At 50.4% G+C, this 53,191-nt stretch overlaps 2 protein-coding genes across 2 annotated transcripts; both read right to left on the minus strand.

Moving 5' to 3' along the window:
- Positions 1–29,151: 29,151 nt before the first annotated feature.
- On the minus strand, positions 29,152–34,568 carry LOC119101558 (POU domain, class 3, transcription factor 3). The gene is made up of 7 exons (XM_037224904.1): positions 34,451–34,568; positions 32,846–33,056; positions 32,416–32,517; positions 31,583–31,846; positions 31,202–31,274; positions 29,777–29,929; positions 29,152–29,391 (listed from the first exon to the last, which is right to left on the minus strand). Exons 2-6 carry the CDS (start codon positions 32,953–32,955, stop codon positions 29,897–29,899), a joined length of 582 nt encoding a protein of 193 aa, XP_037080799.1. The 5' UTR covers positions 32,956–33,056; positions 34,451–34,568; the 3' UTR covers positions 29,152–29,391; positions 29,777–29,896.
- Positions 34,569–40,262: 5,694 nt separating this feature from the next.
- LOC119099795 (intestine-specific homeobox-like) lies at positions 40,263–46,582 on the minus strand. The gene is made up of 5 exons (XM_037222875.1): positions 46,512–46,582; positions 44,250–44,403; positions 43,589–43,726; positions 40,396–40,469; positions 40,263–40,281 (listed from the first exon to the last, which is right to left on the minus strand). The coding sequence occupies exons 1-5, from the start codon at positions 46,580–46,582 to the stop codon at positions 40,263–40,265; spliced, it is 456 nt and encodes a 151-aa protein (XP_037078770.1).
- Positions 46,583–53,191: the final 6,609 nt, after the last annotated feature.

Raw genomic sequence — 53,191 nt, forward strand, 5'->3', positions numbered from 1 at the left:
AAGTGACGAGCCACGTATTTTGCCTTCTTGTGACGTTTATGGGTATTGCTATGTTAAACGCCAAAGTGGCATGCGGGTATGAGAATGGATTGCAAAACCAGGGTGCAGAGCACGATAGGTATCTGGCATACCTTTCTTTATAGCCGGAGCAAGGCTAACTATCCAACTGAGGAATATCTGTGTGTTCCATACGAATGGTATTGCGCTCCAATAGTTACCTTTACTCCACCCCTGAGCATAGCTGTTGTGCAGCAAGCCCAAACAAAGGGGTAAAATGGACAAGTCAAACGGGCAGCACTTCCAAACAGATAATGGTCAACACGCGCTTCTGTGTGGACCTGGTCCATGGCTGACTGTGTTTTGGCGTCGGTCGCCACTTGCTCAGTCTTCCGCGGTAAAACTTGACGCTTATGGCAATAAATGGGTTTTTCTTTCTCAATACAGCCTATCGTAACATTGCGCTACTTAGCCTCACAAGAACAAATTAAGATAAGTGTTCCCGGTTTTATTTCTAAACTACCCCTAAGCAGTTAATTTATGATCGGTACGAACTACGAGGGCAGTCAAGCTCTCTGGCCACCCATTTCTGCAGCAGTTTTCACGGAGGGGTTTTCAATTTCCACGCCGACTCCATTGTAATGGTTGGATGCTTAAGCCTATTAAGCACATCATCATATTCGACGTGAAATTCTACGCAGTGGATCCGCAGGTCATATGAACCAGCCACTAACAGTAAGTTCGCTATCGATCCGTAGGGAGCTCGATATTCCGGCCGTTTTGTCTCGTATAACTACCGTGTGCACGTTTTCTCTTCTCATGCCTTCGTATTTTACCTAATGTGTAGCGGCACAGGCTTGAAAAACACATTATCATGTTCGCCATTAAATTCCACGTAGTCGCCTCGTTGGTCACATGCGTCTCCCGCGAACAGTTTGCGCAGTTTCTGCACAAGGACTTCCGATGTTCCCCCTGCCCCACAGCGTTACGCCCTGCGGTTAGCGGCCGCGCCGCCTTGAAGTCTCGACGCCGGTGACGTCAAGCCTATGCACGGCACGGTATCCCCCCGCTCCTTTTGACTAAACAATTTACTGAGATTTGCGGTACTCGTGGTTCCTGGCTGGTTACTCGCGCTCGTTTTTCACTCGTTGAAAGATTCTTCAAAATTAGCCTTGTTTGCCGGAAATATGACGGAACCGGATCGGCCCCGCAAATAATTTTAAACGACATTGACTGCAATGATGAGCATAATAAAAAGCATTAAAATTCGTAGGAAATTTTAGTAATTGTGAGTGGACCGTTCCGCTCCGCAGCCCCTATCGTGACACCGGGCGGGCGCGTTTTGCCTTCGCGGCTCTCCCAAAGCTGCTAAAAGCACGCAGTCCATATTGTTTGTGTACACCAGAATACCAGCTCGAATATGTTTGTGCATCAATTCTTTGCGGTCTCACGCATCTACTCCGCCCACCAATTGTTTGTTGGAAACCGAAACTGCAGCCGCCGATCCATAACGGTGCCACTTAAAAAGCGAGGCACATAAAGGAGGGCGCACTCGGTCCCTTGCACATTTGTTATCGACCAGTGCCACGCTCTGGCCAGGGAAGGAGCTGGTGAGGAGGTGGGGTGGCGTTCACAGGCGGCGCTAGTGCAGCGTTCGACACTATTTCGGAGACGGCGTCAACAGTGTGGTGTACGGCGCCAACAGTACGGTCGTGGTGCGCTCATTACTGGCGGTAGGGTCTTTTGGCGTCATTGGTTGCAGGCCGCCCCTGTGACTGGTGACCTGCCGGCCGGTGACCCAGGTCCGCCAGGCCGCACCGGTCGACAGTGGTGCGAGTGACTCCGTGCGCCGCTGGGACTGCCGGTTGGTGGGGGAGTGACCGGACCAGGGGCGCCGAGTTGGCGCCGGTCGCTGTGTGTGGCCTGGACTTGCACACCGCCCGGCACGCCGACCGCTGCTCTGATGCCGAGACGTTCTGGACCGCAGACTCCTGGGCTGACACGCCGGTGTCAATGTCACCTGCATTGACACGCTGGTGTCTGAAATGACTGCTAATCATTTGTCATAACCAGGGAAGCATACCATAAGAGGGATCAGATCGGCCTCCATGAACCGCACTATTATGTGGGCGCCAATGGCCACTGATCCTCGAGACTTATTTGCTCATAGTCAAACCATTGACTTATTCCGGTGAAATTGGTGCTTTTTGCGGTTTTGGACTATCATGATGTGATTTTTTATGGTTGCGTTACTTATTGGAAGCGCAATGAGTGTGATGTGTATGGCATGCCTGGACGCATTTTGGTAGGCATGCATGTCAAATTATTCCAAAATACTGTAAAAAGATGTTTGACTGAACTAAGCACTTATATCATCGAGCACGTCAATCATTATTAAGCCGGCCTGTCGAAGACTTCGGAATGAATGCCATCGATGTAGAGACCATGAGAGGATAAGATGGCAGTATTGAATCCGCGTTGTTTCTGTGCTGAAATCAGTGTGCGTTTACTCATTTGATAGTTTTGAGTATATTGCCGGCCATACGTTAGATGTTACATTCGCATGTAATGCAGAGATGGGTAAATGGTCAAAGGTGGCTACAAGCATCACAAAGCGGTGCGAACTTAATGCTGTTGGTTGAGTGAGAATGATATTTCTCAACAGTTCATATTTGTATCAACACCTCATGCCCGTTTTCAAGACCCCGTCACCCGTCGAGATCATTGGATCAACCGTCAGTGACCCAAACATACACAAGTGTGTGCCTTTGCGCTTGTCGGCTGCGTCCTGTTTGGATGCAAAAGACGCAAAGGGCTTTGAAAATATTTCTAAGGCGGTGCCAAATTTTAGATGCGCGCAAATTTCTGTCCTGCACGTGTCGCTGAAGAGTTTTGACGCTGTTATCTTAATAAGGTTTCGCTTGAGGCTTTGCCCGTTAAAATTGGAAATATTAACGTACTGAAATTTCCACGGGTCGAAGCGGTCCTCTTCAAGAAATACAAGCGAACTCCTCCGTGTAAAAATATGGCTTGGGTGCGAAAATCGGGCAACTTTCCATCGTGCACCGAATGTGGATATCTTCTGTCCGGACTCCCCACCTCCAGACAATTGCTGGAGAAAAACTTAGATCTGACTAGAGTAGATTATACTCAAGGTCACAATAGGAGCATGACAGGAACAGTTTTGTAACTCGGGGGTGGTCGTTTCCGACGGTCCATTACTTTAACATGGGCATGCAGTAGTCATCAAATTTTATCCGGATTTGAGCTCCGACATGGGCTGGAATGTCGTCATGCCGCAAATGCAAAACTGATTCAGTTTTTTAGCACGAAATTTGGACACCCATTAGCTGCTGCACCTCCAAATATATGGCGAATCACTGCAGTCCCAGCATGTCTTCTTCTCCGTAGCGTCAGCTAGTCCATCACAGCATGAGTTTAAGCGTGACAATGTTTCACCTGACACCACCGCAGTTCAGTGCCCCGACACAGCTTTATCAGGTGGGTTTTGTCGCTGCGTCTGCTGCGGAACGAACCCACATTTACTGAATCTTTGCCTTCACTGCAGTTCCAGATTCGACCATGAAGCTGACCATCTACATTGTGCTGGCTATGTCAGCGGTTCTGGTCGCCGATGAGGACATCCATTCTCAGCCTGCACAGTCGGCGCCCAGCGACGGCGCCAAGTATAACAACGACCAGCCTGAGCCGTACAGGCCGAGCGGGTATGTGGGGCTCAAACATGACGATCCATCTAGCACAATACAGAACGACATAAAATCACATTCATTTCATGTTTGTAATCCACCTGGCTCCGTCGCAGCATTGAGGGTATTAGGCAGCCTGGGCGTAAGCGGTGGTAAGTGCTGTTTCCGACCATTCAGAAAGAGCTTTTATCGTTCGCTGATGCGACCCTATGGCTAGTAGTACAACTTAAAGTTTCTGCTCTCGGAACCGGAAACAGTTGCACCCCGGTCCGAAGTGGCCTAGCCTAGCGCGACCTTTTCATCTCAAGGAAAGAAAACTTCTAAGCAGCAGCCCTTATGAAAAAATGTTCCTGAGCTACTGTGCGAGGATTTGTCTGGTCTCCTACAGGTGGTTCAATCGCCTGACAGCAGCCACTGATCGTCAAGGACTGGCAGGAATCCCTTCCAACGGTGAGATGCCTAACGCATTCGTCCAGAAGGCAAATTGAGACTCGAGTCGACTTGTACCAAATGCGCAAACAAAACTTACGGCAATGATGTAGTGTGAAGCATCGTTAAAATGTTGCGCGGCTTCTCGAAACCTCCACCGACCTGCTGTATGCATAACTACGCGTCACCGAGGCCTTGCCCTGCTCACTGGCTTCCCGTTGCAGCCCGAGGTCGTTGGCAGATTTAAAGGCTATCGGACCTGTGCAAAATTGACGCTGTTACACGGCAAATATTATTGAGGTGGTAGTGCTTATGTCAGATACTTGTGCGCAAATGCTCCCACACAAGTGCAAATGCTGGGGGGCAAATATTCGTGAGCGTAAGTTTATGTATACAGGCTAATTACCGGCGTGAGCGTGCTACCATAACAGCTGTATGTTAGCGTAAATGTTGATACTGCGGATGTTTTAATCAGCTGAAATATTAATGCATCTTTGTATCTTAGAGTACGTGCTAACCCTATTCCCCAACGTGTGCAACCATCCCTTAACAAAACTATGGAGTGGATCGTCTATTACAGCCTGTCTCCACCACAGTCAGCGGCGTTGGTAACGCTGCTGTCACTGTCGACAGGGATCTACGGCATTGGTCTCATCGTTGTCGTCGTGGCCTTCGTGGGGTTGACTGCAGTCAGCTACGTCATCAACAACATCTCATCCGGTCGAGGTTTAGACAACGACAGCTGGGAGATCAACCACTCGATCTGGACGGACCAGCTGCAGAAGGAATTCGAGGACTCGTGGTCCACGCAATAGGTCGTCTTCCGTTAGTGTACGGCTTGCGCGCAGGTGTCAACGGCTGTTATTACGATCTGCTTAATCCGTTTTAACTTAAGCAATCCGTGCCTGTCCCGCTGCCGAGTTAGCGAGAGCTCTCAGGTGTAATAATTGCTCATTTCGCATGGTGCCCAGGTGAGCTTTCATCGCTTAACTGCAGTAGAAGAAACGTTTGGGACCTAGGGTTCACTCATGGGGGAGAGTTCTTCATGTGTGCTTGTAACGTACCATAGCGATTATTCTGCATGCATATATAAAAATATCATGGCATGTGTTTACGAGCCCCTTTTTGAGAGCGGTCTGCTCTACCCTGTTATGTAGCCTTAGTCATCATCATGATCAGTGATGTTCCATTTTTTCGGAGCAACAACTCCCACATATTGCAGGTGACATCACTGGGTTTTGGTAGTCTTCTTTTGCTGCCGCGTGCTACAATGTGAGCGTTTATTGTTTATTGTTATTGTATTGTTATGTGGCTGCTAATAAAGACGGCGGCGGAAAATCGAGAGAGGTATCTGAGCTCCATGAGGCCTAAGAGATATATAGACAGACCCTTTCAAAACGTCGTTCGTGACGTGATATGGCATAGCAGGTCAGACGCATGAAGGCTATCATTGTTGCGTGGACCTGCCCGACTATATACACAGCTACACAAGCCGCATCAGTAGGAAAAAACAGCGATAGAAAGGCCTGCTAAAGCTGGAAGATGTTAGGCACTGCGCCCAAATCGTATGACCTTCAAAAGACCCGATCCGGTCATGAAGGTTAAGGCTCAACGTATCCTGTTACTGGGTGAAATGAGCTCGCAAAAACATCCAGAACGACATTAATGAGCTTCAGAGTGAATAAGATTCAGAACAGCAGTACGGAATATGTCTTTGGCAAATTTTTCCCGCAACAAATAAGCGCTATTTGCCATTTTTGAGCAGAGGATCGCCAACATGGATGCACGATGTATGTATTATATCACGTGCCATCCGTTTTGTGACTTTTCACGAGCGCAGGCTAGGCCCCAAAACAAATTGTGACGCGTCATGGTCAGGGCCTCAAATGTACCCAACTTGTGTGAAACTGATTTAAACTCTGCTATCCAAGTTTCATCACTTCGCTCAAACCACTCAGAATTGCTCTAGATGTAACCCCCCCCCCCCCCCCCCCACCCCACCTTCGGTTGAGGTGGGGGGTACGATAAGAATGTTTTTAGGTTACTTCGTAGGGCGAGGTTTTGACACCATCACACCATGAACTGAACATGAAAAATTGGTTGCAACTCCTGTCTTCTAATTTACCCACCCACCGCTGGCGGATAGGTTGGCGGTGCTCTAGCTAGTTAGCTGAAAGGTTTTGAAGGCACGTTAGTTGCATTAGTTATTGCGTGAGTCGCTTTGGGAACTCACTATTTGCCCCCGAATAGCATTGCTGACGGCTGGTGACAGCGGCCTCGATGAAGTCGGGCGGCGACGGCACGCAGGGTCGGACTGTACCGAGCATTGCTACACCTTAGAGAAAATGTTCCATATTTGTGTGGGGGCTTGAACTGAAATCGCAACCTTGAAGATCATTCGGTGCAATTCACGGCCCAGCTCTTCCTGGGAACTGGCACACTGTAGTCTTTGAGCTACGCGCCCGCCAAAATGTGCAAACTATTTCGTGCAAACTATTTCATCTTTACTCAGGCAAGCATAACGCCATAGACACGTTATTCAAACCCTGCCATCCCATTAGCCAAGCGGTGTTCAAGGTAAAGAAGAATATAATCGGCGAGTTCTTCGCATCCAGTACGAGTACGAGCGATCAAGAGCGCGAGTCATCAAAAGTAATATTGCCCCAAGAAAACATAAGTACCATAGACTGGTTGTTAGCGTAAAAACAAGCTTCTTCCTTCAGGTTTGCCACAGTTGTGATGGAAGTAAGGAGAGATGTATTGAAATCAAGTATTTAAATTCAGCTCGCTTCTTTCGTCACGAATGGGCCACTGATGCTTGAAAGATTTCGGTCCTTTAAATCCATGGTTGGGGATATCACTCGTCATGTTCAGTCCAACGGAGCCCGACACACCAAGGGGTCCAATCGGTCTCAAATGGACTTCAAGCGGTTTGCTCCGCATGACAAAAAGTCAAACGAACTCGCAGCCATCACTGGAGTGGCAGAGCACTTATTCAGCTTCGTGGTGAATTTTGAGACGAATGCCAAATTGGTCGTTTGAAAATTCATTTCTTGAATTACCAAAAACATGCAGAATATTCATGAGTGTATACAATGACGGTCACGTTGCCACGTTTTCGCTGCATCGTTCACATGTCGGCCCTCTGCCCCTATTCTTTCTCCTCGATGCACGTCAGGCCCAAAATGCTCCAAACTGGAGGAGTGTAAATGTGTGAATGTGTGAGTGCGCATCGAACTCATGTCATCAATTCGCATGCGTCCATGTCAGTTCAAGGACCATTCAGTTCAAGTCCATGTCGCGTCGGTTCAGCACACTTGCGATGGATGTTTTGTTCTTTCAGCTCACCTGATCTGTAGGAACTATTAGTTTGAAGAGTTAGCTCGTCGCGCCGACGTCCTCATCACAAATACCCGTTGTGACTTCCGTGGCTTTCATTGCTGTCATTTGACCTCACGCAACCTGTTTTGGTGACCTTAGTGACCCTGAGTGACCTGGTGAAAACCCCTGAATGGCAAACGATCAAACGAATCGGGTGATTGGATCAATGCTGTGAGCTGTCTCTCTCTCTCTCTCTCTCTCTCTCTCCTCTCTTCTCCTCTCTCTCCTCTCTCTCTCTCTCTCTTCTCTCTCTCTCTCTCTCCTCTCTCTCTTCTCTCTCTCTCTCTCTATCTCTCTCTCTATATCTCTCTCTCTATCTCTCTCTCTCTCTCTCTCTCTCTCTATATCTCTCTCTCTCTCTCTCTCTCTCTGTGTGTGTGTTCATATTATATATATATATATATATATATATATATATATATATATATATATATATATAAGTTACTAGAATATTTACCATCAGACATCTGCGCAAAGATCGAAACACTGTATGCATATGCGTATTCCAACGGCTCTGTAATTTTTCTAAGCTTCCGCTTGGCGAGGTTAATTGTTGCAAAGGTGCGTAACAACAGTCTGATGCTGGTTGTTGCGTAAAGAAGCAAATGGAATAGAGCCATGCATTTTTACTCTTGTTACGCGTTTCATGCGTTTCGACTATGGATTCTTATGAAACCTGCTATGTAGCGAAAACTGTAACCAAGTGATTGGAGGGTTGACCAAGGCCCCATACACGCCTTGGAAAATTTATAAACGCCTTTGCTGACGGTGCGGTAGAAGACGTGTCACTAACTTTTTGCGGCCATTTCTTATTAGGGTTCGAATAAATGCGTAATCGTGTTCCAAATTATATATGGTTGCTTCGTTGTTTAAGTCTAGTGGCTGTGAGTTAACAGTCCGTAAATAAACCATTGTGAAGTGAAAATCATAGTCTGCTGTATCTGATGTGACTGTGAAAACGTACAAAGTGGTGTAAAAACGAAAAATGTAATGTAATTTTTAAGCGCATGCATGCACCTATACACTATAGGTAGCTGCGTAGCTGTGATTATGGCCACATTCGAGCATCGATTATGGCTCGTAATTTGCATGTAGCTGTGCGATCAACTGGATTAACATACCACTTCTTAATTTATTATGAGGATATATTGCTCACATTTATAACGTGCGATTCTAGAATGGACCATCTTCTTAGAATATATTTGATCTCATGTCGGCGCGCAGCTAAGGTCTCGGCAAGGAGAGGCACAGGGTTTTCAAATGGCCCGTGATAGTGAAAGGCCCCCCGAAAAACCGCCGCATGTTGCCTATTTGTTAATCATGTCATGTTTGTGTCTCATATTTTTTATTTTTGCCTTTTATAACTGGAAAGAAGCCAGAATCTAGCGCGAGATCAGTTCTGCCTGAAGTTTAGCCAAGAAACTGGAAAAATCCTGCGTTAGGCGACCGCATGAAATAAATCGCCGGTGTTCTTCATTTTAAGATGGCTTATTGTATTCTTTTTAAGGCGGTAGAACTCCGAAACCTGTCACAATATTTACATGGGTTGTAAAGAGATATCAAAAACGCTGCGAATACAGACAAGTTTAAAAAGAGTTAACAATTTGTATCGACATGAACAAGCCACGTTTGTCTGGAAACTTTCAACATTCAGTAAAAATTGATTAGCGGTACAACTTATAAAACGTCGTTTTGGGCATGCGCACTTGCACATCTTGGCAACAAAAAAGCTTGACGTCAGGCGTTGCAGTCTCCGTAGGCCTCCACATGCCACGCAGCATCAGCTCGCAGTTAACACGAAGCTGTGGACAACAGGTGGACGAAAATAATAACGCATCCAAAATAAGCACTTTTGAACGCTAAAATTGTACATTTACATATTCCGTGCGCATATTTTGTCTGTGCGATTTTTAGATTGGTGATATTGACTGATAGGCTAAACCACCGCGAAGTGGCGCTTGAAACTGGTGGTGGAAAGAGAAGAGTGAATACAGAATCTTTACTTCTCTTGTTGCTGTGACCTGTCCTAATAAGGCAACCTAAAAGACTTCAAAAGAATCGCCCCGGTACAATTTTTGAGGTGTACGAATTAATTTTGAAAGGCATAAACATTATTCCTACGATGGTCCTTCCTGCGTGCACGGCGCCGCCGCATGGTGTTACTTGCAGCAGTCAATGTCGTCTGGTTTTACGGAAACTGCAACTCAGGCCATCACTGCCCGTGCTCCCGACATTGCGGATTGCGTAGGCTTTACCTTTCTGTCGATTCTGCAAAGGAATGAACGTTCTCAAGCAAACATGGGATGGCTTTGTACGTTTGAACTAATTTCGGCACACTATTCAGCACTAATGAAACCCCTAATTTCTTTCCGGGAATTAAATTAAATTGCATTAAAGGTTCCCTTGAGTAAAACACCATGGGACACATGAGTGTTCCCGGTAAAGGACTGAAGGACCGTTCTGTCCCATCGCGGTGTGTCTTTCGGCTGTCATTCTGGCGATACGGGGCGGGATCCCCTGGCCGACCCGGGAGCCATTAGAGGGATACATCATATCACCTTGGTTCGCTGCCTGACGCGGGAGCCCTTCTGACCCGCGCAGTTGACCCCGGATCGACGCAGAAATCCTCATTCGTGCAGCAACATTCCTGATCGCTGCAGGTGACCAATTGATTGGCACATAGACCCCAGTTTGGCTTAGCGGTCCCATGCTGGAATTGAGTTGGAAGGCTCGCCGTTCAGTACTGGGGTCCTTGGTTGGTGCAGGTCCTTTCCCCTGAAACACCGCTCCGACTCGGGGCGACTTGCCGCCACGGGACCCCTGTTAGGTACCGTGGCCCCTGACCGACACAGGAGCCGCTCATTATGTCAGGGACCTCGAACATTGAAAATCGAGGGCTCAGGTATTGTTCCTGCTTGGGGAATAGATCTCAAGGGCTCAAACGGACATGGAGCCGACTGTTCGGTGTTTGTGGTCTCTGGCCGACTTTAACACTCGCATCAGCTCAGAGTTCCTCCGACGGCGCAAGAGGACTTCTGACTGATATTTAAGATCACGAACTTGCGGGCCGCGATTTTTTAACGTGACATACAGCCAGTCCTTCAGGTCCTTGTGCCCTCCAACCACCCGGGCCGCTCTTCGGGCCTTATCAAATGCTTCCCTTGGTCGGCTCGGTGCCCCTTGCGAGCACTGGACACTCTGTTAGTCGCTGTAGGTTCCTGGCAGATACAGGGAGCCCGATCAGTGAAAATAATTGATTCCGGCTTTGTAGCTGATTGAGAAGCGGGCCCTCAGGCCCACACCGACATGAAACCGACTGTGCGTTATTGGTGGTGCCTGACGGACACATAGGCCCATAGTGACTCGGGGTGTTCCCGATTGACGCAAAGGGCCCTCTGACTGTTGTTTGAGCGCCCGTCCCCGTAGGCTGCGGCCCCTAAATAAGACACCGACCAGCCCTTTGTGACCTTAGATCCTCCAATCGGGCCCTTGGTCGTCGGACTCGGTGGGCCCTCCAGGCTCTTCGTGCTTCTTCGAACACAATGCATGGTTTTGTCCGTGTTCCCAATGCATTACAATGTCAGAACTGCGCTATAATTGAGCAATTATCAAGCCTTCCTTTTGCTGGCATTCTTTCTAAGGTTGTCTTTAGAATCTATTACAAATGCTCCTGAGTGACAACCGAATGAGCAGGAGTTAAGCACACCCGTCACCCGGTAACTCCGCCTGACACGCGCGTGGGCCTGAACGACGCCTGCGTCGCGCATGACACCGCTGCTGCCCGTCAGCTGTTGATCGATGGTGGGCCATGCCTCGACGGGCAAGCAAGGTCCGTTAGATTAAACGCTCTGTTAAAACGATAACGGGGCCGTGGCGTAGCGTGAGGGAACGCACCAGTGGCTGGCGTGATCGGGGGAAAACGGCCACTGGGCACCGGTCTGGAATGCTGTCGCGCGATATTCTGAGTGACACTTTTGAAAGTGTCGTTATGTTTGCCGAAGCGCACACGATTGTACTTGAAGACAATAAGGTATGGATGAATGAATACCAGGCGGAACGGTTATATCAGGCTGGTTCACAGGTCGGAGATTATTTCGAAGCGGATGCAACGTACAGGGGAAGTATGGGTTTTGCTTTTTAGCCCACAAATCCCTTGCCTGTGCCGCAGATTTATCTGAGTGTGCAGCGCTCAGATAAGTCTGCAGGTTATGTCAGAAGAGTCACACAGGAATAGTCTGCTGCCAACCTGGCCCGAACAGGCATTCCGAGGGTGATACGCTCGGAATGCCTGTTCGGGACAGGCTGGTTTAATTCGTCGTGGATGCATGACGCCTGTTCCGAGAATGTGTGGCCATGGACCTCTTATTTAACTTCTTTGGTTCTTATATTACTTTCCTGATTCCCCAAATCACATTCTCTGGACCATTTTCTACGAGAAGCGATGGGGAAAAAGAAAACAATGATTGCGCCTCGGTCTCCGGCATGAACAGACCTTAGGTCGCTGCCGCAGGAACCGCCGGCCGTAGCGTGGCTTCTCTACCTTATGACCTTATGACGTAGACACTCAATGCTGGCTGTCCGTCGCTGCGTCGCTGGCGTCTGACATCTGCATATGGTGCCGATCATCGTCAGGGTGTTTGTCTATTTTCCGAATGAACGGTCAAGCTATCGTGCTGTGGCATGTAAAAGTCGCGTACGCGAAACTGTGCCTCCCAAAAAGTATTTGGCAGGGCAGTCGCCAGCCCTCAGACATTGCACCCGTTTCTTGATGTGTGAAAGCACGAAACTTGGATTCCCTTGGATTCCTTGCGCGATTCGATAAATGTGATGAAAGGCGCTATTATTTTCATCATTCACTGCTTTCCACCGCCAGGCCAAGCGCGGCCGGTTCAGTAATCGGGGTAATCGGGGTAATCGGGGTAATCGGCCGGGGCAGTAGCCGCTTCGGGGCCGCTACTGTGACAGAAAGAATGGGCGCGACGCATGAAACGCACTGTAAGTTATTTTTTACGTACCGTGGCTATAAAAATATAGGTAATTATTGTAGGGCGCGGTTATATGCTATTTTTTGTTTGTTTTGTGGACTACCTAGCTACTAAAGCGTCTATGATAAATAAAACCAGTCACGATTCGGGACACTCCAATGAGAACGTCCCTCCCGGGTGAAGCGGAGGCCTCGTCCTGTCAGGAATATTACTCTAGGCTGTCGGTGCCTAAATCTGGCACAGACGCATACGTGGGGAAAGTATTCTGGCCCACCGCTGAGCGACACCACAATTTGTCGATGGCACTAAGCTGGTTTCATTGCGTTGTCTCTGTACTTTGCTGAATGAACGTCCTTACGTCTGTCAAAATACAGAACACTGAAGGGACTTTCACACGACTGAGCCTACCTCCTGATTGCTCAGTGCAGGTCTCTCCTGTTGCTTTGCTGTGGTCGGATTTCTGACTCACCATGTTCAGTGTAGTTCGGCCAATGCTCGTCTGAAGACCGTTAACATAGCAACGACGGCCGGTTGCCTCACCAACCACATCATGACTAAAGAACGGTAGGCTTTATCATTTAAAGAGAGCCCGTAAAGCACCCGATGGCTGCTTCACGGGCTGTCGGGCAAAGTTCGAATAAAACTATTGTCAAAAAATGTCGGGAACACTAAAGCCACCATTTTTCCTCCTAGCATGCGCTCAATGATCAATCGAGCGTAATCTTTCCCATGTGAAGTCTCGGTCGGATCGTACCGCGCTCCGCTCTTTGACGGTGTCATTTCACTTGCGGCACCCTCACCTTTACTTGGCAGACAGACACGCAGCACCACCGATGTTATGCTAATGAAATGCGTGACATTCAGCCAATTTTCACTTTGGGAAGGTAATCTTTTATAGGTACGTCCGTAAATTGCGTTGCGCATGGAGGGGGAGAGGCGTTTGATGAAGCGTAACGATTGTGGAACAGAGAATGAAAATGGTGGAAAAATAAAAGGGGATGGGAGTGGTTGAACGGTTTAGGGTTACAATAAAGCGTGGTTTAAAATCATGCTAAAATGTACCTTAAAAAGTTAAAATATTAAGCGGGATGGAGCTGACTTAACGACCTGTAACTATCAACGGTCATTAGCGCCAAGCCTAAGCAGGGTGTAACCAGGGTGAGGGAGGATTAAAAGTGGTCAAAATGCGTGGCGTAAGTTATGGACGACGCCAAGACTAAAGGCATGAGGAGAAGGTTTTAGCAGGTCTTTTCGTTGGTCACGCTCATTTGATGCATGCAAGAGTTTCATCGCAAGACAAGTGACCAGGGTGCATTCGCTACGATGTCGCCCTCACGAGGCGTATTTTGGCGCATCATGTGTAAGTTTCAGGATCATTGTGAACTAACTGAAATTGTTTATAGGCGCTGTTCCTTACCGTTGACATTCGCGCGCCAGGGCTGTACTACACCAAGGCTCAGCCAACCTAGTTTTCAATTTTTAAAGCAACTGCGCACATACAACGGCCATACCATCTATGGCATTGTCATAAACTACGTCTTCCATCTTTTCCTCTCGCCTTACCATTTTCGGGTTTTATCACCCAAAATGTTTACTAGCGAGCATTGTAATACCACAGGTTCCAAGCTGGTTGAAGTCCTCTGACATGCGCCCACCAAGGCTGTAGAAATCTGAGCAGGCTGCAGTTCCGAATGCAACAACAACACAAAAGGTGAGAAATATATAGCCGGCTCCAATATATCACGGAGATCGTTTTCCCTTTGTTATCAATTGCGGGTCGGCGCCGGTACGTTGCCGATACCGACCGACATCCACACCGATGCGTGCCGATACCGACCGACGTCCGCACCGATGCGGTGCCGATACAGATCGACATCGATGCCGATGCGGTGCCGATTGACATCGACATCGACATCGATGCGGTGTCGATGCCCCCGGGCATGTGCCCCGGTGCGGTACCCATTTCGTGCCTCACTCGCATCCGGTGGGCAGCTGAGGACACGAGCCGCGGGCCAACTGCTGTCAGAAGTTTCCTGTTTCGCCACGTGGTCATGTCAAACACTTTCTCTCGCCGTGCTCCTCACTTTCTGCTCGACAGATGGCTGTTCAACGCCTGCCTGCTGAATATCTCCAGAGCCAATTAATCATGCTCTGGAGATATTTAGGTCATTACGTCCGAGGATAATGAAGTAAAATGCAAAATTAGTCCCGGGTTGCGCAAACACAGAGCATCAATCACTTGGCCTGCATGCCATTTCTCACTTAACAAATTATGTCAAATGTTGTGATTTCTTCGAAAATCTGTATGAATCGCTCATGTCTAAATGCAAGCCATATCACTGTTACATGCAGCAAAAATAGGCAACCAAAATGCAATGCATTACCTTGGTGTACATTTATCTGCGGTTATATACCAATCACCACCTCATATCAGGTCATACTGAAATATTTCAACGACTCTGTTGTCAAGCGCAGTTGCATGCGGGACTTCGACACTGGTACTCAACACAGTAGATAACAACATACATAATTGGTGATAGTAATTTGCATACTGCATCCTTAAATATATTTTGTTGGCATTCATATCTTTAAGATTATGATACGTAGCAATATCATGCATAGCTGCGGTCTTAACACGCAGCAAACGTATGCTGCGTGTGGGCAGCACAGAAACAGACTCCAGTGCGTGATGTCTGCAGTGTGCAGCCACTAACTTGTGCATTCAACTGTGGTGACCTCTGTCGACAGCAAACTAGTTATATCGGCGTGCTTACGAATCTTCTTCGAATTTTTGACTTGATTGCGATATTAGGGGCAATATGAGATACCTCAGTGAACACGCCCCCCCCCCCCCCCCTGCGCAAGGAGTCCTCTCGGGGGAATGTGCGGCCCCGTGGGCGGGCCTTTCGGTAAGGGCTGATGCTTCATCCAGCTTCAGCTCCGCACAAGGATCCCTCTTAGGAGAATGTGCGGGCTTCGGGGGGGGGGGGGCCTTCCGGCCAGGGCTGGCGCTTCAGCTAGCTCAGCGCCGACGGCATCTATCCATCTCACCCTGGAGAGTTGACAGGATTTTGACTTAAGATCGGATGTCTTCAGAAATCACGGCATGTCATGCCAACCTTCTGAATTGAATGCACTCCAGACGAGTCTAATGATCGCCCTGTCCAACCTCAACCTCCAAAAAACAGGACAGCGGTCTTGGCGCCGACGGCTGGGTGACCAGTGAACTGCATTTACTTCTAATCTTACGCGGACACAGCGCAAGCTGTGGGCAAGCTACAGTCGCAGAATATTTTACATGAACATCAAACAGAGCTGGTTTGACTGTGCGCCGCCATTTTGCCTGACATAAGCTGACCTGAGGCTTAAGGTGACCAGCTGCGAGCACATGATACAAGCTGTGATTTATGAGAAAGATCAAAGCTTGAAAGGCTCGAAAAAGCATAAAAGTTTGGTAGACTTTCATTTTAAAAAGACCAATTACCAACTCATTGTGGGAGTTTGATAATGGTTTTGAAGATCAGGGTTAGTTTGTGAAGTTATTGGTGACCTAGGGCAACCTGAGCTCCTACACAGACCATCACACCCGATGACATCCACCTTTACTAACCAAAGGGCAGCTCCAACGCGAAAGAAGCATGCATGAACTAGACATAGGCATGAAAGCAAGAACTGTTTCACTGCTGGTCAACAATATGACGTCATTTTGCAATGACGTGGGAACGACTCAACATCCGTACTTTGATGCTAGATGCTTTGACTATACGTTGGAAAGCATTGGAGCTTGTAGCTTCCAAGCGCGATTCATTCTGATATTAAAAAAGACACTGAAAAATATACACAAAAGGGCACTGAAAGGTGGACTAGTGGATAAGATGATCATAAGTATTTCAAGGAAAAAGGAGATATTTGGCTCCCCTTTAGTCATTTTCTCCTATGATGGACGGAGACTATCGCTCTTGTCTGGTATGTAATGTTTGTACGCCACATTTGGGACCCGTTCATTCTCCCGCCTTCATTAGGTGCAGTTGTGTAAGGTTGTCAAAACTGCACTCCCAGAGTTAAGCTCCCACACGTTAGTTCATTGCAAGCATAACTTAACCAACTGAACCGTGCGGTTGGGGGAAGAAGGCCAACAAACATTTTGTAAATTTTTCTTGGATAGACGCATGTCTGACCTGAAATGGTGCACCAAAAGGAAACAAGAAATATCATTGACTCACTGACTCTTGCGCACCGACTGTGTGACTTGTGCGAAATCGCAAGGGACGGCGCGCTCCACGGACTTTACGTTCGCCGACATCCTATAGCATGACGGCCATCCTGGCATCCTCAGTTCTTCGGAATGAACAAAAAAACGTCCGTTGTGGTCGGCGCCAATCTCTACGCCACCTACTTCTGTGACCACCTCGGGGGCCGGCGATCGTGCCCGCCCAGCCGCGGAACGGGTGCGTTCCGGGGGCGTGGCCCGAGTCGAGGACCATAGTCACAGTAGACCGGCCATCCGGTCAGCCCCAGCTGGCAGGGAGCGAATAGTCGACCTGTATCGGAGTGGGGCTCGGACCTGACCGCCGTTAGCGGCCAGCTGAGCTGGACTGTGACGCGGCCGGCCACGGCCCGAGGCAATGATGTGGTGTCGCTGAATACGCTTGGGGGCTAAGCGGTGGAAACATGTCTTAACCTGTGCTCAAATTTTAGAAAACGGGCTTCCGTCCGGATTGGATGCACTTTCTGATTGAAATTAGAAGAATGAAATTGGAGGGCTGGAGCCCACACTGAGAAGAATTTCATGCAGGCTACCATGAGCGGAGGACACCCTGGACACACTTCGCCAAGATGAGAGTACAAATGGATGTGAAGTCAGAAAAAGCACGGCGGGTATTCCGCCACATTCGGTTGGACGATAGGTATGATGTTGTGGTCAAACCAATGAAGATTTGTGAGTTATACGTATGTGACGTCCTGTCCCCACACTCAGTGGTGATTGGTTTGGGGTACCGATTCGGCTGACACAATGATTCGCTACAGATTTGGCATCGCAGATCATTGGGGCCACGTTCGATCTATCGCACGTTTGTCAGCACCACTCACGGCCCAGCCTTTTGCGTGCGCCACGTCAGTGACGTTACAAACCACGTGACACAAAGTCGCGTGGTTTGTAACGTCACGCGCCGGCTGACGCTGCTGTCGGGATTCTTGTCAGCCCGTCAGCAGGTAGAAAGATCGCTACCAGAACACTTCCCTGTTCTTTGCAATATTCCAGCAAAAAAAAAAACATATTGGGGGCAAACATGATGGCCAGGTGGGTCATGTCCCCTCCCCCGACTTCTTACGGTAGGGGGCCAGCAGTGTTAATTCCCCCCCCCCCCCCCCACACACACACTTTTCAGATCAAGGTTGTGTTTAGTTTGCTTTTGCACCACATCTAAATATGCATGCCGATTTACCTAGTTCACCAGCCATCTCCCTCAAGATGCGTCATCTTTTTTGTTTGTTTTTTGGCCATCGCTTAGCATCACAGCCGCAGGCCGACGCCACGCTGCCTATGAAGACTGCAACGCCGGGAGTTCAGGCTGTTGTTGCTATGACTTGCGAGCGCGTATTTTCAAAACCATATTGCATAGCTTTTATCAGTAATCGATTCTGACTGAATCTTGAACATTTTAAGACGAACATGGATTAGCCATGTTCATACAAGCTTAGAACCCTATTTCATCTACAATCTACGTTCAGGGATCCCCCAATAGATCTGAAGAAAACAGAAAAGCACGGAACTGGAGCCTGTGTGACAATTATTGCACCACCTTTGGCAATCAGGGATGTTCTCGCGTTAATGAGGGTTCCTGTGCTGATCTCGGGCCAACCGCATGGGACAGAAGGCCTCCCGTGTGAGGGAGGGGAACAATGTGATATGATATAACCTTCCAATGTCCACCGGATCGACCAGGAGGTCCTGCCCCGTGTCGTTAGAATGACAGCCAGAAGACGCTTTGCGATGGGATGGAGTGAACCCTCAGCTCTTAACCGCAACCGGTAATGTGCCCTTGGTGTTCCACTCTAGGGGCCCCTTGCCCGGAAGGAAATAAGGGGCATCATTATTGTTGAGTGGAGTGGAGGTCTCATTTTTGCTGAATAGAGTAGGTCGAAATGAATTTTTCAAAAAACGAACAAGGTCATCCCATTTTTGTCTAAGAACGCTCATTTTTCAGAATGGATTAGCGAAAAAAGTGCATAAAAAGTTTGGACATGCCCGCCCGCAACCTCAAGAGCAAGAACAGCGATGGTGTGGGTTGCAGCTTCCGTAAAACCGTACGGCTTCGGCCACTGCAGGTACCATCAGACGGCGGACGCCGTGTTCATATGTCTTTTGGACAAATAAATAGTTACAGAAGCACGAAAATAGAGAATCTATCTTTACTTCCAGCTCACCACCATATTTCGGCGCCACTTCGCGGTGCTTTAAGGGCCAATCCGGTCTTATCATCAGTCTAAAAATCGCACATGTGAAGTATGCGCCCAGACTGCCCTGTAGATGTAAGATTTGTTGTCCTAAAGCGTTCAAAGGTGCATCTTCAGAAACGTCATCATTTTTGTCCACCCGTTAGCCGCGGCTCAGTATTAGCTGTCGAGCCGGCGCTGAGCCGCCTAAGGACACTGCAACGCCTGGCGTCGAGGCAGGTTTTTTAAACTAAGATTTGCGAGTACGCGTGCTCAGTACTATGCCACATAGCTTTAAGTACTAACCGATGCAAGTTTTTAAAGGTTATTATTTTATAATTGCTATCATTTTCGTCCACCGGTGGACCATGACGAAAAGTTAATCACTGAGCGCTCTACTAGCGCTCCGCGGTCTATGGAGACTGCAACGACTGGTGTCGAGGTTTTTGTTGCCAAGATTTGCGAACGCGCATGTTCAAAAACCACGTCATATAAATTGTATCACTAATCCATTCTGACTGAATGTTAAACATTTCCAGACAAGCATGACTTGGCGATGTTAGTACACATTGCTGACCACTCGGTCTACAATAAAATTTTCACCCTCAAATTTCGATGGAACATATCGATCTACAATCTACCTTCGCGATGTGCTCGAGCAAAGATAGTATTGCAGGTGTCCAACACATGCTTCATTCACCATGTAGTAGTAAGCTTATCCAAAAGTATGCAACAAAGCAGCCATACGATCAGTTCGCAGTCAGTTATGCGGGAGACATCCGGGCCAGGGCAGTGGCCACCGACGGCGGACAGGAGCAGGGCCCAGATAATGAACATATGACAGATGGGCCTTATTATGTGGCTTGATTCTTAAAATAAAATGTCCAGTTTTATGTTTTTGTCACATTATTTCTAGCAGGTTCAAGCTACCGAATTAGTTTCCGCCCGAAATGTCGCGACGAGTCCTATCTCGTGAAAAGCAGCCACCGAGATGAAGGCGCATGAAAAATCTGTCGCACTGTGAGCCATCGACCCACTTTCTAAATCCTCAGCAGCCTATATCCAGGCCGTATTTTGGCATATGCACTGTGGAGGCAGATGCTTCCTTAATGACCCAAAATGCCTACCTGCTCGTGGAATTTCGCCTCCCGAGGAAAGACAGTGTTAAAATGGACGAATAATCTAAGAAAGCTGGATAACCTCATTTCCCAAATGACAGATGAGTCGAACAGGCAAGATTGTGCACCAGTGAGAAACAGCTATAGATGAATACCTAACATAGCAGCCATGACATTTGAATAAAGAGCGACAACAACCTCCATCCATACCCCCTACCCCCCCCCCCCCCCCCCCCCCCGGTCATTGGGATCGCATTCCAGAAAAGTTGCTGAAGTACACTCTGAGCTTGCCCCACCCCACACTTTTTGAAACGTTCTTACGCCTATGCCCATAGGCCCTCTTCATTGGTCTGGGGCCCTTTCAGTCCTCTGTCACTTGCTTAAGGCACTGCGCTCTTGGCGGAGACCGATCCGATGACCTGCTTGGGCACACTCGGTCGTTCCGAGCCCTCCAAATTAACGTGTTCGAGCGCCCTGGATTGTTCGGGGCCCTGCGCATTGGGTTTTGCTGGTTGAATGTAGGCCCTACATTCCTGTCGGGGTCCATCTGATGGCCTGCTTGGGTGCACTCAATCTTTTGAGGGCCATCCACATTGTGTCTTGGGTGCTTTCTATTTGAATGGAGAGCCAGAGAGTCAGAGAGTCTTTGTCGGGGGCCCCATGTTCATCGTCTTGAACACACCGAATTGTTCGGGGGCCCTGCACATTGGGTCTTCAATGCAGGGCCCTACGCTATAATCGGAGGCCATCTGATAAGCTGCTGAGGTACACTCTATCTTTCGGAGGCCACCTACATTGGGCTTGGGTATTTCTTATTTGAGTGGAGGGCCTTACGCTCTTGTCGGCGGCCCTATGTGATAATCTGCTCGGGCCCACTCGTTAGTTCGGGGGCCCTCCACATTATGTTCTTGGTATTTATTTGAATGGAGGGCCCTGCGCTCTTGTCGGGCCCCTTCTGATAACCTGCTGGGGCACACTTGATCGTTCGGGGGTCATCTACATTGGGTTGTGGGTACTTCCCATTCGAATGGAAGGCCCTACCATCTTGTCGGTAGCCCCATCTGTTAACCTGCTCAGGTGCACCCGATAAACTGGGGTCCTACCACACTGTGTCGTGGGTATTTATCATTTAAATGGAGGGCTCTACGCTCTTGTCGGGGGCCCTCGCCTGCTAGCCCGCTCGCGCACACTCGACCATTCCTGCCCCCCCCCCCCCCCCCCCGATATGGTGTCTTGGTTACAGAAATTTGAACGGGTGACCCTATGTTGTTGTCGGGGCTCCATCTATTCAACTGTTCACAGGCTAGTGGCGGAGCCAGAGAGCGGGGCACAGAGCTATGTATCCTTGTGCCCCAAGGGAAATAAAAGGCTCTGAGGGGCCAATAGCCGGCCAAACGGAAGAAGTTTTCTAACACCAAACACAACAAATTCGACGTCTTTTGGCCTCGAAACAATCAAGAGCTGTCACAAGCGAAAGTGAAGAGCCCACGAGCAGACAAAGTTGATTATTTTTTTATTGAGAGCTTGGTGATTGGGGACATTTTGATGCTCATGATGCTGTCCAGAGGTGTCACACTGTTGCCGAGGCCCTCTATTTCCCCATGCCGGATCAATCCGATCGCTAAGGAGCCTTCCACGTTGTTCTTGATCTTTTGCATCTTACCGTAGAGCGCTAAGCTGCTGTTTGGGCACTATGCATTGGCATGCCTGGGCACTCTTGATCGACCAGCGGCCCTCCACTAGTTCTTCCCATCCGCCCGAAAGGCTTCATACGCTTTTGTCGGGGACCCTTATACCTGCGTACACTTACTATTTGATCTCGTTTGCGGAGGAGACTGACTGACTCCCACCGCGGCTCTTTCTGTTAACCTGCCAGGGCACTCCTGATGGCACAGCAGCATTTGTTCGCACACACTGGTCTTGGGGGCTCCCTTTGGCTCAGAGGACACTGTGCTCTGGCCGGGCTCCTACATGCTAGCACGTCGGGGCACTTCCCATCGTTCAGGGGCCCACTACGCTGACCTTGCGTTCTTCTCGCTTGCTCTGAGGTCATTTGCTTATGAACGGAAGCTTCTTTGTTGACTTGCCGCGAACCCCACGATCGCTCAGGTTCCGTCTCTATTGGCCTTGGTGCCTTAGCCTTAGAGCAGTAGTCGGGTATGCGCCGATGAATTTTTACGCGCAACTATCGACCATAATTTTGCGTGCCGCTAACATCGCATGTGTCATTTCCGTTGGTTGTTGAGTTTTAAGACCAATCATACTTGTGCATCACGTTCTTAATACGGCTTAAATGCTAGAATAGTTTGTACTCCTTCATAACAAACAAGGAATAAACTGCGCATTATTCATCAGTCATCAGCTGAGCACATCGACCAGCCGGCTAGTTCTATAATCTGGGAATCAAGTTGGTGCTTACTTTTAATAGTATTTAGCAACCAAATCTTGTTTTGCCATGTTTTTCGATTCGCCATAAATGACGATTAAAAAAGGACGATTCGCCACGATCTGGATAAGATGGATAAGCTCCATGTATGTACATGCGCAGCACGTCTAATTTTTTTAAGGCTGCGCTCGGTAACATGCGTTCCCGCATAAAAGATACCCTAAAACGTAATGGCCGGAATGCAAGGATTGGAGGGGGCTAACCTTTCAGGGTCCCACAATGTTGCGTGCCCTCCTCGCCGAAATCTTGGATCCGCCCCGGCTTCTAACTCAAGCGGCTGCCCACGGACCGACGCAGGGCTCTCACTGACCCAAAAGGATACCTTACCGGCACGAGGGTTCCAATGTCGGCACAAGGATCCCACATAGACTTTTCAATCCTGGCCTATGTGGGGCGGAGGGTTTCCCGCTTATTACTGTGGCTCCGTTGGACATAGTTTCCTTCCACTGTATCACTGTGGACCCTTTTATTGTCAATTTTCCTATCTCCTTTTATTATCAGAGGACCCCGACCTACACATGAGGGCCTCTGACGTTCGGGGTTCCGCCCCTGTCCCTCTTCCGCAAAATGGCCCCCGGCCAACTTTGGTCCTGGCGGCACGGGATCTCCTGCTAGACGATGTAGAATCCAGGCCGAAATAAGGAGCCCCGTCATTGTCTCAGGGGCCGCGAACCGTGGAAGACAGTTTGCGACCTTTACGGGCTGCACCCCCGTCCCCAATCGAGAAGTGTGCCTCAGGCTGACAAGAGATCGACAGTGCGCCGTGGGTGAACTATTACCAATATATTCCAGGAGCTCCCGAACTGCGCAAGAGATCCTTTGATTACAAATTGAAGACTTCGGTTGCAGGGTCGTTCTTTAATATGGCCCCGCTCAGCCCTTTGTCCCTCGGATCCTCCAACCGGGCCCTCTTCGTCGGTCCGGAGGGGCCCTTGAGGCCATTCGAGAACCTTAAGAAAGGGAACGTGTTACCTGTGTCCCTGGAACTTTACATGCTCCATAGGTTGAGCATCATCAAACACTGGTCAGATGTTTTCAGACACACCACAGATGTTTGGAGCGAAGTGCCCTATCTTTTCATCCTTGCCCCCCCCCCCGCGCCAATTGTATGCCCTCTCCCACCCGAGGTATGGGAAGGGGGCGGCCTTCGCCCGGGTGATAGGTGGGGGGGGGGGGGGGGCGGCCTAACAGATCACCTTACTAGCCTTTGAACCGGGACAGATAGACAACCGGGTGAAAGGCCAACGCTGTCCGTTGCCTTAGCCATCTAGGCGTATCCATGTTTTTACCTAGTCTATATCACTCCAGGTATGTAACTATACCGAAGGTAATGCAAAATGTGTTCGCCGGCATAATTTCCAAAAACAAAAACCAAATTATTTTGGTAGGCAACGACATGTTCATTGAAGTCTTCGGTTCCGGAAATATCCAGGTTTTTGGATCTAGGCCAACTGAGTGAGTTCACATATTATGGAAACCTGGCCACCGAAGGGTATGATTAAGTCTCACTACAGCCGGCTGTCGTGAGAGACAGCAACGGTGATTCTTTAATTCGGCCCGATCGCGAGAAACTCATTCAGTTTCTGAGCCCCAATAATCGGTCCTGTATCACATTCAGTTCACAACAGGGGTGCAGTTCAATGACACACGAGAAAACGTGCGCGAAGGAGCTGTCACGGACTTGCATGCAACAAGTGTACGAAACACGGAGATGTCCGCTGTCAACAGGTCATGGACACCACGTAGCTGGCTGAGGACGCCTGTCGTCACACGACCAGAGCGCTCCGTCACCGCCCGACCGCCCTCTCCAGCACCTCCAGACGTAAACACGCCCTCTACAAGAATAAAAGTATATTTGGCAACGGGCGGCGTGTGCCACGCGTCTGGGCGCGCGCTGGAAGCAGCCGGCCGCGGCGGGGCCCGCCGGTCCGGAACCGGGCGCCGGCGGCCGGCGCGGCCCCAATCCCGGCGGACAGCGCAGCCGGCCCGCCGGCGCCCGGCGCGTGGCCACGCCAGGGCGACGCGACGCGGCTGCACTGCCCGCCGCCACCGGTGGAATGGGCTTCACACGCCGGTGTGAGTCGTATTAACGAGCGGGATGCGCTCCGGTTACAAAGTGCAGTCGAACTGATACGCCGTAGCTTTAGCCTGTTGCGCAATGCTGCGATCCTACGCGTAACCTGCCAGTGGTGGCGTCTCTACGTACTGAAGGTGCAGCTACAAAAAAAAATCAAACTGCACGCATGGACAACATTGGACACTATCTATCGCTTCATCCGAGTGCTCACTGGCCAGAATGAAAAGAAGATGAAACAGTCGAGTGTGCACGCAAGGTCGGCCTGCAACAAACAAAGCCAGATTCGTACAAACGCCGTGGCTCCGGGGAACACCCATGGATACACCATAGCGACGACGCCACGCTTAGACATGGCTCAGCTTGGTACACTGCATAAAATCGTTAGACTATTGCGACATCTGGCAACCGAATTTGGTGGGAGTTTCTAACACGCCGCCAATCATTTCCCCGAACAAGACACACAAAGTGCGGGTCGTCGCCCATGACGAACAGCATGAGTTGAGTGGCCTAAGCGGATGACTAACAACGACGAGCATTAACACAGCTATGAGGAAGCATAGGTCGAAGCAATGCTCTACAATGGGAATCGTCCCTTTGTTCTTTCGCCGCGAGCTGCTCTCACATCGGTGCGTCACTCCACGCAACCAATAACATGTGGCATGGCCCGCACAGACGGGCGGAAAAAAAACGGAGTGTTAAAAAGACATCGTCCACCAGGCACCGTAAGGAAACAACGTTCGCACAATCTTTGAGCACGAACTTCAGACGCAGCATAATCTCGCGCTGGAACGACGGACAATAAATAAGCATCATCACGTGGCGTCTACCAAGCAACAGCAGTGACGTAACGGCATTGAACGGACCCTACGCATTCCTAGCATTCCTACGCCCACAGACAGCATGGCGGCCGGACGGCGCTCACTGGCCGCTGGTCAGCAGGTCGTCCCGCTCCGACTGCGTCAGGGAGCCGCTGTCCACACTGGCCGTGGAGCGGCGCCGGCGCGGCGAGTCCAGCTCGTCCAGCCGCTTGGGCAGCAGCGGCGTGCCCGCCTCGGACGCGCTCGTGTACTGCGACGTGCTGGCGCTGCTGCTGTCCAGCCGCAGCGCGGCGGCGCTGTCCTCGCACAGCGCCAGCTCCGGCGGCGGCGGCGGCGGCGGCACGGGCGGCGCGGCGGCGGCGGCCAGCTCGCCGAGCCGACCGGCCTCCGGCCCGCCGCCGCCGCCGCCCAGGCGCTGCACCTTCTGCACGCGAGCGTACAGCTGGCTGAGATCCACGGCGGCGGGGGCGGCGGCCGGAGCCGCCGGCTCGGCGGACGCGGCCGCGTCCGCCGCGCCATCGCCGGCCGCTAGCGGCGCAGCGCGCACGCTCTCGTAGCCGATTGTGTCCGAGTCGGAGTCGGAGTCGGGCGGAGCGGGCCGCGCGATGCTCTCGTACGGCGGCGAGTCGGAGCGCCGGATGCTGGCGTACGGGTCCTCGGCCGGCGGCGGCCGGTCCCAGATGCACGAATACAGCTCATCTGTGTCGCTGCCCGCTTTGCCCGGCAGCATCTCGTAGTTGGGATCGGCGCCCAGCTCGCTGCCGAACCGCACCGACTCGTAGAACGACTCGGCGTCGGAGGGCGGCGGCCGGCCGCCGCGCGCCCACCGGACCTCGTCGTACACCTCGCTGGCCGCCGGACTGCTGCTGATCTTCTCGTACAGCGGGTCGTCGTCGCGGCGCCGTTGCACGCGCTCGTAGTGATGCTCGCGGCGGCGCGGCGGCGCGCCCGAGGCGGCCGACTCGCCCGCCGGCCGCAGCACGCGCGCGTACCCGGCGGCGTCAGAGCCCGGCGCGGCGCCGGCCGCCGAGTCGGCGCACCGCACGCGGTCGTAGCCCGCCTCCGGCTCGTCCTCGTCCTCCTCCTCGTCGTCGTCGTTGCGGACGGGCGGCGCGCGGCGCGACGCCTGCGTCTCGATCGACTCGTAGTTCGGGTCGAGGCTGGACTCGCGGCGCAGCACGGGCCGCGGCCGCCGAATGGGGTCCCGCACCACCTGCGGCGGCAGCCAGACCCTCAGGGCGCCGTCTCATCGGCACTGGGCGTCAGGCAGCCGACGGCACGGCAGGAACGCGCCCTCGACCGCGCTGCCGTCGCTGTCCGGGTCACCGTCAAACATCAAGCCACAGACAATCGGCGATGCCTCGGTGGGCCACAACAATCGGTACGCTCGTCATGCTCGATTCCGCTCAGGTCTACAAACGCCCAAATGAGGGAAGAAAGCGACTTGCGCGTCACACTTGGGGATCATGCGGCCGTCGCCGATGGAACCCTCCCCCTGCCCCAGCAGCGATCGGCGACACACACCGCCCGTCCCGCCCCTCCGTCCCGGACCTCAAGCCGGGCCGGCTCGGCCACTCGCCTCGAAGTCGCTGTAATTGACGATCTGTGCGCGTGGCTCAGCGGCGGCGGCGCCTGGCGGTGACGCGGCGGCCGGCGGACCGCCGGCGCGCGGCGTCTTGTGCACCTTGGCGTACAGCTGGTCCAGGTCGGGCGGCAGCGGCGGCAGTGGTGAGCGCGCCGAGCGCCGGTCGGCCGGCGGTGACGTGCCCGGCGACGCCACGCTCGAGGACGACGCTGCCGGCGCCGCCAGTGGTGACGTCACACAACGAGCCGCGCTGCTCGCGCACGCCAGAACAGAGAGGGGACAGAGGAGCCCGCGGCAGCACAGCGCTGACGGTGGCCGGACGCTGCGGATGCTACCGGGCTGCGTCGTAGCTTCGAATCCGACGGCGCGTTGGCGACATTCGACGCCGGCGCGGATCGACGCATTCGACGCCACGCGCGGCACGAAACTCCTGCCGTGCCTCCCCTAGTGTCAACGACCACCACATCCTTCCGCGGCCGCATGTGACCAATCGACAAATCTGTTTTGTCACCGCTTTCGACCATCAGCATTCAGTCGTCATAAAACTGGTCGGTGTCGCCTACACGCCCCCTACGGCGGCGTCCACGGGCGCCATCTATCCGCAGAGTGGGCCAAGAACTTTGTCAGTAGGTCAGACGGCCACAAAAGGTGGATGGCGTATGCGGAACAAACAAAATAAAAACCCCAGGTGCCGCAATGCATCTGTTTCACAAGCAACAGCTTATTTGACCCCGCCTGGACGCCAAGTGGCGTCGGGTCAGTCTGTGTGCCGTGGAATATCATAATCGCCGGTCATCCCAGCAGGTACGGAGACGGGGCCGGCTTCAGCTTCAGATCAGCGAAGTTGCAGTCTTCCTCTATGACTATTGGGTTTAGCTTCCACTTGGAGACCTCCATAGCTGGTGTCGACTTAGGCTTCGGTTCATGCCATTGAAACGGTTAGCTTTAGCCTCGGCTTTGTGTTATTCTCAACAGGTGGCTTCGGTGACGAGCAACTTCTGACCTATCGCTCATGCATCGGTTTCATGCGGCCTTCAACTGCTCGCACTGACTGTTAACTTTGCTCACCGCGGTTGCGACTTCATTTAACAAACAAAAATATTGTCCATCCGGTCAACCCAGCACTCGATGTCGCCCGCAAACTGATTCTTCCAAACGCTGGGCCAAATGCACCTCGTCTTAATCGATTCGCAACTACTCGCGATAACCCAGGGCCCCATTCAATTCAAAAATAGATTTGGCATCGCAAAAAAGCTGACCGCCAGTCGTCAGTTTCGGCTTCAGGATTTAATGGTTTTGTCTTTGCGTTTACGCAAAGTTTGGAGCATGGAAGCCAAGGTTTCAGATTCCATTCAACAAATACGACGCCACTGGCTTTAGCTTTGGCTCCACAGTTCCAAAACTTCAGACGCCGTGTCTGGCTCTGACTTCCGCTTCCTGTTCTTGTCCTGATTTTGGATTCGGCTTCCAAGCCAGCATCCTTACTCGCTCCCAAGCCTGCGTCCAAGCCACTTCGTTTGCTGTGTTCAGAGGCCAAAGGGTGGGACAAGACCTCAGATGCACGATGCACCTCAGACCACGTGTGAAATGAACCGCGATGGTGATGCTCTGAGTACACAATGACACAATGCGGCAGTCTGCGATGTTATCACACCACCCGATGAAGTCATCAACAACACGTCTGTGTTTACAAGCGATCGGTCAGTTTCCACCAAACAACAGCCGCCGTTTCGCGGTTACCGAACAAGTGACGCTGGCGGACCGCACCCACCGACCAAGCGCGTCAGCCGGCAGGGCAGGCAGGGCGGCGCCCCGGCCGGCCGCCGTACACACCTTGTCGGGAGTGGACGAGCGCCTGGCGCAGAGAGTCGACGCTGGGCGGCGGCGGCGCGCCGGCGCGCGGGCCCGCCTCCCCGCTCGCCGCCCGGCACAGCGTCGCTCCTGACGGCACGGAAGGCGGCCGGTCAGTCGACTGCGAGGGCGCTGGCGACCCGCGTGAACGCCACGGAACGGGGAGAACGTGCAACACACGACATGACACGCTTGTGGAGCCGATGAGCAGCACGGCAGCGCCTCCGGGCCCGACTCCGTCCCGCACCGCCCCGCTCCCAGCCGCCCCGCGCCTCCTGACCTGCGCTGGCCGCGTCCGCCGGACCGCCGCTGTCCGTCTGATCGACCGCCTCCTCGGCGGCGGTGGCGGCGGCCGGCTCGGCGGTCGCCGGGGGCAGCTCCGTCCGCCGCCGCCGCTCTGGGATCGCCTCGTACATCTCATCGTCGGAGCCGTCGACGGTGGCGTAGAAGTTGTCGGCGGGCGGCGCGGCGCCCGAAAGAGGCCGCGGCGCGCGCTCCGGGCTGGGCCGCAGCGCCAGCTCGGCCGCTGGCTCCCGCACAGTGATGCGCGTGTAGCCACCTGGCAGCGGCAGGCCGGTCAGCCGGACCTCCGTCTAGACCACTCACGGGAGTCATGAAACCATCGTCGAGACTTCTCACGTGAGTCATGAAGACCTCCATCAAAACCAACTACGGGAGTGATAAGGACCTCCGTCGGGACCACACACGGAATTCATGAGGACGTCCGTCGGGAACACTCGCGGGAGTCATGAGGACTTTCGTCGGGATCACTGACGTGGGTCATGAGACCTTCGTCGGGACCATTCACATGAGTCATAAGAACCTCCGTCGGGACCACTCACATGAGTCATGAGGACCTTTGTCGGGACCACCAACGTGAGTCATGAGGACCTCCGTCGGTACCGCTCACGTGAGTCATCAGGACCTCTGTCGGGACCACTCACGTGAGTCGGCCGACTGGACGCTGTCGCCGCTGAAGTGTTGCGCCGGCGCCGCCTCGGCCGACAGCCGGTGGACGGGCGGCGTCATGTAGGGGAGCTCCTGCGAGGCCGGCACGCCGCCGCTCACCGCCAGCCGCGCGGGATGTCGCCGCTGCCCTGCCAGCGTCACAGCACGACAGCGTCAGCGCACCAGCAGCAGACAGACCCCCGGCCGTGGCGGGATGTCGCCGCTGCCCTGCCAGCGTCACAGCACAGACAGCGTCAGCACACCAGCAGCATACAGACCCTCAGCCGTGGCGGGATGTCACCGCTGCGCTGCTAAGGCCACAGCACGACAGTGCCACCGCACCAGCAGCAGACAGACCCCCGGTCCTGGCAGGATGCCGCTGCTGCGCCATAGCACAACAGCGTCACCGTACGAGCAGCAGACAGACCCCAGCAGTAGCAGGCCGTCACTGCTGCCCTGCCAGCGCTACAGCACGAATCTACTAAAGCCCCAAATGTTAATTGACTGAGACATACAGCGTGTCGAATTCCCCCTTCCCCCCCCCCCCCCCCGCCCCGAGGGCGAAAACACACAAACGACGCAGCGAAATTTCTTAACGTGTTTCGCCTTTTCCGCATTGTCCGACAAAGGCAAACATGCAGACAGTACATTTTGACTGGCCACATTTTATCGATTAGTAAACATCCCAAACGGCAAAACGCTGCCTTCAGGATTAATGCGTCGCGTATCTCCGGGACATTTATTGAGTGGTATAGATAGATAAAAGATGAGCCTTTATCACATCTGCACAAGTGTTTTAACCACGGCTGCCACGGACCGCCTGCCCCGAGCAGTAACTTGCGCGTGTGCACCATACCGTCCCGAGCATCAACACCGTCCAGCCTGCCAGCAGTCATAAACAGATACACCGACCATGACCTCAGTGACCGGTCACATCGCTACGAAAATAAGCGACGCAAACGCAACGTCAATATAACTTCCTGTTTGTGAGTCTGTTTGCAAGAGGACGTGACATTCACCGAACCAGATGGCCCAACAGTGCTTAACAAGCTTCTTATGCATGGTGTGATACAGGTTGAGCCTTGCTCTTTCTCCCTGTCCCTCAACCACTCAAAGGACGTTCCGCAGTCACGCGGTGTAAGGCAGTGTATGTCCGCGACCGCGCCGGAACCATCTATTTATCTCTGGCTCTGCTCGGAGGCTGCAGTCACGTCACCGCCCGATCAATGCTCCGACTGAGGTCTCAGTGGCGACCGAGCGTGCCTGACGGGGAGCGCCAGCGCTGCGCGTTCGCCTGCCGTCGGTCCGGCGCCACGTCAGCGCACGGCGGCGGCTGCCCGCCCCGCAGGCGCGGCCGACTGTGACCGCGTGCCACCGGACGCCAGATAGGATCAGCGGTCGCGACCGGGAGCGCCACTCACCGCGCTCGGGTTCCGGCTGTGGCCCGCGTCCGTCGAGGGCGGGGGCGGGCCGCCGTGTCGCTCCGACCGCGACCTGAAACGGCGCGCCGCGACAGTCAGCTGCGCGCACGGTGACGCAGGCGCGTGCAACAGGCAGCTGGCAGCAGTCATGGCGACCGATGCTGCAGCAGTTACCGACCGGGCACGGCGTCACTTGCACGTCCACACACTAACGGACGGAGCTTAACACAGGACAACGTGATCACGGCTCTTGCCTTCCGTTCGGACATCCTGCGCTCCATAACACGGGCAGCAAAATCTGTCATCCGACACTAGCAATGCGCCGTTCGTGGGTCACAGGCCGACTCGCAGATCCTCCATTCTTCACCGACGTGCCCGTACCTGGCCAAGTCCGGCTGCTCGTAGTAAGTGTCTGCCTCCTCGTCCTTCTCGTCGGCGGCGGCAGTGGCGCGTTCCCCCTCTTGGAGGGCGGCGGCGCCAATGGCGGCAGGCGGCGGTGCCGGCCGCGCCTCCGGGTCAGACACCACGGCGTACAGCTCGGAGGCGTGCTCGGAGGGGGCGCCGCTGCTTCGCCGCGCCGCTGCCGCCGCCGCCGCCTCGGCAGACGTCGGGATTTGCGGCAGCTCGCGGTGCAACGCCGACAAGCTGTCGGGGCGCCAGCGGCTCGTCACCAAGCCAGGCTATAGTCTCGTCACCAGGCCAGGCTATAGTCTCGTCACCAGGTCATGCTAGGTCTCATCACAAAGCCAGGTCATGGTCTCATCAACATGTCGCGCCAGGTCTCATCACCATGTCGCGCCAGGTCTCATCACCATGTCGTGCCAGGTCTCATCACCAGGTCATGGTCTTATCACCAGCAGCTGTCATGCATGGCCATCAGGTTGGTCACCATGTTTCCACACTATCCGGGCGGCCGGACCAGCCCCAATTATGCATCATGACCAGGACTGCATGAGGTTCAGACACGACACATTGGCAATGAGTTAAAAATGGGCCCGCCTAATGCCACTTTTTACGCATTTATGTTCATACAGTGAGGGCATCTGGAAAATGGCAACGGCTGGCACATGTTGAGCACTTGACCTAACAAAGCCAGCTAGGTATCTTGAGGTCAAACACTGAGGTAGACTATCAAGGCATGTCTCTACAGTCACACATTAAGACACTGAAATAAACAAATGCATCTGGCTACCTCGACCAACACCCAAACTCACCGCATGTTGTTGCTGCTTTTAGACTGGGTGCCTGTGCCATTTGAAGTAGTCCCATCATGGCTAGTGACCTTAATTCTGCCAGGCAACCCTAAATTTTCAGCACTGGAAGTTAGAAATATCAACATTAGGAGGCATGGCACGATCTGTTCATCAATGTACTGTAGATTAGAAATACACCATAATGAGGCATGATGTAATTTCTCAGTCAATGCAACACAAATGCTGTAAAAAAATAAAATGAAACACTAGCTCATTTATGACACACTGTGGAGCATGTATATTGTGCAACACAGCATGCTTACATGGCCAGCACCAATTACTTTTGAAGTTCTGTGTGAGCCTGCAGTCTGCTTTCTGAGGCACACACCATGTCACTCAGTGAAATTACAAAATAAAAATTTAAAATCAGACCAGAGTAAACAGCACCTACCTTGGATGCTTCTGTTTCCAGCAGACACAGGTGGCTATCATTAGTATGACCATTAGCACAGCCACCATGACCACATACTCCAGCTGGCCTGCTGCTGAGAAGGTGAGCATGGCCAATCAAGGCTGAACTTGCCCAGCCAGACTGGCAAGCATGGGCATCACCTGCGACCTTAGCCAGGTGGCTCGAGCATCGCAGCAACAGAGGCCAGATCCTGGAAAGACAATTCAAAGTAGTTGAGGTTCTACATATATAGCTTCAGATATAAGCATACAATTCAGTCATCCAAGTTTGCAAAGTATGTCACATTTACGAGCTATCTGACCACATAAAACAAACATTTACAAACATTTTGCCAATTTAACCAAAACTTTTTAAGGGTTCAAAGAAGCTCAGAGGTCTAAAGGTTGCCAAGATGGCTATGTTACATATTGGTAAATCAGTTGTGTGTGTACCTTATCAGGAAAATAATCTTATGTGTCATGGATGATGTGGCCTCATCAAAAAAGAAGAGACCAAGCAAATAGCTTTCATGATCCTACATCACCTCTATCTTCCCAACTAAATGAGCCAATTGCATGAGTAAGGGACAGAACAAACATTTATGATGGAGTCAGTATGGCTAGCAAATGTCACATGGGCTCTTGCTTCATGAGGTGCCTAACTTCACATTTCGCACACCAGACCAGCCATTCACCATCTTTGAATGCCACATTATCAATTATGTTCTATATTGATCCAGGCAAATATCAATACATATATTCATCCACCACATCATCCATAGTTTTTTGTATTAACCATGACAATGCAAGATATTTTGTTGATTTCAGCAATGATCTACTTATTGTCAGTCACTGACATGACTTCAGATTATTATCTTCATTTTTTATACTTGAGCAATGATCTATTTAATAAAATGGCTTCAGATTTCTATACCAGTTTTTTATTACCACATATCATTACTATGCATTACACATTTTTGGTATGATTACTATGCATTTATGCATGCATGCATGCATCCCTTTGATGTACAGACACTGCTCAGAGTGAATCATGAACAATTTACCTCTGGTTACAAAAATACATAATTGACCTATACTAGGGCAATACTTTGGGCCCATTAATCATTTGCAGCTTGAGATACCTAAGCCAATAAAATGAGACAAACTTTGGCAATACATAATTTGCCACATAATTCATGTCAATTGCAACTATCAGATAGGACCTAATGACTCAAACCATTTAGCATCATATTTACTACCTTTCACACCTTATTGCATGGTGTTTAATATCTTCATAAAGTGTGGCATAATGAATCTATAACTATGAGTGATAACACGATGCAACTGCCAAATGGTTATAGCAGGTTATCCGCACACAAGCCATAGCTAGTAGCACTAGCACACAGCTTTAATAAAGGGTTTACTTGGGCAAAACTAGTGAACGGTTAACACCTTCAAACATACAGTTGTATCAGTGAGTTGTTCCGGGGTTACAGGTAGGCATCAGCACCACGATAATTCTTGCCGCGATTACCACACTGGGACAAGAAAAACCACGAGCAATGATCGTGTGACCATAACTTCCACCCTGGAATTGAGTACTTACGGATTAAAAATAGCCCAGATGTCAACAAAATCACGCTGATGTATTCTCTCGCACGCAGCTTTATTCACGAAACCTTTACAGTCAGTTGACCCACTGGCGTACCCCTCCGACACCCCTCCCATTCCTCCCGGAAAACAACCCAAGACTAGGGAAATTCACCAAGCGCATTGTTCACGCAGCGCGAGCTGCTGCTTGACGTCACTGGAAGTCACATCGTCGGTGGCCAGAGACGGTTGCCGAATAGGTGGTGGAATTCTCGGCTGCCGGATGCCCTGGGTTTTAACCTGATTTTAAGCGGGCTCAATATTGTGCCACAGGCCTCATACGAATCGTCCATCTAGCGTCATCACGGCCGTCGTCATCGTGCCTTGCACATAATTGATTGAGAGCCAATTTATGGCCGTCATATTAGGAAGTCGTACTCACGACCGCCAGCAATGAAGGACATAACAATTACATTTTTTTTGGCACTGATCGCTGGATGGCCAATGGAATGACAGGATTTAACGGAGTTATTACGGCGTCATGGAAGCCTGGGTGGCCTTGAAATCTTCTCCGGAATAGTTTGCTTATCTTCTCGGGTGTGTGGCTCAGAAACTAACTAGCAGACCCGAAAAAAAACTGTTTCTGATAGTGTGTTGGGACTTCTCACCCATGTCAGCGTGCCCAAATTGCCCCTGCAAATGGCGTCAAAATACCAAAATGACACCAGAGCCTCGAGGGAGCCGAAATCAGGGACAAACTTATATTATTTAAGAGTAGGTAACTAAAATTGAAAAGGGTCTAAACGTCAGTCGTAAGTCATTCGTGAAATGCGTTCTTTTTTTGCCCCGATTCATGAATTTCGTTACGCCACTAGCTCATATCCGGAATCGCCTGTAGCGATAAGGTCATGCTTTCAGAAAATCTGGGGAGGTGACTGGTGACATCACACAACATGATGGGCGAAAACACGGCACTGTTGGCACAGCACACCATGATTTATGGTCGAGCGAGGCAATGCAAGCCTCGCGTTTTTTGTAGCACCAGCGAAGAGCTCTCAAACGACACCCAAATGATTGCCCCGTGCACAGGTGGCCGGCTTCCTGGTCGGTTATTTCACATCACACTCACAAGCATAGCCGTAGGAGCGTTTCACGACGAGGGGGCCGAGCTCAGGGCGTACTTCAGGAACTTTTTCTGGAAAACGAGCCCGACGGCCGGGTGTGGAGGGGGGGGGGGGACAGAGATGGAGGTTATCGCTCTTTATTCAAATGTAATAACTCCTATTCTAGATATGCATCTGTAGCTGATTCTCACTGGTGCACACTCTTGCCTATCCGACTCATCTATGTCGTTCTGGAAATAAGGCTATCCAGCTTCCCATGATCATTCGTCCATTTCCACATTGCCTTTCCTGGGGAGCCGAAATTCTACGAGCGGGTAGATATTTTGGGTCATTGAGGAGGCATCATCCGCAGGGTAGATGCAAAAATATGGTCTGAGCATAGGCTGATGAAAATTCTGAGAGTCAGTCGATGGCTCACAGTACAACAGATTTTGCACGCGCATTCATTTCGTTGGTTGCTTATCAAGAGATAAGGACTTGCCGCGGCATTTTAAGCGGAAACAAATTCGGCAGCTTGAAACTGCCAAAAACCATGCGACAAAAGTCATAGAACTGGAAATTCTCCTTTGAAAACCAAGCCACAGAATGAATGCCATTCTGTCCTATATCCTTGTCTGAACCGTGCTCCCATCCGCCGTCGGTGGCCACTGTCCTGGCCCGGCTGTCTCCGAATGGCTGACCGCGAAATAATGGTATGGCTGCTTTGTTGTACATTTCTGGATCAGCATCGCTAATAATTGGGACACATGTAAAACATGTGTTGGACGCCCGCAACAGTACGTTTTTTCCGAATTATCTTCCTTTACACTACACCACCCCAGAAAAATGCCGCCGGGAAGCTGCCTACTTCAGGTATGAATTGGCCCAACGGACATTTCATTGCCTGTCATTCAACGTAGAAGACTTGATCTGCTTTTGATTGTAGGCAGGACATAGCCAGAGCCTTGCAAAGAGGAACACAGGGTTGACAAAATCTCCCCTTATGGTGATCCCCCACACAAAGATATCCCCGGATATAGTATACTTGTTGATAAGGGATACGGTTTTCTTCGTTTCATTGTTATTTCTACGTTGAAACCAGAACAGAAACCAGAAGCTACCGTGAGATCAATTCTGTTTACATTTCTAATACGCGCCCGGGTGGCCAGCAAGATACGCTTTGCTCGGGTGGGGGGGGGCTAATTTGACCCCCGCCCCCCCCCCCTGCCCTGAGATCTCAGGAGCTGAGAGAGCTAGACACACAAAATTCACAATGTGCGTTGACCTGTACGTGAACTCACTTAGGTCCAAGTTCGATGTTCCTAGGTCAAGACTTTTGGGTCAAATAAGGCCAAACAGAGTCAAATTTCAGGTTGGTCTCTTAAGTGCCCCCAGAACCTAGATAACTGTTTCTAAGCAAAAGGTCACATGTGCATCTAAGTACAGTGACCTTGTTTGACTTCTTGAAGGTCGTGGTGACCAAAATCAAACCAGACTGCTCTGAGTTTTGCATCTGAATAAACGAGAAAGATTTCGCTAGGCAGTATGTTTCTAAAAACAAAGTGTTGACCTGGTTCATTTTAGGTCAATGACCTATTCTGATCTGTAAGAAGTCCATGGAAGATGTATAAGGCGGTTCCTGCTATCAATAAGTTTAAAATGAGCACCAGAAACCATCCTATACAGCAGACCCTAGAGTAATAAAAGAGGTTGGTTTTGAACTCGGTCCGACCTTTATACCTGACCTTAAATCAACGTAATTTGCTCATTCAATATTTGTGTCGCCTAAGAAAGCATCTCAGAGATGTACAGAGATGTCTAACACTCCACTGTTGCAACAGATTAAACTATCCCATAGACGTTGACTTCGCTGAAACCATGGCCTGACTTTGACCTGCCATAGGTCAGCGACCTTACCAAGCGCATAGAATTTGTTATGTCAAACGATTGGGTATTCAATTTTCTACAACTGTTCCAAACATGGTGCGGCTGCGCCGCGCCGTTCGGAAACCATTATGGAAAAACTTTCGCGGGCGAGTCAATTTGACTGTCCATCCGAGCGTGTGTTAATGTCAATAAACTACAGAAATCAGACGTTTAACGAGCGCGTGGAATAAGTCACCGGTGTCCTTAATTCTCCAGGGCTTAGTGTACTCTTTCTAAACCTATAAAACTTAGAAACTTTTCCATAATGCTTTATCTGCGTTCTACAAACATTGAGAACATCGTGAAGGTAGATTGTAGATCGATATGTTTGATCGAAATTTGGGGGTGAAAATTTTGATTGCAGTTCGAGTGGTCAACAACGTGTATTAACATCGCCAAGCCATGTTTGTCTGGGAATGTTCAACATTCAGTCAGAATCAATAAGTGATGCAATTTATATAACGTGGTTTTTAACATGCGCGCTCGCAAATCTTACCAGAAAACCTTAATACCAGGCGCTGCAGTCTCCAAGGTCCGCGGGACGCCAGCCCACTGGTTTATTTTTCATTATGGCCCATCGGTGGACGAAGATGATAACGGTTCCGAAATAATTATCTTTAAACACTTGAGTCGGTTAATAAAATAAGTTATGTGACATAATTCCGAGCATGCGTACTCGCAAATCACAGTTTAAAAAACATCGACGTCAGGCGTTGCAGTCTTCGTTGGCCGCTCAACGTTTGTTCCACAGAGCTGGGCCGTGCCGTACCGTGCCGTGCCGTGCCGTACCGTACCGTGCCGTACTGAGCCGTCCCGTGCTGAGCCGTACTGAGCCGTAGCTTACGGGTGGACGAAAATGATGACTCTTCTGAAAGAAGTACCTTTTAACACTTCAGGACATCAAATCTTATATCTACAAGGCAGTCTGAGCGTATGTTTCACGTGTGCGACTTTAAGATTAAGAACAGATAATGATTACAGAACAGACTATAAGTGGTGCTAGGCTATAAGAAAATACTGGCTCTTAAAGCACCGCGAAGTGGTGATGGAATCTGGTGGTGGAACTGGAAGAGTAAAGGTAGATTCACTATTTTTGGTGTTTCTGTAACTATTAATCTGTCCAGAACACAGATTAATACGGCGCCCGGCGCCTGGCAGCACTTGCAGTGGCCGACGCAGTTCGGTTTTACGGAAGCTGCAACCCACACCATCGCTGCCCTTGCTCTCGAGGTTGCAGGCGGGCATGCTCGAACCTTGTGGCGCACTTTTTCACTAATGCATTCCAAAAAAATGAACGTTCTTTAGGCAAACATGGGGTGGTCTTGTTGGTTTTTAAAAAGAATTGATTTCGACTTACTCTATTCAACAATAATGAGACCTCCACTCAATTCCACAATAATGAGGTCCCTGGTTTCCTTCCGGGCAAGGGGCCGCTTGAGTAGAACACCAGGGACACATTACCGGTTCCGGTCAAGAGCTGAAGGGCCCTCCGCTCCATTGCGAAGCGTCTTCTGGCTGTCATTCTAGCGACACGGGGCGCGATCTCCTGGTCGATTCGGAGGCCATTGGAAGGATATATCATATCACATTGCTCCCCTTCCTGACACGGGAGGCCTTCTGACCCGCGCAGTTGGTCCCCGATCAGCAGAGGAACCCTCATTGACGCAACAACATCCCTGGTCGCTAAACGCGGTCCAATAATTGTCACACAGGCTCCAGCTCCGTGCTCTTCTGTTTTCTTCAGAGATATTGAGGGATCCCTGAACGTAGATTGCAAATGAAATGGGGCCCTAAACTTGTATTAGCATGGCTAATCTAGATCTTCTTAAAATTTTCAAGATTCGGTCAGAATTTATTACTGATAAAAAACTATGTAATATGGTTTTGAACATACGCCCTCGCAAGTCATAGCAACAACAGCCTGAACACCCGGCGTTGCAGTCTTCATGGGCAGCGTGGCGTCGGCTTGTGGCTGTTACACTGAGTGATGGCCGATAAGCAAACGAAAAAGAGGATGTATGTTGAGGAAGATGGCTGGCGAACTAGGGAAATCGGCACGCATGTTTAAATGTGGTGCAAAAGTAAGCTAAACACAAGTTTAATCTGAAAAGTGGAGGGCCAGTTAACAATGCTGGCTCCCCACCTTGAAAAGCGTTGGGCCCTGGCCCCCTGCCCCGCCTCCTGTTCCTACACCCATGTATACAGGGCATCGGATTGAAAGGTGGGGGCTCTGTCCTCCTATAAGAGAAGTGTACTGGTTGCAGGGTGCTGTCACTTTGTACCTGCATTTGACGCAGGTACAGAATTCAGTCGCTTTATTGTTCTCATGCGTGTGAGGTGCTATCTTGCCTCACTAATGCTATGATAACACGCATGTCCTGGCCTGTCTGCAGTTGTCTACACACTGTCCCTGGCGGACGTGTCCAAAACTGCCCGGTTCGCTTCTGGGACGGTATCGGGAAGAGAATAAAAGAGCTCAAGAGTTCTCAAGAGTTCTCGTGTAATGCCCGTCAAAGCACGTGCTAGAACTTAATTTTATTGACACAGAATCGTAAGTAGTACATGAGTGCTGAAAGTGCAGAACAGGCCTGGTGTCCTAGTTCTCTGTACCACACGCCGTACTCCACTCTAAAAAACGGAATTTACAAAGCTGTTGCTCACGTGGGATGACAATGTCCCGTAGCCATGAATTAGCTTGTAGCGTTGAGCACTCCACAAATGTTCACGATATTGTGTATCAACGTGGAACAAAACATCCGCGACATCGAAACAAAACTGGCGCCGGCCGTTCCGACGTCTTCAGAGCCGCCCCCAGTCCCTGCCGCGGCCCGCCACAGCAGCCGGGCGGGGCGGCGACCGTGGCAGCTCGCCACCCTCGGCCGACAGGGGTCGCTGCCGCCGCCCGTCCGCTCTGGCGCGGAGCAGCCCGTACCCGGCCGGCACGGTCGCCAGCAGCCGCTGTCGCACCTGCTTCCGCCACTTGGCCCGCCGGTTCTGGAACCACACCTGTGAGCCGGGAACCGAGGTCTTGGCAGAGCAGATGTATGGAAATCATTGCGAGATGGTGCGGTCGGCATAAATGGCATCAGACGCGTTGGACATAATTACGCACGTCGGTGCTTCAAAATGTGCAGTAGCATGCTTAGGTCATATATAAAAGCATGCTCTTTAGGCACCTTCATTTCATGTTTTACACGGTTTCGTACAATAGGCTTGGACGACATCGGATTCACGTGACGCGATGAAAATTATGCACTTTCCTGCTCATTTTGATCGTCCACCAACATTCGGTCGGCAAACTATTGGCAGTGGCGTCAGCTGCACCCCTTGTGGTACGCGCGGGATCTTTACAACCTTGGGCAGTCGAAGAGAACGGGGAAAATGCAGTCGCTGTTGACGCAGCTGGATGCAAAATTGCATTTCATGCATCTAGTATAAATTGACCTTTAACTGCACCAAATGCCCAGTTTTAGTTTTGCATCATTTGATGTCAGATATAAGATGGTGTATAAAACACGCTTTAACACGCGCCCGGGTGGCCAGCTACATACCCTTCGCTCGGGTGGTGGGGGTCAATTTGACCTCCTCCCCCCCAAGATCTCGGGAACTAAGAAAGCTGGTGACACCAAATTTCCAGGGTGTGTTGAACTGTACGTGAAATCACTTGGTCAAAGTTTGAGCTCACTAGGGCATGACCTTTGGGTTAAATAAGGTTAAACAAGGTGAAATTCCAGGTTGGTCTCCAAAGTGCCCCCGGAACCTAGATAACTGTTGCCAAGCAAAAGGTCACAAACTCATTTGAGCTCGGTGACCTTGCTTGACCTTTTAGAGGTCATGGTGACCAAAATCATACAAGACTGCCCTGAGTTCTGTATTTGAATTAGCGACAAAGATTACGCTACGCAGTATGTTCCTAAAAATTGTCGACCTGGGTCATGTTAGGTCAATGACCTATTCTGACCTCTAAGAAATCAATCGAGGATGTATGATGCGGTTCCTGCTATCAATAAATTCTAAATGAGCACCGGAAACTACTCCATACAGCAAGCCCTAGAGCAATAAAACAGGTTGGTTTTGACCTTGGTCTGACCTTCATACATGACCTTTAAGTCACCGTAATTTGCTCATTCAATGTTTTTGTTGCCTAATAAGGCATCTCAAATATTTATAGCTCCGTCAAACACTCTTATGTTGCATCAGATTAAACAAATCTCCAGAACACTACTTCGCTGAAACCATGGCCTGACTTTGACCTGCCATAGGGCAGTCATCTTACAAGGTAAATCTAAATGTTTTACACCAACCAAACGATCCGCTATCCAATCGTCAACAGCCATGCAAAATTTGACGCGGCTACGCAGGCGCCGTCTGGAAACCATTCCGGAAAAACCTTCGGGGGGGGCTCAATTTGACCCCCTCACCCGGCGCGTGTCAACATCTAGACTCTAAATGGTTCCATCATTTCTACAATCTTGGCAGTGTTCTACGATGAAAAGCTGAAGCAAACCTTCGGAACATAGCGCCTAACAGCGTATGGCACAAATAGCATTTGTCCAAATTATATTGCTCCCAGCCATGGGTGAACATAGCCACCTAAAAATAGCTAGGTTGCTGGTAAAGTCCATACATAAGAAATGCAGCTTTGCAGTGCATTTACAGTTACACTGCAGCGAAGGTAACGGAAACTAGCTTTTCCGTTATTCTGCTACTTTCTGACAACGTTTAACAACCAAGGCGATCGTTTCCACGCGTTTCCTAGGCTAATTAGATTCCTCTATAGCGATAGTAAAAATTTGGTAGAAGAAAACCACCTCAAGGTGCATGAAAAAGGTACCTTAGATCCTGCTGTGCCCGGGGTAGATTCAAGGGAGGCAAAATGGGCAACTGGCCCTCCAAAAGAAAAATATGATATGTGGCCAAGACCATGTTCTGCCCGCCCAAAGCTTTATGCAACTGTCCACATTATATTTGCTAAGAGTACAACTTTTTCGCTTTTCCGCATTGTTTTGCAAATCGCTGGTTTCTTTCCTTCAACAGTGGTCAATGCTGAACACTGGCCGATGGATAGTGCATGGTGAGTTGGGTAGACAAAACTAAGGAACATGAGAAAACAAACTGTATGTATAAAGGTGTGGTAAATTAGGCTGGTATGTGTATTCTTCTGTAGATCCCAAAGCAATCCACTGAGTTTTCTTCAGAGCTGTTTTTGAAATTATTTCTGGTATCCTAAAAGCAGGCCTTTGAATCATCTAACTTTGAGGCATTCCAGCAAATTTGGCAATCATAGATTAGAGTAGACCATGATTGATCAACGGCTACATAATTCGTGTTTATTGTACGTCTATGGACTTTTATTGAGCACCCCGCTCCAAATAAAATGATATCAGCTACGCACAGCTGCCTTCCTCCTGTAGGTTTCAGACCTGAGGAATAGCGTTGCTCGTATTCCGTCCGTTCAAGTTTGTCATATCTGCGCCATGACTAGCCACACCCAATTGTTTTCAGAAAATGGATTCGCCAATAATGATACAAAGTAGCGTATTTTCCCTTTGGCGGTAGCATTAATCGCTCACAACAAAGCCTTAAAGTTAACGTAACGAAGTGGTAGAGTGACGTACTTAACTGTAACGGAGTGACTGACCACAAAGGTGATGGAACTTACTCGCTCTATTGCGATGTTTACTAGTAATTTGCTACTCAAAAATGTTGTCGGGCTCCTTAACGGAGCAACGGAGTACCGTACCGCGCCCAACTGTGCCTCCAATCAGTGAAATGTGTTGTTGCGAAACAACACATATTCTTGCGGCTGGCGTGACGGGACACAATTTGTGTCAGCCTTAAAGAAAAACACATCAAACCTACCGGTATATTAAGTAGAAACAAGCCCTCACAAAATCAAAAGTTCTGTCAACGTCATCCTCAAAATAACTAGCTTTGTAGAACCAAAAGCCATGTATAAAATGTTGTCTTGTTTGGTCGGGCCAATATTGCATTTTTGCTTTGAAACGCGGACGAAAGGCTTGTCTTTTGCGACACATAAAAGCGTGTTTCAATTCAGCACTTCAAGATAATAAGGAGCAATTCGCGACGTTTGATTCCGCCAGCCGGCGTGATCAGTGGCGTACCTGTACCCTGGCCTCCGGCAGGCGTGTGCGGCGCGCCAGCTCGTCCCGCAGCCTCAGGTCCGGGTACTGCGTGACACGGCCGAACACTAGCTCCAGCTGCCGCAGCTGGGCCTCGCTGAACGTGGTGCGAGACCGCCTCTGGCGCCCAGGGCAGGTCAGGTCAGGGCCTCCAACAAGCTCCAACTGCCGCAGCTGGGCCTCGCTGAACGTGGTCCAACACCGCCCCTGGCGCCCAGGGCAGGGCAGGTTAGAGCCTCCTACAAGCTCCAGCTGCCGCAGCCGGGTCTCGCTGAACGTGGTGTGGCGCTATAACGCAACCACTATTCATGGGTCCAGCATTTTCCCCGTGACGCGTGGAAAGAGTCGACTTCGAATTTAGCCTCTTATCTTTTGGGTGGTTCCTCCTCGCATAGACATCCCCATACAATGACTCATTTGCGATTGCATCATAGGACCCAGGGCCAGGCATCACGATGTTATGCTTATTTCAAGGCGGACCCTGTGAAGCCACTGAAACCATGCAGAGCAATACTGTTGGTTATTCAATATCCAATCGCAACCGTCGCTGCTATGTTCCTCTGCATGCAAGCCTTGAAAGCTCACGGTGATCACCGTCATATAATATCAACATAATTTGTAAAGAAACAACAGAGCTGCTTACCTGCCGTCTCCACTCCATGACGTAGTCCTCCAGAAAGCAGCCGGGCCCCACCAGCTCCCTAGAGACATGGCGGAAGCAGTCGGCCGCTGGCACCGACACTGCTTCGGCCCAGGCCAGAGCGCGCGCTGACCGCCGCAGCGCGTCCTCAGCCTGCCTGTGGGCCAGCTGACCGGTGGCCGCTGGCGGTCTCCGTCGCTGCACCTCCGCGGCTGACCTCGCAGCCGAACCGGACTCGCTGCGAGCTGGCGGCAGCCCCGCGCTGTCCCACCACGGCTCCGGCACTGCGGGTGAGGTGGCCCGCCTGCAGCCTGCCACATCGACGCCGGCGGCGACGCCGCTGTGGTCAGGGGGCGGGGCTGCCGATTGACCTCTGAGGTCACCCTGCGGCGGCGGCCCGGCCGGCAGCGAGGCGCCGCCGTCCGCTCTGCCGACGCCACACCAGTGCCGTGCCATCATCGGCGCCACCAGCGGCCCCGGCGCGACAGCCTGCTCCAGAGGCGCGTGCCACGTGTGTCCCGGAACGTGGTAAGCGTGCGCCCCGTTTTATTGGCGCCCGTCGGCGTCTGCGTGTGGGGCGAGAGATGGTCGGCCGCTGATGATCTACAGGGCTATGTAGCGCTTGTAGCAAGTGCTGGCTCTCGAATTCTTCAGGACAGGAGTGGCCAGATTGCAGTTGTAAAAATCCTGCACGCATTTTATCCATCACATAATGTCCAGTTTCTAGAGACAAAATAAGTCGTTATCGGAAACCTTTATAAAGGATGTCAGCGCAAACGCGGCTGCCCCGATATCTCAATGGTAATTTTCTTTTACCGGAATACATCAGCCGTCATTAAACTATACCGTCTGACCCCCCCCCCCCCCCCCACCCCGAATTCATCCCATGTAAATGGTTCGATGTGGAGACCGATGGACGGGACAACAGGACATGAGCCATGCGCACACTCAGACAACGCTAGCCTTTCCGTTAACACATGCTCAGGGGGTCAAATTGGCTCCCCGAAGATTTTTGCAAAATTGCTTCCGGCGCGGTGTAGCCGCGCCAAATTTTGTATAACTGTAGAAAATTCAACGGCAGATCGTTTAGCATAAAAAATTTAGATGTGTCTTGTAAGGTCGCTGACCTATGGCAGGTCACAGTCAGGCCATGGTTTTAGCGAAGGCAATTTCCTACGGAATCCTTCAATCTGATCCAACAACGGAGTGTTTGACGAAGCCATACATATCTGAGATGCTTTCTTATGCGACACAACAGTTGAATGAGCAAATTGCATTGACCTAAGGTCAGGTATGAAGGCTACACCAAGGTTAACACCAACCTGTTTTATTGCGATAGAGCTTGCTGCATGGATAGTTTCTGGTGCCCATTTCGAGTTTATTGAAAGCAGGAACCGCATTATACATCTTCTGTGGACTTCTTAGAGGCCAGAATAGGTTCTTGACCTAAAAAACCTAGGTCAACATTTTGCTTTTGGCAACATACTGCGTAGCGTAATCTTTGTCGCCTAGACACATGCAAAACTCAAGGCGCTCTTGTATAATTTTGGTCGACTTGACCTTCAAAAGGTCAAAGGTCACTGAACTTAAATGAGAATGTGACATTTTGCTTAGAAACGGTTATATACGTTCTGGGGACACTTTGGAGACCCACCTGAAACTTGACTTTGTGTGACCTTTTTTAACCCGGAGGTCATTGTCTAAGAACCTGAAACTTTGACCTAAGTGAGTTCACGTACAGGTCAACACACCCTGTAAATTTTGTGTCTCTAGCTTTCTTAGTTCCTGAGATCTCAGGGGGTCAAATTGACCCCCACCCCACCCGAGCGAAGGGCATCTAGCCGGCCACCCGGGCGTGTGTTAACAAAGCTATAAAAAAGAACGTACCAACCCACACTAGACGACTGCAGGCCGAGTACATCCAAATGTTCGCAATCGGCCTGATAACACCATTCCAACGATGGTCCTATGATCATGTCATAAAATTGCCCTAAGAAAGAAAGTCAGTTATTTAATTTGCCATCTTTTTAGGGCTCGGCCTCTACACAACTTTTAGAGTCTTGTAAAGGTTGCAAATCAGAATTCATGTATTTTGTATTCTTTCTTAACATGGCATGGACGCATATGCCGTAATCTTCGGCACCTTCATTTTAATTATTCTAATATACGATATACAACTTACGAATGCTTGCTTCCTTTCACGGACATGTCATAATGAGCACAATACGATTCTGTTTGTTGTGACCTTTCGCGCGTATTGTTCACCTTTCGCTGGTGTAACTTTTGCTGGTGGCCGTGGGTGAGAGAAGGAACCGCAATTGGAAGCTGGTTGACATGATTTTGCCCGCAAAAAATGTATGATAAAATCCGTATGGCAAGTAGCCATGTGTGACAGCCCGCCGACTAACCGTGAGGGGAAGATTGGCTAAATTCGGCATCACTATGGTGTCACACATGGCCTCAAATATCCGCCATCACACATCGGAGCTATGTGTAGCGTAAGATGTGGTATCAGCCCAGAGCAGCCTCGTGAAGACCGCCAGCGTAACCCTGCACCAGTCGACGACCATTCGAGTGTTGACGCGGCAAGGCGTCAGACTAGAGCTATGACACTAAGACGTTAAGACTAGGACTGTGGCTAAGTTCAGATTACATGAGGCCAGGTTATGTGTGATACCATGTCACAATGATTTGCTATTGACAGTCCCTTACTCCGATAATCTGACATGAGCTTATCTTCGTGTTTGCTATGTTACTATGTGCGTATCATGTTATCTTGGCAAGAAGATAAATTGTCATGAGCCTCCAACTGTTCTATATGGTCCCTTGAAAGGCCAAAGGAGCTGGCCTAACAACTTTGCAACTTCGATACCGACTCAAATTCAGTCTCAAGTGCTCAAAGTCCGTCTCCAAGAGCAAGAAGTCAGACCCGAACTCGTACTCGAATTCAAAAGACTCGGATTAAAACTAAGAGCTATGAACCGTGAAAAAAAAATGTTGGAATCTGGCTGAGACGGACGTAGTGTTAACAGGAGTATACTCGGATCTCGTACTCAGGCTCAAGATAACAGGATTTTAGTATGGGCGCGAACCGGTCTCAAGGACTCGGACCAAGAGACCGAGACTCGACAGCTTCTTGACTTCTGAAACAGCTCTTCACCACGAGGAAAGGACATCATCCAGGCTGTTACGTTGACTGGACCGTCCTAGGTATCCTAAAATTAGCGCATTCGTAGTCCTTATCCAATGACCACTCTGAATTTCGATATATTCTGTGTGTGTGTAACACAACGCTCGTTGAGGACATTGCGCCGCGTCGCGTTAGATCGCGTTGTTAGCAATCGGTTGACGTTAAATTGCCACTGTGCCCGATGCATCCATTGCCAAGCATGGGAGCATGGTTTCGTCCCCCACTGAGTTTACAACGTCCATTATGTATTTTGAGCGGTAAACAAAAAATTCGGTATCATTGCTTTTCGGCATATTCGGCTTTCCAGCATTATTACATTCCACCGATAAGTTCATAAAGCTCGAAACACTTGCGCATCTCATTGACTAAGAATCCCAATATTGTGGGATCGATGAACTGTGCTTAACTCACAACCGTTTCGGGGCACTCTTGATTTTCCAAGAGATCTTTGAGCTATTCCAAACCCTTCTCGACTTCCTGCTTACAGTCGTTTGGGGCTTTTTGTTATGTCTAATGTATGTAATGGTTTTAATGATCCAGTAAATATTGCCAGTTTGCAGAATAGATTCAGGCCGTCAAGTCTCATCTTCTTTCACATGGCTTTGTTATTCTCTTGGTCTTCCTGGAGATGACTTTACTGTTGTCATGTCTATTAGTTGTGCGCGCACCTCCTGTCGTTAGAGGCACTTGAACATCTCAGAGGGCTCCGAGTCTCGGGCATATCTGGATCAGCCTTGGTGGACTGCATGCATTTCGCAAAACATCACGGCACTGGTCATTCCGGCGTTGTTCAATTTTACTAAGGGTCCTTTGCATTTGATTTCACTGAAATGTCTTCACCTAATGGTTCCCGTTATATTTAATGGCTTCCCATAGACACAAAGCTGAATAAAGACTCACAAAGCAAGTAAGGCTGCGACAAGTGATGGGGAGGGGAGGGTGTCTTAGATGCTTCTTTAAAGGGCGCGTTCGGCATTTAAAAATATCGGAGCAAGCAGCATATGTAATGAAATAATCTCACTCATAGATATGCCTGTACTTTAAATGAAGGCTGCTCTAGGCAACAATTTCTCCGCTTAGTAAGTAAAGATATAATCATCAACGCGACATTGTTTGATTACGTCATCACACCTTGCACAGCATTCATTGAAAGCCAGCTGGCAGCCGTTAGATCTGGAAATCGTGCTAACAAGCACCAGATACGATGTTATTTTTCTTGGCCTAGATTGCCACATGACTAAGAAATGAAAAAATGAATAGGCTATTATGGCGCCATGGATGCCTGGGTGACTTTGAAATAGTCTCCCCGAAATATTCTGAATATCTTCGAGGGTGTTCTTGAGAAGGGCGGGGCTGTGAACACTATTGCAGCTCAAAACCCCGTGCTAATGTGGAAGGCTCCCTTTAACGGAATGCCTTATGAGTGGTATTGAAGTTCACCGTTATTTAGAGGACTCGCCCCCCCATCCCGCCTTGCACAGCGGCGTCGTCCCTTTGTTGAGGGCACACCACGGAATTCCGTGCACTGCGGTTACAAAAAAGAAGTGGCAAAATACGCACAATTACTCGAGGTTACAGGAAAACCTGGCTGGTCAAGGAGGAATAATATGACAATTAAGCCAGTGGTCTGTGCATTCTGCTCCACTTTGTCACGTACAGAGACTACAGGTGGTCGCAAGAACTGTCTGTCACTGTCTGTCATAAACCATCCATGCTATCATCAAACCAAACAATAGAGGGAGGTGGAGAAATGGACAAAATGACCGGAATCAGGAGATATACAATACTCGTCTTCTCATCCGTGGTCAGAGCGCGGTGCTTCCGAATCCGCCATTTCATGGATGACTCCAGCGTTCGCTCCGACGAAGCTGGCAAAAGCTTTTGTGATTACGTCGGGGCTTTGATGAGGGATACGGGTTAATCAGCTGAAATCCGGCTGCAAAGCGAGGCGAAATCACACTGATTAGATGTCGCTGTGCTGTGTTTCATTACGCTGTGTATGGGCAATGCGACAAAACAGGATCAACATTCATTAGACTCGAGCAGAAGGCTCAATGCCTCGCAAGGAATCTGATTTGGCTGACTTCATCAGGCGGCAAAGAGGGGAGGGCATAGGCAGACTAAATCAACTATAACTTTCAATGCTGTTTGCAAAGACCACCCCGCCATAACAGTCGAATCTCGTCAGCGGTGACATTCGGTGAAACCATTTCCCCAGCCTAGAAGACACGTGTGGGTGGGCGAGAGCCGTCCGAGTCGCTGAGTACCGCCGGACGCTGTTCGCCTCAGACTGGCCCAGTACGCCACTCCGCCCGAGCAGCGTTGGGTCGACTACATGGCGGTGACTTACCCCTACTCTTTCTAGTGGCGACCAAGCAATGAGCCCTTCTGAGTGCCCCGCGGCTCACCAGATCCTCAGGCCCGATTTGGATGCATTCACCTTAAGAGTAAGTTTGATCACAATTAAAAGCTTTCTGGTGGTTGGTGAAAACTAGACAGGCATGCCAGGTGTGAAGGAAAACTTACATGTGGGAAGATATTTCGACACGTTGAAAGCGCGTCAAATGCTGAAAACTTCAATTTGCCGTCATTTGAATGACGCCGTAGGAAGCGTTTCACCAATTTCACAAAAACAAACACTCATCGGCTCCATCCGGCTGTCAGGTTTCCAAACAAAAGATGACAATTTCGTTCGGCATCACTTGAGGTGCGAAGGCGCGCGATTTTTAGCTAAATCAGGCGTCGTCCAGAACGCATTGGTTTCACATCAGTGTTAAAACAGAAGTTCGTAATGACTAGAGTGCTACATTGCTTCTATTGTTTATGCTTATACTCAACATCAGTGCGTCGACAAAACTCATACTTATACAGGATGGCAGCCAATCCTCGGGCAAGCAACCGAAGACAACCCAAATTTACACAAGAAGGGGCTACCGAAGAAGTATGGGGGGTCACGGCTTACGGGCCTCTGACTTTCTACATAACTTTGCGGCTTCTCTTCGGCTCGTTCAGCCAGGCGCTCTGTCGCGCAGTTCCTGCCACTGATGATGGCTCGAAAGTGGCAGGCCCCTCTTGTATAATTTTGGGTTGCTTGCGGGCTGCCTGCCCGAACATTGGCTGCCACCATGTAGCGCACCTGATGTCTTCCCGTACAGCTTTCTCTGGACATCTTGTTGCCGAGATTGTTGAACTTCGTCTACTTGAAGAAGCTTGATCTGTCTCCATGCTCTCATCGAGTGAGTTGCCTCTAATTTCTGCGAAAGTTTGTTCACTGTATTGCTTTGTATCAATGATAGCTAGTCTGGAGGAACAGGGAGCGCCAAGGGGGCCATGCCTGGGGCCCCCATGTTTCAAAGTGGGGGGGGGGGGGGGCAGCGATGTCCAAGAGAATGTTCCACATTTGAAAAAGCAAGCATCAGATACGTTGAAAAGCTCACTTATCAATATGCGTATACTTTTAGGTGGCAAGGACTGCGCCAGGCAACAAAATTTCTCTATTCAGTAAATACACTCGTTATACGTCTATTGCTTGCCATATAGGTCATTGCTTGCTGGCGTCATGAAACGTTTTTATAAAGTTTACGTGCTACCAACTAGCTGTGCGAAATTGCCTTGCTAGCACTCACTTGCAGTACTGTATCTCCCGAGACGTGGCCGCAGCGGTGCTAGAAGTGTGTGCAAAGCCGACTATCGTATGTGCTCGTGTCTTGGCCCTTTTTCGTGATATTCTTGCATATCCATCCGATAGTTTAAGATGGTTCCTTGCATTGGCATGCTCGGCCATGGTGCTTTTCTAAATGTATTCGATACAAGTCTTGTTTCCGTAATAACTAGCAGCCATGTGCAGCCTCTTATATTATGTAGAACAAAACGAGATCCGTACTTGAAGCCTCCGACCCTGCTATCCTCTGTCTGATTTTATCCTGCATCCTCTCAACGCGCCGCTTGTCCGGAGCAGGCCGCGCGCGCCAACCATGAGTGGGCCGGGAGGCTCCCTTGGAGGGGGACCCCGGCCGGGCGCCCAGCGTATACCCCGCAGAGGGATCCCTATACCAGCCAAAGCTCGACGGCTGGTCCCCCCCCCCCCCCCCCCCAGGTGCACGCAGTCCCATCCCTCCGTTATCCGGTCTCTCTCATCCCATAGCCCTAAAATGATCATTACTGGTCAAAAGAGCCCTTATCCAAATAACCAAATAACCAAATCGTGATTGAAATGTGCACAGTTTGATTTGCTTGCTCAACATTTGCTTGCTCAACTCAATTTGCTCAACATTGATTGATAGCCAGTTAACGCCCACTATTTCTGGAACTTTGCTCTCGAACGCCAGATCTGAACGGTTGGACGATTGTATTCCCTTTTGGCCCTGAACGCCGCATGGTCTGCATGGGAAGGCAGAATTTAAACAGCGTAGCTATGTCTCTATGTATGACCGAATAACCTTGAAATAGCCTGCACGAAATAGTCTGCACATCTTTGTAGGCGTGTAGCTCAGAAACGATAGGGTTTCAGGCATAGGCGAAGGAACGTTTCAAAAAGTGGGAGGTGGGGCAGGCTTAGGGCACACTTGGGAAACTTTAAGCGGAAGCAAGCCGGTGACCGGAGAGCGGGGAGCGTAGATATTTTCCGCAGCTAATTCACATAACGCTTTTTGGAAATAACCAAATGTCGTGGCTGCTTTGCTAGATGTACATCAACAGCTGTTTCCCATTTGTGCTCAGTCTTGCCTTTACGACTCGTCTCAGACATCCGACAAATCAGACTTTACAGCTTCCTAAGATCATTCGTCCATTTCAACATTGTTCCCCCTGGGGAGGTGAAATTCCTCGAGCGGAAGGACATTTTGGGTCATTGCGAATGCATCTGTCTGCATAGGGTAGATGTCAAAACACGAACTTGGCACAGGCTGGTTAGAATTTCTAATTCGAATCAACGACCCATAGTGCGGCAGCTTTCATGCATCTAGAATTCGTCGGCTACTTTTCAAAAGATCAGATCTGTCTCATCATTAAGGCGGAAAATGCGCCAGCGTCAAATACGAGCTACGAAAAACAATGTGAAAAACATAAAACCAGAACTAAGGCCTGCTCAAGTCCACCGTCGGCGGCCACGGCTCTGGCCCGACGGTCTCTCGCATGACCGGCTGCCAATGATCACATGACCACTTTACTGCACGTTGATGGATCAGCACCACTACTCATTGGTGTGTAACGCAGGGATATAGTTTCCTTTTCAATTGGGGTTGGCGGATGAGCAAGCTCCAAGTATGTCCATATGCGTAGCACACCTAGTTTTCTAGAACTGCGCACGTTAAGATGGGTTCCCGTACAAGCAAATGGCGCACGCAAGAATCTTCAAATTTAATGGCCCGAATGCGAGGGTTTTTAGGAGGGGCTCCAACCCTTAGGAGAGCCCCAAAAAATGTTGCACGTCCCTTCCACCCACCCCCGCCCCCGCTCCCTCTGTTGACAAAAACCTGGATCCGCCACTGACGTCGTTTAACAATTACCTCCGGGTATATCAAAGGTCGATAACTCATATTTAAATATATTGAACTCAAAATGCCGATATGCATGACATGAAGACGTTTGCTTGCGTCATTCCGAGGCATCTGCCAATTGAGTTTACAAGTTCCCTAGCATTTTATCCCAGAATCAGCGCTTGATCCAACTTTCTTCTTTCGTTACATCCCTTTCTTGACTTCCCGGGCAACTTACGTGAAGTTAGCGTCGTGTTTACAAACTTGTGCGTCAATTT

This window comes from Pollicipes pollicipes, unplaced genomic scaffold (assembly GCF_011947565.3).
Source record: "Pollicipes pollicipes isolate AB1234 unplaced genomic scaffold, Ppol_2.1 Scaffold_4881;HRSCAF=5763_pilon_pilon_pilon, whole genome shotgun sequence".
Classification (NCBI taxonomy): Eukaryota; Metazoa; Arthropoda; class Thecostraca; order Pollicipedomorpha; family Pollicipedidae; genus Pollicipes; species Pollicipes pollicipes.

What these genes read in the sequence shown, in the direction of transcription:
- LOC119099795 (XM_037222875.1), bottom strand. Translation starts at nt 46,582, where the DNA reads ATGTCAACCAGCTTCCAATTGCGGTTCCTTCTCTCACCCACGGCCACC. An exon ending in AAAAGTTACACCAGCGAAAG is followed by an intron (nt 44,404 to 46,511) that starts GTGAACAATACG and finishes GCTGGCCCACAG; the next exon opens with GCAGGCTGAGGACGCGCTGC. An exon ending in TCATGGAGTGGAGACGGCAG is followed by an intron (nt 43,727 to 44,249) that starts GTAAGCAGCTCT and finishes CCTGGGCGCCAG; the next exon opens with AGGCGGTCTCGCACCACGTT.
- LOC119101558 (XM_037224904.1), bottom strand. Translation starts at nt 32,955, where the DNA reads ATGCTCACCTTCTCAGCAGCAGGCCAGCTGGAGTATGTGGTCATGGTG. An exon ending in AAAAGCAGCAACAACATGCG is followed by an intron (nt 31,847 to 32,415) that starts GTGAGTTTGGGT and finishes GCGCCCCGACAG; the next exon opens with CTTGTCGGCGTTGCACCGCG. An exon ending in ACAGCCGGAACCCGAGCGCG is followed by an intron (nt 29,930 to 31,201) that starts GTGAGTGGCGCT and finishes TGACGCTGGCAG; the next exon opens with GGCAGCGGCGACATCCCGCG.